The following is a 72089-nucleotide window of genomic DNA, read 5'->3' as shown; positions in this document are numbered from 1 at the left end:
GTAAGACAGATCCCATGAGACTGGGCAGCGGGAAGCTTTCAGAGAGGGTCTGCAAGTGCAGCTACAGTGCTGCTTCATTGATGAACTGCCTCAGCTTGTATGTGGTACAAGTTGCTGATCCTAAATGGCATCATTGTGCATTACAGCAGTAGTACGTGTGCATTGCTGCATCATGCTGCAGATTTTGTACTTGCTGTTTTCCATCGCTGCTGGCTCAGAGGTTGCCCCACTCTGGTGAGCACTGACCTGGCCTCAGCTGATCACACCCGTGTGCCCTCTCCGTTGAGCTGCAGCTGCCTGATGCAGGTGGGGAGGCAGCCATCAGTGCTTGGGGAACCTCCTTAGGTCTGATGGCTTTGGGCTAATAGAGCAGGTCCCCTCAGCAATCGAAATTTTACCTTCCTGCTACTCTTTGCTGCCTTCCCTAAAATACTCTTCTGTGTTGGATTTCCAGGTTTCCCATTCATGCACCCCATGGTTTATGCTAACTGGAAGTTTACACAAGACCAGTTTGTTGAGGTCCCTTTTCCAGCACCCTGGAAGTTTCCCAGAGCAAGACTCACCCGGGTGGGAGGCAGACCCTCGTGCCTCCTTCTGGGATCTACTAGCTGCTCCGTGAAGGTGCCTTCCCATCCACCACCTTCGTCCTTCACCACTTGCTGCTGCAGCTGCAAGATGCATTTCTTTGACTTTGTCACCTTGAACATTAACATAATGTTATATGTTATGTTGATGTTGTAAAAGCATGCTGGTGGGTTTTCACTTTCACCCGTTAGATGTAGGAGGCATCCAATACATTCATTCCTCCACCCAGAGAAAAGAAATGAGAAAAACCTGCCAGAGACTTCAGTAACATCAGGCACTTCACACACCACTGGACGGCACAACTGGCCGTGGCGTTGTGCCCCAGAGCAGAGGGAGCATCCAGCTTCCCACACCCGAGGAAGCCGTACGCCCCACACTGGTCTGGGGAGCATTCCTCATCTGGAAGTCCTCCAATGATGGGGACCGGAGTGGTTTTGGTACCAATACCAGTGCCTGCACTCTTGATACGTTAGTTTTAGTTCTTTTTCTCTCCACGTTACCCTGCAGTGTTCTCGGAAAGACTTCACGCTGTAACAGAGCTGAGACAGATCACTGGTCCTACCTGTATCTGTGCTCACTGAACATGAGATACCATCTCTGGTTTGCAATTAGAGTGCTGTAGTGGTCCTGTAAGCAGGAGCTTCTGGCATGCTGAACTACTGAAGCTTTTGTCAGCTTGGGATATTCAAAGGTGAGGTCCTACAAGAAAGCAACTGGATGAAAAAATACTCATGAAAGTCTCTTTCAACAGCCATAGGTAAAAATGACAAAGTAAAGTTGAAAGAAAAAATTACATACCTGCAGTATTTTTAACTTGCTGTTTGCTACATAAAGTAGATAAATTGTTAACGCACAAGGATTTTAAATATACTAACAACAATGCTTTGATCTGCAATTTTTTCTTTTCCCTATTCCTCCTAGTATTTGATGGTGGAAATAGAGGAGTTAATTGTGACTTGCCTGTAGATATCAGATCTATCAATATTTTTTGGGATGCCCATACTGGGGGCAGGGGGAAATGCTGTTTGTCCATTGTAAAGTCTGAGCTATATTCCCCATGCAAAAAATAATGGATCCATGGATCCAGAAGACTTTTACTCACACCAGGACCTTAAAAGAGCCAAATATATTGCCATCCTTATGAACATACTTTTTTCAAGCCAACCACATCTGCCCTCACTGTGCCTTTTAATGTTTGAGGCTCTGCATGGTGGCTCTAAATTACTTTTAAAATGTAATTTTCATATTCTTGTTTGTTGTACCTGATTTCTTAATACAATATAAAGTACTTACCAGAAACAATCCTTCTCTGTACGACAAAGGCACCAAAGTAAACATCCCTTGATTTATGCTTGGCAGCAGTTGAAGAAAACTCTTGTCGATATGGTATTTCTTTTGCTGCTGAAACAATTGGTTATTTAATAAATCTTAGGTGATTTTTCAGAAGTATGCAACTCCTGCAGTGTATTTTTTTCTAGCAGATTTTTCCATTTATGCTTTTACCTTCACCTTGGCTTTTTCCTTTACCAGAATGAATATGGAATTTTTCAATAATTCAGATGGTGGGAGCACTGGGTAGATCTGCATCCACCTTCAGTATGTACATCCTGAATGCCAGGTTGCTTAATGCAAATATTGGATCCAGATCTGGACCAGGCTATTACTCTGGGTAACCCTGCTCAGTACCCATTCTGCTCTCCATTTGTTAGTCATCCTTTGAGGATCTCAGATGGAAATATCCAGCTTTGCTACCTTTCAGTATTTTCCCACATCTGTGTTCTTTGTTGATGAGATTATATTTTTTTTTTTCCGTATGGGTAGTACCAAGAACTGTACGAATATCCCAGATGTAGGACACCTGCTGCTTCTCCCTTTCACCCATTACCTTGCTGTTAGAAGGAAATTAGTTTGCCAGGATTTGTTCTTGGTACAGGTGCTCCCTTGCCCCTTGAGACCTTCAAGCATCGAAGCGGCTTGATGATGGGAATGGCAGAGAGCTGCAGAGAGCTGACCAGTCAGTAATCCCTGCTCCTGCCCATCCACCTTTAAAAACATAAGCATACGTACCTGTTTGTTTCCTTCTTCCTGGTAGTTCTCCCTGAATTTTTGAAGAAGACCACTGATAGATCTGAGACAGCTTCAGCAGCATCTTTAGCCTGGGAAAAGCTCATCTGACCTGCCTGACTGGAAAGCCCCCAAGCTAACTGATGACCAGTTCACTTCTTCTTGCCTCATTTTACTGGTCAATGGTATTAGTTTTACGAGCCATTTGCTCACAGCCAACCTTTCCTTAAAGAAGACTGCTGCAAAAAGAGTCTTTCCAGAAGATTTTCCAGTTCAAGATAGGTCTTGAGTTTACAATAGCCTCCACCTTCCAGTTTTGCCTCCCCGTCGTGCAGCTTCCCTGCTCATTACACATCATTGTCCCCTCTGGAGACCCCCACTCCTGCTCCCCCACTCCCCTTTGCTTTCCTGCAGATGCTGCTGTACTCTGCCCGAGTAGCAAAGCGCTGGAGCAACAACATCTGTGTGCTCCTGTTTGCCCTATCCTGGTGTAGAAACCAGCGTGGAAGGAGGTTTGCGCGAGTTTGCCGTGTAGCCTGGAGGTGAGCTCACGTGCTCACTGTGCCTTGCGGCACAGGTTGGTGGGACAGCCAGCTGCAGAGGTGGCATGGGACATGTACCTTACCCTTCTTACTTCACCACGTCCAGAAATCTGGGGACTCCAAATGTGTCAAAATTGCAATTATTTTTTCCTTTAAGAATAATTATTCAAAAAATATTAAGAATAATCATTATTTAATAATAATAATAATAATAATGATAAAAATTTGCCCCAATCCAACACATCCTTAAAGAAATTTAAAATCTATGCGCAAATCTTCAGCCATTGCAAGCATTTGTGCCACACGCTACTGAAGACACACTGCTCCCACATTTTTACCTGACTGTAATCCACATCTCTGTTCAATCGCAAGCGCCTGCCATCACTCCACTGAGAAGAATCCTCAAAGAATTATCCATGTAAAGAAATCAACAAGCCATGAATTATTTTCAGGAAACGGCGACCTCTGTGATGGTGCTCTGCCAGCAGGGAAAGGCAAAGACTAAATGAATTGTGTCAAGAATTCTGTTTAAATTAGCGCGTCAGGTCCAAGTACAGCATTTTGTCTAGTGGTTTGGGGGTTGTGCCTCCTGAAGGAAACACGTAGGAGAGAAGGAGCCTACTGGAAGGAGTGGAAGGCGGCTGCCACGTTTCCCTCAGCAGCCCAGCGGCGAGGCAGGTAGGGGCAGTGGAGGCAGCGGAGGCAGTGGAGGCAGTGGAGGCAGGGGAGGATGGCTGAAGGGGTGGCGCTGGAGAAGGATGGCAGGAGCTGATTGCTCGGTGCCGGGCACATGCAGGCTGTGGGGGAAAGCAGGGCTGGCCGCTGGGGCCACCACTTCCCCAGGGCAGCTGCCCTGCACCGTTAGTAAGCGTGCGGCACGTGAGATACAGCTGCAGCAGCAATGTGGCCAGTTAAGGAGAAAGCTCTCATCCAGCCCAGCCTCGCGACTGTGGGTTAGTGCTACTCCAACCTTGTGACTGTGGGTTAGTGCTACTCCAACCTCATGACTGCGAGTTAGTGCTACTCCCAGCTCATGACTGCAGGTTAGTGCTACTCCAACCTCATGACTGCGAGTTAGTGCTACTCCTAGCTCATGACTGCAGGTTAGTGCTACTCCCAGCTCATGACTGCAAGTTAGTGCTACTCCAACCTCGTGATTGCAGGTTAGTGCTACTCCCTGCTCATGACTGCAAGTTAGTGCTACTCCAACCTCGTGATTGCAGGTTAGTGCTACTCCCTGCTCATGACTGCGAGTTAGTGCTACTCCAACCTTGTGACTGTGGGTTAGTGCTACTCCAACCTCATGACTGTGAGTTAGTGCTACTCCAACCTTGTGACTGCGAGTTAGTACTACTCCAACCTCGTGACTGCAGGTTAGTGCTACTCCCAGCTTGTGACTGTGAGTTAGTGCTACCCCAGTAGCACGCAGCACTACAGCTGGGGGGATGCTTCATGCAACGTGAGCCAATTACACCGCATAAACGCATGTGGTGCTGTGCTTGGACTGACAGCTCCGTTCCTCTTCACGTTAACGGGAACATGGAGCTTTTTCCCCACCGCTGTGTAAAAAGCACACCCTGTGAGACCCACAAGGCTCTTCCTCCCAGCTCTTCGGAGCCAGCTCTATGGGATTTCCCAGAGGTGTCTGGCACCAAACGGTTCAGCTGTATCTCCTTGGTCAAGCAGACAGCCGTGATTTATGTTTCAGACAAGGTGCAGCTGGCGGGTAACATCCTTCAGGAACCATCTCCAAGTGTTGTCATCATTCAGGGCCTGGGAGACGCAGCCTTCCCGGACCTCCCCACCTGGTTGCTATAGGGACATACAGCCAGGTAATGCTGAGGAGTGTATCCCCGCTCCTACCAGAGGCTCCGTCACAGGTCAGAACACCAATTCCTGAAACAAACGAACCACCATATAACTTGCCTTTTGAATGATGTGTCAATGGCAAGAGGAGCGGGTTCTCATCACTTTGCAATGCTTAAGCAGCTCCTGATATTCTATGTATTTGAGGAGCGGGGGAGAGCTGGCTTTTAGCTCTGTCGTATCAAGAATTCGGGTCTAAGCTTCATTCATTTTCCTCTTTGGAGGTTTCAGTCATGCTGGCTGGGCACTAAAAGCTCAGCACTTTGGACACCTAACAAAGTTGCCTCTTTTCCCAAAGTTTTTTTTTTTTAAGATGCTTTTATCAGTACAGATCAACAAAGAACTTCTGAACAACGACCATGCTCTCTCTCATTTGCTTATGTAGTGCACTTGATTTCCTAAATCTATGCATTGGGCTGTGTCATGAAAAAATGAGAAATACCTGAAATTCTGCTGTGATAAAAATGAAGCTGAAAAGAAACTTCATGCTTGAATTCCCTATGTAAAAACCCAAATGCCTGAGTTTTAATTTGAGCTTTTATTTCTGCACTAGAAAGGGGGAAAGACAGCACACCTCCACCTTTTTCCAAGGATGGTTTACTCCCAGCTGAGTGGGTTTAGCCCACAGCTCAGGGTTCAAATATCTACAATCTTGGAGGCTCATGAGATCAGGAAATCAGAAAGCTTATCAGTTATGGGCCATCCCTCAGTTTAATACAGGAAAAGGAAGCAAAGCATAGCAGGTGAGGTTTTGCAATTTAAAAACTAAAAAAGTCAATGCATGAGTTTTATATCCAACCATCACTATATCAAAGCCTCATCCACTCAAAATGCAAATTACACCAGTGGCCACATATGGCTAATGTGAATCAATCTTCCTATTCTACCCAATACAGCAGGATGACACATTGCAACCCTGTGAGCTGTGCTCCTGTATGGTCCAGCTGTGCCTGAAGCCAGCAGTTACACAGCACAGTTGTTCCTTGTAGTCCTGCTAAAACAAGGAATAATTCATGCCGGGGAGCGTGCGTTTGCTGGGCAGCTGCATTTCCCTGTGCACACATGTATGCAGATCACACCCACGTCCCCTGCGGTCAGGCTGCACCGCTGCCTCTCGAAGGAGATGGGGGACAACTTGCAGCTTGAAGCCTTCAGGAGCTGCAGACACTGGTGGGATCAGATTTTAGAGACGCCCGTACTAAGGGTTTCCAGGCAAGAACATCTTCCTCTAAACCAGAAATCAGCCCAGTGTTTTTAGTAACAGTCAGTGGGCAAGGTCAGAAAATGTAGGATTCCAATCCAACACAAAATTAAAAAAAAGAATAATAAAAAATAAACAAAATCATAGAATCCCTCAGAATCATTTAGGTCGGGAAAGACATTTAAGATTGTTGAATCCAACCATAAACCTAACGCTGCCAAGTCTACCACTAGGCTATGTCCCTAAGTGCCTAGGTAGATGCTAGGTGTCTAATTCCAACAGATTTTGATTACTCACAGCCTTTCATATCACTGGAAGTTCCAAGTCTGCTCCAAAGTACCTTCTGGCTGCGACCTGGAATGCTCCCTCATACACACTGTCATTTTATCTTAAAAATAGGTAGTTGAGCGACCATCTAGAAATCTGCCTAGCTTTTGTTTAGTTTTTTGCAATCTTCCTTTACACAAAATACTTCACATTCTCATGCAGTAAACAGAAATATTTTGTCCTATTTGGTTAAAATACTGTGAAATACTATCACATACTCACCTTCAGTCTATTTTTTTAAACTGTTCCAAGGAGTAACAGGAATGAAATCTGAAAGACCTCCAAAACCAGGCATTAAGAAATATGCTTATCATGACACATCTTTACTGAAAAATTAAATTTTTATTGAGTGAAACAATTGCTTTTACATTAGCACTTCATTATTTCAGATAGGAACAGTTACACTTTTGCCATTTGCTACCATGTTATACTTTCGTGTCTGCAGGATTACATTGTATTTCATTGTTCTACTCCTGAAATAAAACAAAATAAAAAAAATCCCCACACTATGAGTTTTCTTCATAAAACTGAAAAAGACAACTACAGAAGGCAAGGTTACAGCAGTCAAACTCCTCTCATAAAACTCATGTTACATTTGGTAAGCCTCAAGCTGATCTGAAATTTAAACGCAGTGGACTGTAGGAGACAAAATATAAAGCAAATCAGTATATGCTTATACCTTTTCTTTTTGCAGTCTGTTGGATCAAGAATTACACACGACAATGTGTTGATAATTTACGGGACTTTACACACATATTTTTCACATTCTACCTGTCTTCGTGCATTATTTCTACAATCTCCCATCTTGTCAAGTTACATCCAGCTGTTTGCCCTCTCCACCCAAGCCCTATTGTGTGATTAAGCTTCTTTTTTCTTTTCTTTTTTTTTTTTTTTAAAAAAACACACCTTTTTTTTCACACTTTCAGAACCTACGTGCGAACTTTCATTAACTACCTGCATGATTTATACAGCCTCATGACCTGGTTTTATTTCGCATGTTCCATTACCAAAACAATAAAAAAAGTCATCAGAGATTTGCAGCTGACCCTGGAAGTGCCACAAAATTCCTGAGTTTCAGCCTCAGAATTTTATTCTTTGCTGAGAGAAAATGAGCCCTATCTAGGTTTAATGCAATACTAATGGCTTTTTACAGTCACTCAGTTTTTCTAAGTAAAGCAGGAACAAAGATGGAACATTGATACAAAGAGCATCAATGGGAAGAAGTCCTGCAGGGGCTGCAAGGACAGCAAGCTGCTGAGCCCCCCACGGGAGCTGAAGGCAGGGACCCCTAACTTTTGCCCTAACTGGCAATATGAAGGACCAAATGTAAAGGGCTCACCCTCTAAACAGAATTATTATTATTATTATTATTATTATTATTATTATTATTATTATTATTATTATTATTATTAATTTTCTGCCAGTACCTCCTCTTCTTGGAATGAAGAATGGAGAACGTGAAAAAGGCCACAAGACTTGAGGAAATAAAAGATTAAGTAAAAAAAAAAAAAAGTATTCTTGCAATGAAAAGCTCTAGGCTGTATTTGGGGTGGTGGCATGGCAGCAAGCGGGTGAGGGAGGTGCACCACGATGCAGGGAGAGGGAAGGCATCTTACAGCACGTGCGGCTGAGTGGCTGCTCCAGCCACGTGCTGAGCAGGGCTGAAAACTGCGTGGTCTGGGCCAAGACTGAACTAAATGTTCTCCGGGAATCTGCTGTCTCCTGCACCCATGCGAACCGGACAATTTAAGCAGACAGATTAGGCTGCACGGGATAAATAGATGACGGCAAGTTGATCAGTGCACATGGGTTTGCCCTCCAGATAATAACGATCCAGAAACAAGTCAGGAACCAAATGATTTCACCAGCCGTGGGAGTACAGGTGTCTCATATGGTCACACAACTGATTAACAAATGACACTAATTAAAACCTATTCCTGAGTGCTTTGTCCCACCCCAAAGCAAAAAAGAAGTAGCAGTAGAAAAGATTCAGGCAATTGCAATGGCTGGTGTTAAGCACGGAAAGCCTGCTGTCTAAGGAGAGATCAAGTTGACTAGGATCTTCAGCTTGGAGAAGAGGCAGCCAAGAAGTATGAGCGATGAAATCATGACATTAATATTTCTAGAGACAGATGAAGTTCTGAGGGGTGTGCAGGAAACAATGTGCAATCACACCTAGGAACTGCTCTTCCTATCAGAAAAAGTAGGGGACACGTAACTAGTATCTTAGGAGGTTTTAAGACGAAGCAGACCTTTTCCAAAAAGTATGTAATTAAATTATGGAACTCACTGCTGCGGGCTTTTATAGATGCCAAGACTATAAATGGGTTAAAAACAACATTTAAAGGAATTCACAGAAATCCATTAGCAAGAAGCAAACCCACAGATACAGACACGACCTCCATTCTCAGAGGTCTCCAAACTGCAGATTGCTGGAAATCAGGTATGTTGGAAGCTCACCGTCCACGTGGGCTGTTCACATTTTTTTTCACATGCATCTACCACCACTCTTAGCTTAGAGAGACCCTTCTTGAACCAGCAGACTGTCCACCAGACCCAGACTCAGCGTTCTCTTATAAAGCATCACACTGCCTTTTTAAGTATCTTTTAAATGCAAACCCATATGAAGTCCATCTGTCCGCCCAGGGTTTCCTTAACACTGCTCCTTCTTGTCATCTGAGATAGGCAGAGGATTATCTAATATGTTGTAATTAAATTGGCAACGCACTCTTTCTGTTGTCAAGACATGAGTCACTTTTTCATGCACAGATCTGATTCCAGCAACACAGTTGCAAAGGCATCTTTTCAAACTCTTCTCCTTAATGCTGGATTAAATTTTTCTTCTGAGCTAAGCTGTCAGCAAAAACTGCTCCGCAGTGAGTGGCAATCAATCCAGCCTTGTCTCTCAACAAGTTGAGTTGTGACACAGCACGGTTCTCACATAGAGGTTTGCTTATGAAAAGGACATTTAAATGCTTTTTAAAAGCGCACTTTTATTAAAATAATCCACTTTTAGAAAGAAAAGCTCTATCTAAAGAAGAAGGCTGTTTGCCTCAGCACCTCTTGAAATTTCAGTAATATTGCCCCGCACGCACTTGGGAAGATTTATTTCTTCAGTTTCACTTGACATTTTTCACTCCCTAATGCAGCAAGAAATGTCAGCCCGGACTTGCCAGGAAATACGTCTGCTGGTACACGGCACAGCATCTCAGTGAAGTATTAGCTGTTCAGCAGCTGGTTGCCTATCCCTTGCATTACTTGAACAACAAGGATTATGAATTATGCAGCTACAGTATGAAACAGATAAATATATGTTTTCTAGATTTTATAAAAGTTAAAAGAGTGGGTGGAGAATAAAGGGATTATCTTATGCAGAAGAAAAAACCTGGGATCAGTACATGAAAACCATTTCCTAACAAACATGCCTTTTAAATGGCTAAAAAGTCCCTTGCGGGAAAAGGTGGAGACCTCATCACTTGAGATATTTAAAACCAGACTAGACAAAGCATTTATCTCTGCAGGGGCAGTGGAAGTGAATAAAATGACTCCTTAAGCTTTTTTCTACCCATCTCTGATTTCTATGATTTAATATTTTTTTAAAGTTGTAAACCACATTTGTGTAACGCAAGAAAAGAGGCAGAAATGCAACAAAAGGTTTTTTAGTTGTAGCGTTGCCCAGCACAATGAAACTTGATTCAAAATGAAATTTATGCTAGCAATTCAGGCTGCAAGATGACTTCTCTTTGTTTAAGGTCTAGCACTGAAATCTTTGCTACTGCCACACACATCTCTAAAAAGATGATTTACCATCCCCAGATTGGGGATTTATTCTCTGTGCCAGAACTCTTTATAAACTGTGACAGTTCAACTTTTGACAAGGGGAGCTGATGCAAAAGGCAGAATGCTGCTTTGCAGAAAAGCTCGGAGTAGGGGGTTTGTGCCCAAGGTCTGGCAGACTTACACACTCCCTCAGGAATCTCCAGCACTAAATATTTCTGATGTCACTCAAAGGCTAACATCTAATCTGCTAGTATGAAAGCAGACTCTCAGAACAGCCTCTTTCCATTGCTTTGAATATCTTAAAATGATTTCAAAATTCTCAGTTACTCTTCTTCCCCACATTTTTATTTATTTATTTAAATCCCTGGAGGCAGTGTTCTATTTAAAATAACGTGCACTGTCTTGGTTTCGTAAAAATATGCAGAAGTCCAGAAAAAACCCAAACACCTGAGACACATTAGGATAGTTAAAATGAACCTGTTTAAGAGCGGAACACTGTGGACCTTTCACTACACCACGCAGGAAGACAAAATGATGACTTAACAACTGCTGTACAAGAAATTGAGATGTGCAACTGAAGTGAACTGTCACAGAAGTAATGCAGGGGAGGATGTCAAGTCCTGGTGGTCCTCAGGCTTAGGACAGCCTCTCACTAGTCCTGAACCAGCTAAGACAATGCAGGATGCAGCCACACGCTTTCCTTGCTTTGACATCAGAGCTATTTTAACAACCTGCTGCCATTTCCCCTCTGCGCCCTGCTCCCTCTTGCACCCTGGCTGCAATTTGCTATCTTTTCAGTATTAATATCTTGTGCTGGACTGAGCTGCAGGCTCGGTGTAGTAGAAAGGGTTATTTCATTTCCAAACACTGTTTAGCCACAGTTCAGTATAGCCTTGTCCCAGCAGAGGGGGAAGAAAAGTAACGGGGAAAAGTGAGTTGAATCTGCCCCTGGAACTGGTTACGATTAGGAAAAACAATGGTTCTGTACCCTAATAACAAGGACCTCTCTCAAACACGACATCATCCACCTTCCTGTGAACTTCCTCAGTTCCCTTTTCCCTGGTTGCAGTGATGTGTAGCCGTTCAGCTGGAAAGCTGTGTTTTCCTGTACTGGTCCATTCAGTGGTGTGCTGCTGGATTTATCTGTATCTTCAGGTAATAAAGTCCCTAAGGAAGTGACTATTCTTGGATATAGCATAAAAAATGCTGGCAACCCTGAAGTTTGCCAATAATGTTATCAGAACAAGAGTTGGCCTATTTTAAATGTTTTATGTTAGCATATACAGTTTTGCAGGCATATAATCAATAAAGTAGGACAAAGCTCACAACGCAGCTAAATGAAAGACACCAGCCCTTATTTTGGTCAATCCTGTTTGAAAGACTGTAGCTTTAAATAGTTAACATACTAGAAGAAATATGCCCCAATCTAAGCATCTCTTTCAATTATAGAGTTCAATACTTTGCCATTTGGGAAGTAAAAATACTCAACTGCAGTAGCAGTAGCAAATGCCTTTTAATTACCAAATGGATTTTAAACCCCAGAAGGGTTGGTATGAAAAACAAACTGTTTGCAGCAGCTCTACCCCGAACTCCTTATTTAAAACCCAGCCCCTTTGTGCCAGGCACAGACCCCCCACTCTGCTTTGCACAGCTCCTCACCCCCAGCCCCACGTCCTGAGTAGGAACCCACAGGCCCTACTTCCCATGTAACTCACTCACTGTTAACTGCTTTTAGAATCTGGGCTCTGGCCATGCTCGCGGAGCTTCATCCCTCACCCAGTCCCGTTCAGAGGATGGTCTGGCTCAGCACATCCCTCCTGTGCTGTGCCCGGGAACCACCGCAGCATCATCCTGCCCCAGCCCTCACGGGGTACCACTGTATCGTACTGTAAACAAGCAGCCGGTGAGGATACAGTCCACATCCGTAGAATAAGCAGGAATTAAACAAAAAAAAAATATCATTTGGACTAAATTAATCCTGTCATAATGCATTTATAACGCTTTGTACCTGGTGGAGTCACATGTCTGGGCAAAGCGGGAATCAAATCCTACTGAAAGGGAGCTGCCTTGGTGTGCAGGCAGTGTTTTACAACCACAGGAGCCATTAGTCTCCAAGGAGAGAAAAAATCACAGAAAGAGAAGGAAACGCAGGCAGGCAAGCCTTGATTCTAGCCCCATTTACATGGACTCCAGCAGAGTTACTCCACTGCAGAAGACATGAGAGTTTTCAGTTCTAAGTCTTAAGGATGGTGGAGAATAAAAATAACAAAAGAGAAATATCTGAAGAAGTTCTAGTCTCAGCCAAACACCAAATACCTTCTCCACAAAAAACTGAGATGTAGACCCCCTAGCAATTCTCAATGGCAGCATTACAAGTTATATAGGAATTTTATGAGACCAAAGCCGTAATACCGTGCTCTGGCTGAGTGGCAGAATAGCTATACAATCAATATGTTTTTGCACGCTCATATTTTTGAGTGGATTAGTATTGCAGCAGAGTCTAAAATAACAGCATAAATTTAATGGGCTGGCAGCCTTAAAAGCAGTTACGTATAGTTAACAGATGTATTTATTTGTGCTGTAATGTGTAACTGATCCCACCGTAATCCTGCTGAGATCAGGCTCTGTTTTAAAACAGTACAAAATACCTGATGCTGGAGCTAAGATAATCTTAATCACCTGAAAATCAAAAGGAAAAGACAACAGGTAGCACTGTAGACATGTTGTGCAGATGTAATACATATAGGTCACACATTTGCAAAACCTACTTCCTCTGTTAGCCCTTTATTAGAGACACTATATTCAGACAAATTGAACAAATCCTAAAACATATAAATCCCTAACACCACAAACACATCTTTTCCCAAAGTTATGAAGTACTATTAAACCACACATGTTTCTATTTTTCTTGCTTTTTGACATGATTGTTCTTGGATACTTAAAATTTATGAGTTCATAGATAAATCAAACCTTGCAGTATACCAGAACTGGAGATGATACCTCTTCTAACTATATGTGCTTTACCACAAACATTAAAAACAATTACTTAGGTATAGTAATTTCTAGGAATTCTGAAAATATTTTAGTTATAATTGTTACCACTACAGAAAAGTCTGAAACATTTCCTTTAGTCATTCAGTACATAGCTCCATAACTCCATACACTTGAAAGCTGTAATTTTGCTATAAGTTTTCTTCTTACATATGTGTCTATATGTACATACACACACATATATATGCACTATTATTATAAAATGAGTGTCAAGAAAAGCAGGACCTTTACATTTCCACATTTTTTCCCTATGTTTGCAATAGGAACGAAACTGTAGATACCACCTGTGCCATCTGCAAAAATGGGATGAGCTTAACTTCAAATCCTCTTGACAGACACAACAACTGCTTATGTTCTGCTTTTCCCATCGGCATTTTCCATTCTTACCAGTCAGTTTGCTCTAAGAATATATTGCTAGGCCATACATTCAGGCTTCACGCAACAACCCCCTCTCCCTCTTACACTGCCTCGAAATTGCTAGATCTTGTGCCTCACCCAAAAAGCCACGCTTGCACTCCTCAACTCCTCCTTCTCAGTTTTTACCATGCTGTGCACAGAAAAATGAGTTTGCAACTGTGGTGTTGACCAGACCCAGTTACACACATAAACATGAAATATTTCTTACTTTTGTGCTCTTCCAGTAGTTCAAAAAGTAGCCTAAACCATGGAACATACAAGCTTGGAGGGCCTGATTCTGTTTGTGGAATGGTAAATCATCAGTAATTCCTCTGAACTCAACTAATCAAGACATGCTAATTGCCACACCTAGAGTGCCATCAACTCACAGTGGTGACAGAGGGAGTTCAGGGTATTAAACATTTTGAGGGACTATGCATTAAACAGAAATCTTCCCAAAGTCATAGTACCTCCTTACAATGATCATTCTGTGAACTCAGAAAGCAAAAGAAAACCCCAGTTAACTGTTTCAGATTTTTTCCAAAATTTGTATTAGTGATCAAATGTCCATTTCCTAATGGTTAGGAATACAAGTCTATCTTGATAACTTAAGTCACATAAGCCAAATTCTCCAGTGTAGCTACCACAGAGTAGGTGTGCACACAGTTGGTCAGGCAATTTGTTAGGAGGACTAATGGGTTGGAAATGTGGTATGGTGGTGGAAATGCTGGGTGGGAGGGTAAGCATAACTGACCATAGCTAGAGAAGTCTGCAGAGCTCTGAACCCTCGGAGGGAAGCCTAAGGTGTATGCACACTGAAATGAGCACACCTAGAGAAGAGCAAACGTGTGGCTGCGTCCCTGGAATACTCATTAGCAGGAGTATTTCAAAGGGAGCCAATATATGACAAGTAAAGTGGGCTTCTGTTTGGGGAAAGTGTTTGGGGCAAGCGTTTTGGAGACATGTTTTTAGCACGGTGAAAAAAAGATTCCTCATGTCACAAAATGTAAAAAAATCTGTAACCATTGGCCTCCCACAAATGTTTTTGCTACAAGAACTGACAAAAGCAATGGTAGCTTGTCTTCTTATAATATTCACTAACAAAGTGATTTCAGTTGCTATAAATGATAATGCATGATAAATAACCGACAGCCCAAAGCATGAGATGCTCTGGATGAAGAGATGCTGTACTTTGACCTGGAAGGTGCCTGTTATACTCATTTCTTCCAGGGTGGACCCTGCAGCCTTGACTGACATGAAAAGCCAACAGAAAGCAAAGGGCTACTCATTCGAATAGTGGCAGCAGCAGCAGGCACCAAGTTTGGCAATTTTGCTTTATCTCTTTCTACAACTCAGACTTTTAAAATCTGCATGGAAATTTCACTCCCATTATTTAGCTTAAAAAAAAAGAGGGGTGGGGTGTGGGATCGAATCCGGTTGAAAAAAAGGACCATAGGGCCACTGCTTCTATTTAGGAGGATGAACAATAAGAATAAATAAGAACACAAAGACAGGATAAATCAACTATGCTACACACGTGGCAATACATCTTATTTTACTGTATTTGTTATCAAGAAGACATGCAGTCTAGAACTTCATGGCAAACACACTGGCAAAAGCCATAAACCATGAGAATAACAAGGCTCGAAGGAACAAGGCTTACAAAGACAACCCCAAGGGTGACCTTCTTAGATACCAGTAAATAAATCCCTAAAGGCAAGGAACTAAAGTACAGCAACCCTAGCAACCACACTAGCACCCGAATTGAGGTCTGGAAGAGCAAAGATGTGCAGTTCCACACTGTCCAGTTGTGCGACACAGTTGCAACAGAGTCAAAACTCGTAGGCCTGTAAAATTCCACCACAGGGGTTGAGTTCAGCGTCTGTGGACTTTCTCTTTGTACTTCCATGATTGTTATAACCAGGCAATTAGAAGAGGTGTGAGAAGGGCTAACCAGAGATGCCAACCTTTTAGGAGTCAGCAACAGTTCTGTTGGGTTGTCTGGCAGGCACTTCTTTCCCTTTCCCCCACAAGCTAAATTCAGAAGGATGTTGTTGTCATCAGGAAGACTACTGACCTCCTCGTCTGGCAAGCACGTTTCAAACCTGCAGAATGGGCATACTATGACTCCTTGTGGGGAATCACCGAAGTCTATGATCTTGCAAAGGCATTTGGCACATACTCTGTGACAGCACTCCAGCACTTTTGGTTTTCTCTGCCGCAGGTTATAGCGGTTGTAGCAGATCTTGCACTCAAGCTCATCTGAGCTCTGGGTCTCCACAGACTCCTCTGGTAGTTGACTGGTCATTTCTTCTGGTGGTTTTTAGATTTGCAGAAAGAGGAGTCAAGGGATGAAGAGGTCACTCAGGCTTATTTTAGAACTTTTTCCTGATGATCGTATCACCCATTTCAAACAGGAAAAGAGGAGATGATGTTGCTGAAAAGCATCAGTAGACATCATCCATTTTCAGCTTCTGCTAGGGATTGTGTACTGCATGTCCTGTACTCTGAGCCAGGCATCCATCTGAAAAATATGACGTGGAATTTTTGTGGAGGGAAAGGGAAAGGGAAGGGGAAAGGGAAAGGGAAGGGGAAGGGGGAGAGAGAGGGGGAGAGGAGAGAATAAAAAGCTGCAGCAGGTGAAATATGCAAGTTCCACCTTTTACAAGCTTAGCTTCCTTTGCTAAAAATACCTCTAAGGTAGTTTTTATTCTGTGGCATATGGGGCCTATATAGCAATCATGCTGATAAAACTCAGTATCATGCTGCACACATTTATTTTAGACTTGTAATTTTGACTGGCTTAGCCTATGAAGTTCTCAGCAGAAGCTGCAATCTAATCACTGATCTGTGACCGTTTGTTTAAACCCTGGTTTTCTAAGGAAATGAGACCTGACCGCTGGAGCTTTTAGTTTTTCTTGGTAACTTGTGAACCTGCTGTCCAATTTCAAACAGATCGGTAGAGGGGCAGCAGTACTGAAGATAACCAAGTTTCTAAAAATGTAGTGAATGCTGGCAGTTGGGTAGAGGAGAGGGAGAGGTATTTATAATAACTACCATTTATCCTGGAGGTAAATGGGCAGCCAGCACACCACCAGCCTCTACTCTGAACACGCAGCATGCTGCCTGCTGCTTAGCCAGAGAGGAGAACAACCCAGGGGGAAGCTGGTGATACTCTGCGGAAATGAAGAGGTTTGGGGATGGAGCGGGTATGTACGAGGGTTGGGGTTATTGTAAAGAGCGACGTGGGGACCTAGGTCAAATTCATAGAAGATCAACCTTTATCAGTTTTGCTGCTTGTGGAACAGCTCATTTCTCTACCTCCACCCAGCTGCTGAACACAGATTACCAACGCAAGGGTTCTTTAGCTCACAACAAATGTCTCCTTGCATGCGTGGATGCTAGGGTGAAGGCTTACGTGTCTCTCAAGGGCATTCGCCAGATGCACTGGCTTTCCGGCGTTGCATGGCTGTGACAGCTGTTTCACACCTCAGCTAAGGAGAGGCCCATGACATGCCTGCACTGCTGCGCTCCCGTTCCGCGCCGCTCTTCTGCCACCAGACTCATCAGCCTCACTTAAACAAAAGCACTGTCGTGTTTTGTAACTGTGCGTTTTCACGACTTCAGGAAACAGACTGTGTATTATCAACAAAACATTAACCAGGACTATGTACTCTGGGGACCAATAATTACCAGCATTTACAAAACCAGCTCTATCTGCCAGAAGACAAGAACTTCTTCCAGATCCAGGCACATGCTTGCTCACTGAGATGGGTGCAGCATTGCATTTTGCAGGCTTTCAGACTCTTTCCTTCACTGCTCAAGTAGCAAGGAGCTTGTCACAGTCAAATGACGGGGGCCAGCACTTGTGTCCTGTTGCCTCTTGCATTATCAAGAAATATCAGGCACACAGAACATGGAAAAAGTGGCCTATTTCAACAAACCTGTTTCCTGACTGTTAGTTTTAGTAAATGTTTGATTCCTTTCCCTGTTCCTCGGGATTTTTTTACTCACTCCTAGCATTCAGATCTTTGTCCCTTTTTTGAGAACGAGGCAGGAGGTTCTCTCTTTTAAGCAACGTGTTCCTTCTGTCAATACATTTTACCAGCCAAACATGAGGTACAGTAAAGTCTCTTTCATGGGCCTCTTGTTCCTACTGTCCTTTAAGGATTTTCATTTTCTCTGTTAACTTCCTCACAATATAACTTCTTTAGGTAATGTAATTTCTAAGACTCAGCTCCTGGATTTTGAAACAAATATGTTATACTCAGAAAATACAGTAATGAAAAAAACATTACAACATAGTGAAGAACCCCCCATATTTCCCTAAGAATTTATAACAGACATAACCCCCTCCACGTTCAATTTTCTTAACCTTTTTCCTGCCTCTTACAACTTATTTCTTTAGTGCTTTAAAAGTTTTCATCTCTGCCTTACTGTTGTTTTGATTATTTGTACTGTGACTATATTTGTCGTGTGTTCCATTAGGCAAGGCAAACACAAGAATGTTGATCCATAATTTTCAGAGTGTACAAGCTAAACATCTTATAAGGTGACAAAAAGCAAATCTTTTATGGATCTTACATACAAACCCGTACTCTATCCTTTGTTACACTGTGTGCTTCCTTATTCATTTCTACTATTATTTTTATTTCATTCCAAATATCATCTTCTACATGACTTTTAGGCATATATAAATGTCATGAAATGCTAACTTTCCAAAGGATGACGAAACCACAAAATGGACCTCAAAAAGTGAAATGCCAGCCTACAGGAAGGCAAAGCACCGCTAAAAAGTTAAGCAGCCAAATAAAACAAGCGATGGCTTTGAACTTTTACATCTTGAGTTATCATTCATCTTTTGTACCTGAGGTGAATGAGGATTACTAATATGCTCGTGCTTCACAGCTAAGGCTGGCAAACGTCGTCCTATGACATAACACTGTATTTCTGATTAACCACAAATCTTTCAGAAAATGCATCTGCTTTTCATGGAAAATTGTGACCTTTCTCTGAAAACTTGCAACTAGAAAATCTTTGTATTTTAGTGTTTACCTTTCTAATGAATATTTCCAGGTTTTCACAAAAACTAGCCCACTTTCCAGCCAATTCTGTTGAGACATGGATCACTTCTGCCTGACTCAATTCTCAAATGGAGAGTGTTTTCCTGACTCTATCCCCTTTAAGTGGCCAAATTTAGCGTTAATACAAGGAGTAACAAGTCCCTAGGACTAGCAATGTCCCAGTTGCTAAACTGGGACCATTAACTTAATTTCCTGAACACAATGATCCTCCTATTGTAGTTTCCATCATAAGCTATATTACAAATTATTTTTGAACATTTTTTTTAACATACTGAACAAGAAAGGGCTACTTCCATCATCTTGCTGTCTTCAGAGTCTCTTCACAGCATAGCCATCAGTAATAAAACATCATTGGTTTTTGTTTGGCTAAGTTTAGATGTTGAATTGCTCCTTACGTGTTCTAGTGTGATTACTGCTTACTACTATTCTTCATTATACATGTTTTTCTTTGGAAATTAAAATTTAATCACTAATTCCTATTAATGCTATTCATACAATTTTTACCTTCTCAGCTCTACGGTGGTTTTAGATGCTTCCTCTGTCTTTTTTGCTTTCCTGATTTCTTACGGAATTTTCTATTTTTCCTTCTCAATACCCACTTCCCTGATAATTTTTTCTCTGCTGAGAACTGGCACCTTTTTGAAATTAATTAATGCTGCCCTGCTATTATATATACAACATAACGCTAACGAGTTCTCTCATCAGAGACTTACTAAAAATATAAGAAAACTGAGCATCTTAAAGAAATTTGACTTCAAATCACCCCTTTTTCTTGAGAAAATGAGACACCTCCTGAGAAACATGGCCAGCTACTCCTTCAAGCAACTTATACTCTATTCCAAAGATTTTCTAGCTCACCTTTTGCATGTCTCCCAGGTATTTACTGTAAGCAGGCAGAATAAGGAATTAAAGCAGGGAATAAATTAACTGCTGCCCCTCTGAATCCCCCCCAAAAAAGGTGGCAACTCACATACTGCTGCTTGCTGTGTGTGGAAAGCAAGAGAAGCTGCAATATTATGCAGAAATAGAGGACTGCGTGTGTTGGTTTTTGCCCTCCTCTTCTCTTTGAGCCACTTTTTTTGATGCCACGAAAAGATATGTCCCTATTATATGCTCCAACACTTCATTAGTATCTGGGCTTTTTTAAATATTGGGCTGGAATCTGCATATTCTTTCTGACCTTGACATCCAGAGGGCAGTCAAGTAAAAACTCCTGAGTGCAAATCCTATGATGAGTCTAACCTCTTTGGCTTCAAGCACAAAACTGCTATTGACTTGCGAGCAAAGTGAGGTCTCATGTCTATTTAAAGCACTGCGTTTATTTTTATTAATTCTGATATTTTTCATTACTTTAAACTACTCCTTATGTCCAGTTTTCCACTTGAGCTTATTTATTTTTAGACTGAGGTGTCTTACCTGTTTGATACCAACAGACACAAGTTGCAACTAGAGTAATTGCAATTAGCTATTAGGAAAAAAAAGACATTTCACAAGATGTTCACACACTGGAACAGGTGCTGAGAGAGGTGGAAATGAAACCTCCAGCCTTGCAGATATTGAAAACTTGACTGGATACAACCCAGCTCAGGCCAGTCTACCTTGGAATTTGGCCTTGCTTTAAGCAAAGGGGACTGGACCCTTGCTGGAGATTCCTTCCAGCCCAAATTATTCTCCGATTCTATGTTTCAGTACCCTGAAGTCACTTTATGTGGTCTGTCTGGGAAGCTTTGTTCCTTGTTGAGTAAGGAATCAGGCTGACAGTTACATACATAGCTAAACATCTCTCCTAAATAATAATTCTTTCATTTCATATACTAAGTCCTTTTTACAGGAAAACCTAGACTCCTTCTGCTATTCTGTCTTCCACAGAACCTATCTGATGGGATCAACACAATCCAATGGCAGAACTTTTCATTCCTGTGTGTATTGACGTAGCACAGTGTGGCTTTCTGAACAAAATGTAAACTAGACACGTACAATGCCAACAGCATCCACTGCAGCTGATCCAAGCGCAAGTACATCTGTTACACTACGACAAGCACTTGTCTTCTGTAAGAGTTCCGTCTAAGCACTGCGGGAGTGAATCCATCATTCCTGTTCACGTCATGTTCCTGCTGCTGCTTGAGTTCTGACTCCCCCTCTTTCCTTTCCTAGTGCCACCTGTCCTGTGCCTTGCAGACCCCTCTACCTGACCCTTTTACTAGAAAGGGAGAAAAGGTGAAGACAAGAGAGGCATCTTCTGGATGGCAGAAGATTGCTAGTGGTCCCCGCAGCGCTCCAGCTGACTGCTGGAGGGCATTCCCAGAAGCAGGGGGAATAACCCCCCTTGGGAGCAAGAGGAGGCCACCCACAGAACCAGACTGAGTAAGTAATAGCAAGCTCTCATGGGTGACCCCAGGCACGGCTGGACAGAGTGCAATGGACTACACCAGCCTGAATAGGTCACCCTTCATTGATCAGTTCTCTACTCATCATGGCTGGGTTGCAGCCTGCAGATTGCAGGTGCTCATCCCAGCAATGATGAGTAGAAAGGTGAATGGGTTGGCCAACATGTTACGGCCCCTCTTTGCACCCATCTATCAAACGCTGTGTAGACAAAGTGCTCTTATGAGAGGCCAGAAGCAATTAGTTGTAGATGAAACTCTCAATATTGGAGTTCAGTCATGCTGACAAAGCAAAGTAGATGGGAAATTTGTGCTTCTCCTTCCTAATGAAAGTTCATCCTTGGCCAGTTTATCAAACCAACCTTTTATCATTCATCTCTCACACTTTTTCCTGTGAAGGGAATTTGCCAATATTTCACATATAAGCTAAAGTGAATGTGAGGTCAGTAATTAACTTCCATGTGATAGCAACCACAGAACTACTCAACATGTGATTATTTTCAAAGGTTTTTATTCTCTAAATGTAAGCCAAGTGAATTTAGAGAATAACTAAAAAGGAAAAAAAATTAGAGAGATAAATAAATAGAGAGAAACTTACTTTCCTAGATAAAGTGGCAAAAATTCACTTGCAGGGAACACAAGAAATACCTATTCTCCTCACAGGCATAAACTGGTGGAAAGGAGGGAAACAGAATTAGTAGAGCAGAAATACAGCTGGGAGACGTTTCAGTCTGTTTTCACCGAAGGAGAGGAAGTAGTCCAACTTCTTTAGTTTGGATAGAAATACCCATATGTTAAATACCCATATGCTTACCCATACGTAAGTGGGTAAATCCCATTTACTAAAGTGATTTCTGTAAAATAATCCAGAGTTATCTTTACAGATCTGTTGTTGATTTTAAGACTCTCTCAATATTATGTGCCAAACACTCTGAAGTGCTATCTCTTCTAGCAACCACATTCACAAATGTTAGCAATTCACTCAAAAAAACCCCCACAAAAACCCCACCCAAAAGCGAAGCAGCTGAAAAGATAAATTGTGCTTTGAAAGAAGAGGTTTCAAAACATAGCGAAATACTTTCCTTCATAAATCTCATAGAAGCTCTTTGATCACTTCTACTTTTCCAAACAAACTGCAGTGTCTTCTCCAGCACAGACCAGAAAGCAACCATCTCCTGTGGACCACTGCATTCCCATCTGAGCAGCTTTGCTGCATTCTGACTCAGCAGGAAATGACCATCGCACTAGATTTTTCCAGCTTGGGCTAAGCACAATGCAAAAAACCCGCCAAACCCCCAAACTGTTTCACTAATCTGACATTTGAATAGACTACGTTCAAAGTGCCAGCAGCTATCACATGTTCAACCTGTTTCATGCCACATTTCTGCTAACATTGGATGGGTTTTAACAGCGGACATTTCCCTGTCAACTCTAATCAATGCGAGACTTTGCACAAGAGTTACAGAATGTGACATACTGATCCGTGCTTGGTTTACGGTTGGCTGTATAAACCGCTATCAAAAATGCCTCCATTCTTTTCACAAAAATGTAGTTTTCAATGGGATAGGTAATAAGGTGATTTCTTAAATAACTGTGCATAGAAGAGAAACCCTGCAACATACACATCAAACATTTGTCTATTACTGCTTTGCAAGGGACTAATACAAAACAGAAGTATTTTTATCAGAAGGTATTGTTACAGTATTTAGAGCCCTTGACTGATCTATTTCAGTCCTCTACAATGACATCACAAAACACAGAAAAGCATAGTTTTTCATATTCAAAGAGGAGCTCATGAGTCTCTGATCATTTAGTATGAGAAGTCATGTAACATCAATGTGCCATCTTATATTAAAAAAAATTAACAGTTAATGTTCTTTTTTATTATTATTTCCTCCCCCTAGTAAGTAAGCAGGGATATTCTCCTTTAACCCAGGGTTCACTTTACTCAATATTGTAACTCTGGCTCTTAGGGTACTTTTCACATCCTTCGCACATGCATATTCAGTATCACCAGACTCCATCTCCTCTTAAAACAGTATCATTTGCAATACTTTTTTGTTAGTACAGTAACTCACATTGTGTGTCTGGAAGTAGTGGAAAATGGTATGAATAAACAGCGCATGCCTTACTGAAACCCTACCATCCTCAATAACTTTCTTTGTAGCTAGAGGCTACTACAATATTGATACGAATCTTAAAACTGACCATGATGTAGAGAAAAAAGTTGTGTTAGGCTTGTAGACAGAAGCAAAATCTCTTCCAATATTTCTTAAGATGGATTTTCCCCTCATATATAATTCATAAGCTATTTATAGAGCAATATGCTGAATGACTGCTTAATGTGACATATGGTTGTGAGTTGCTTTGTAGCTGTTTTAAGAATAATACTAATAAAGGACAAAGGATCTGATCTCTTAGTACCTGTCTTGAATTAAACAGACTATTAATTACACTAAATCAATAAGTAAAAAGAGATGGCTTGAAATTTGTATCTAATATGGTAACATTTGATTTTGGAAATATGCTAGTTAAACAGAATTTGTTCCTTTTAAAATTATTTTTGTTTCACAATCGGCTTACTTGGGCTGTTTTAGCATTTTCTCTTGCACTGTTTTCTCACTACCAATGGCTTTTCCCTTATGAGTCTGAAACAAAGATAAGATCTACTCTAATAAGAATATATTTCACAATAGAACTCGCGACTTTACTATTATTTTAGAGAAAGGTTAGACAGTCTCCTCTTTGGTAGCAAGTGTGGGTTTTGGCAGCTTTCTCAAGTAAGACCAGGTTCTGCTTTAGTGCTTGTGTCCTTTAAAAGCTCTTCAAAGAATTTAACACACTGTAGGACAGGACTTGAAAAGATTCAAAATGATAAACAAGTAAAAAGCTTCCCAGTGTTTCTTAAGATAGACAAAACTGTGTAAAGATATAACCTATAGGTACATGTAGCATTTATCTTTAAATTAGGCATTATGAAAGGCCGGTATGGTTTTGTATTAGGTTTCAGAATACATGAAGATAACACCATAGAAGTCTACCTCTTTGTTTTGCTCAAAATTGTATGCTTGAATATAAGTAATTAAAATAAAACCAGAAGTACAAGCAACTAACTTTCTTTTTCAGTAAAAATGACTGTTGTTCTAGAGGATATTAAGTGACATACACAAAATGTAAGATCCCTAAAATGTGACAGAATTATTTTTCTTTGGACATGTTTTCTGTGTTATACAATTTGGGAGGGACCAGGTGAGACAAGATTACAGAAAATTAATCTTTATTACATCATTCAGTGAGAAATTCCTCTTCACACAGGGGAATAATTTTAATGCATTATAATAAGTTCCAATTAACCTTCAAAATAAGATTTAAACAGAAAGTGTTACATTACCTTTGTCCTAACGGAGCCGAAAGCAACCCCAGAACAAACTAGAAATGAAGCTGTACTTCTTGCTTTTTCTATTGTCATTAAGAGCAATCCACCCAATACTTAAGTATATTTAACTTGGTTCATTCTGTTTCAGACATTTTTGAGGGCATGTATAAAGATTTTACTGTATTGTCTCTTTTATCTCAACAGGTTAGTGCAAACAGAAAATAAAAAGGGTGGAGGATTATACAGGATAATGAAGCATATGCACTGTTTACATAGGTTTGGTAACAAGGTTTTCTGCTTGTTAAACTGCTCAGAATTTGCATGTTATCATGTGCGGAAAGGAAAATAGTAAAACGCAACTGCAATTACTTCAGTCACAGAATGTTTGAAAACTGTATGTCAAAATAATACAAATCCAATACAGATTTCCACTTACAAACAACTTTTCCAGACCTGGTCTTCCACCAGTTTATAATTTTTGAAAAGCTGGCATCTGCAATCTAATCTAGCTGATGTTGCAGAGGGTCCCAATATCTTGAAAAGGGAGGGGTCTGAGTAAACAATACTTTAACCTGGATATATTAAACTGTAATTTTAGTGTTTAATTTGGTTCACTTAAAGCACACATCTAAAATAGTTAGTGGTGGGATCAAAATTATTTTTATTTTGGCAACATAGCTAATAGCTGGCATACATCCCCTCCTCACCTGACATCTTATGTGTGACTAGAATTGCAATGATGTAACGAAGAAAAATTTTGTTTAAAAAGCCCACTGATGTATTTAAAACAGTAAACACCCCCCCACTCCCCCAGTGTTATGAAAAGTGTATCAGTGGATCTTGTTGACATGCACTAAAGCTAAGTTGTATGTCTTCAACTGCATTCAGGGGAATGACCCCAACAGACGAGTGTCAATGAGGAGACATTAACTTTGACTGTAACATGTCCTGCTCTCTTACAAAACATTTGCAAGAAAAAGTCCATTTGGCCTGATTTATACACATGGGAAATAATTTTAGAAACGTACAAAAATTGCTTTTAAATGCATTTTTTTTCCAAGGACATGTTACTATTACTCTGCACCAAACAGCCTTATTTTTAACTAACTTTCAGAAGTCTTTTTCTTTGGCAATGAAAGTTCCCTCAAATAATAAAAAAGAAAAATACTTGTTAGGCCTTTATACTAACTATAAGCAAGTTACAATCTATGACCTCTATGGGCTTGAGCAGATACTGAAGAAAATTACCTGTTAGTTTTTATTTTTTTTATTTGAGTGCTTCTGCTGAAAATGAACCAGCATCACAGTAACTCTACAAGAAGCATCACAGCAACTCTGCTTCCATCTAGCAGGGCTTCACGGTTGCACGGCTGCTGCATGCAAGCCAACTACAAAAATACAAAGACCAGTTACTGCATGCACACTCACCACTCTGGAGGTAGGTACGTGAAACAAAATTCCATATATTTAACAAGTGGATGAAAGGAGTTAAGTTAATTTGTGTCAAATTATATGCACAGCTTTTATTTTATGGCATTAAGGAACATAGGAACCCCCTCAAACAAGAGCAGCTTTATTAATCTGGAGGCGTGTGCTGGTTCTGGCTGGGGTAATTTTCTTCATAGTCACTAGTATGGGGCTGTGCTTTGGGTTTGTGCTGAAAACAGTGTTGATAACACAGGGGTGTTGTAGTTACTGCTGATCCTGCTCCTCACCCACCCCACCAGCGAGTAGGCTGGGAGAGCACAAGATGCTGGAAGGGGACACGGCTGGCACAGCTGACACCACCGGACAAAAGGGATATCCCATGTTATATGATGTCATGCTCAGCATATAAAGCTGGGGGAAGAAGAAGGAAGGGGTGACGTTTGGAGTGATGGCGTTTGTTTTCCCAAGTCCCCGTTACACGTGATGGAGCCCTGCTGCCCTGCGGATGGCTGAGCACCTGCCCGCCCATGGGAAGCACTGAATTAATTCCTTGCTTTGCTTTGCTTGTGTGTGCAGCTTTTGCTTTACTTGTTAAACTGTCCTTGTCTCAACCCATGAGCTGTCTCACTTTTACCCTTCCGATTCTCTCCCCCATCCCACTGTGGGGGGAATGAGCAAGCGGCTGCATGGGGCCTAGTTGCTGGCCAGGGTTAAACCACAACAAGGTGTCTCGGTAACTAGTGTGAGTGATCTGGCACTGTCAGGGCTCCATGAAGTACACCACTAGTCCCAGGATCACTGGAGTGTTCTGCTGGTGAGATTTACTGAACTCAGATTAATGCTTATAAAGGACTTAAACTTCAGGGAGACTGATAGGAAATTGCTCTGCTTTTAACACGTTATTTAGCAGTGAAATGTGGTATTTTTTACCCATCATGAACTGTCAGTGGAAGAGTTTAAGTGCTACTGGATGGAGTACTTCAAGCAAAGAACAGAATCCTCATGGTCTGAGACTCTATATACAGCAATAACACAGAAACTACTACACTCTGTAAGGAACCACTGGTATGACTGCTTTCCCAAGAGAAATCCTCTCCATTGCTAGTCTCAATGTCTCCTTGAGAGTTAGCTTTGAAGAGGTAGCCCTCGCCAGACCTCAGACTTTGGGTCAAATTTTCCTCAGTGGGCAAAAGAAAAATTGGTTGTACTTACTATGAATATATCATCCCATCCTACACTATTCCTAAAGTACAGCGGAATCTGCTGAGGATGAACTGAAATATGACATTCTCTGGGTATTTCTGAAGGCACCATGGTCACCAGGGGTTGCCCTGAGGCTAGGGCTACTTCTAGGAGCGCGTTTAGGCCTGGAGTGCCCTTTGGACTGGATAAGAGAGGCAGAAGGAAGCAGTTTGTCCATAGCACATATCAAAAATACAGTTAAGAATGCAGCATAACTCCCTCACATGTGTTTCTGATAGAAATATGCCGCCACAATGGCAGCTAATCCGGTCAAGTCTAAAACTGATCAATACAAACCTGCAAAGCAGTTGGAAAATATGTTTCAGCAAGGGTTCGCCTAACTCTATTTTGGGACAAGGACAACCTGGACTCTCCAAACTTTCCATCATCCCGAAGAGTTACACTGGTCAAGTCTCACAAACTCAGTGGAGGGTATGAAATTGTCCTTGCTTTGAGCAGAGCTACAGCATTTTGATGTCATTTATAAATACAATAGTTGAAAGATTAAACTAAATCAAAATGTTTGAAGTGTGCTCGTTGCACATATTTAAAATACGAAATCCAGGAGAGGAAAGCACCGCTTCAGAAATTTTGGAAGTAATCAAGACATGTTCAGAAACACAGCTTGTATATTAAACTAATTAGAAACAAAGGGACAAACAACCACTACAGAAGAGATAGCAAGAACACAAAATGGAATTCTAAAGGTTTAAAAAGCAATACAGTCCACAGAGAGTCATTACACTTGCCTATTTACCTGGTTTAGTGTAAGTTAATAACTGAGACCAGGTATTAGTATTTTCTTAACTGGCAATAATGAATGGGGATTTTAGTTTTTGCAACGTGTAGTACAAGGCTAGAAAAACTAGAAAATAGAGCCCTAACAAGTTCTGAATGTTCACTTAATGTAATATAAATCCCAACATCACACAGCAGCTTTTCAGTGAGTATTCCCAAGGATATCAGGTTTTCCATACAGTATCACAAATGAGCAGCTTGGCTGAGGCTTGTGGAATAAAGCAGGAAATTAAAAACATTTCTTGCCTCCTACTAATTAAGAAAAGATTTTTAATAAAACAGAAACACAACCAAGAACATCTTAAAATACCAAATGTTTTAAATGATAGTTTTCTTTAAAATATTTTAAATAATGAATCTCCTCTATTCTGCTTTCACTCAAGCCAGTGAATAGGAGGCCTCTGAATGTTCTACAACGTAAGCCTCTTTTCCAAAAAGGGTTACTAGAAAAATGCATTAGTAAGTGACCTTATTTACTAGACATTAGGGGATAACACGTATTTCACTGTCTTCATTTCCAGTGTGCTGAATGCATACAATTTGCAAAGAACTAGGAAAAAAAACCCTATAGAAATGTAGTATCTATTAGGGAGCTAAGAACCATTAGTTTTTATTTGTGCTATTACTTTTCCATGGAAAGCTCCATGTTTGAAGGACTGGTAAAGCATACTGCTGTTTGTTAGCCTACTAGACCACAGTTTATAAAGTTACAAGTATTGCACTAATAATCAGTGCAAAAGGCAGCATAGCATCTACTGTGAATCTGACTTTTTCACATCTCTGCAAGCAGAACACATAATTTGCAGCGAGTTAAGATATACCTTTTTCCTTGGGCTTGGCTCCTTGACAGAAGGAGCTCTCTGTGAAATTGAGTAAAATCCAGTTCTAGTGTCTTCTCCAGAGTCAAATGATTACAGTACTGCTTGAGGACTTCGGAGCTCTTATTTGTCCTTCTCTGATTCTGGAGGGCTCTCCGAGAAAGTGCACCCTAAGAAAGTGCTGAAGGGCATTTCCCATTAATTGTGGTGGATATATTTTGCAACCGTGAGTACACCTACACTTTAAACGGCATTGCAGTGTGGATATAACTGAGCCAGACCTGGTATGGGAAGCAACCTAGCTGTACATGTAGCTCTGGATGGGCTACGTTAATCTGCTTCACAGGAGATTCAGCCTAACTTATGTACCATTTTCCACTCCACCTTCCTGTGCTAACACGCTCAGGTTTGTCTACAACCTGTGCTAATTTATCTTACTTATCTGTAAGCCATCACTGTACGGTGTTAAGCTACAGAAGACTGCATTTTGAAATGTGGTGGGAGATATCCTAGAAGACAGTAAAAGTCTGACCTTTCATTCTCAAAGTTTCCAGACTTTGATATGCCTCCGTTTGAACCGGGTATCTCAGAGGATCAGTAGCCATGGAAAATGGAGACTTTCATCTCAACTTACTCAAAACTATACGCAAATCTTGCTATTCACATCATGTCTGGCTCTGTTCCTCCACACAGATGCCTTCTAAAGTTCTGTCATGCCCATTAATGTCTTGAGTGTTTGAAGCAACAAAGCTTCCACTAGAAGGCTTGAGAAACTTTAATTGTCATGATGTTTCCCCTGAGAGACTCCTGTTTCTGAATGGCCTTCACAGAACACTGCTATATGGACAGATCATGAGACAAAGGTGGATTGAGGGAGAAGCAGTTGCCCCAACAGTGAATTTTATGTTAAGCGTATTCACCAGACCAAATGACTGCTGCAAAAAGCCAATCACACATCACACAGCCAAGGCCACAGTTTTATATACCAGATCAAGTCAAATGACCAAACTGTAAGCGTGGAATTCAAACAGAACTTTCCAGATCGCAGATTCGTGGAACATGCTAACAGTTATGGCTTTAAAGAAACAAACAAAAAATTCTAAATACACACCTAAGATCGACTGATGATGACAAAGCTGCTTTCTTGTACCAAATGCAGTGCATGTATTCAGATAAACGACAGCTATCTGCGTAGTCGCACACTGAATGAGAGTATCTGGGAAAGGACAGCCAGAACATGCCTAACCCTTGGTGAAATTCTTTTGGCTGAATGATTCAGACTGAAATTTCTGATTTACTTCAGCTAGTAGTGGCAATTTTGCTTTCTTAATAAGACATTCCTTTTCTACAGCAAAAGGTGATAGAATATCACGCTATCTATGCCCAGACCTCTAGCTTTCAATGATCCCATTCAACTGCATAAAATACAAAGCTCTGTACAACATTTTCAGTGATGCAGTTTATGGTACAGCATAGCAATCAAAGTATTCTTCACTTTTAGGTCAGAGTGGTTAAAAGCCTTTTGAGTAGCAAAATGATAACAGGGCATATTGATAATTCATTAGACAAAGGTACTGTTAAACTAGATCCTCTTGTGTAAATCAAGAGTGATTCAACCAAACAATATGCAACACTTGCAAATACAATGTGAACAAATCACATCGGCTTTTGTCTTAAAAAAGCCCTTTGTTTGGGAAAAAAAGTATTCTTCCTGTTGCTTTCCTTATGGTAGCCAGTAGTTCTAAAGATGTGTTAAGAAAAACTTAACTTGAGGGATTAGTTCACAATCTTACTGAGTTCAGCTTGAAAAATGACAGCAGGAATTAAATCCTGGATGCAAACATTTTTTTAGGATGTACATGCAAACCTTTTTCAGGCAAAATTCCTATATATTGGGGTAATATGGAAAAAGCTGGTAGAATTAAGCACTAGAAGAAAACTGTATGCTTTTTTTTTGGTTTCTGTTTCATGGAACAAAAACCTTTTTGATATTCCTAAAATTTGTTACTGCCTCATTTATTCAGTTCCTAAATCTGTCACCCCTGCTAAGGCAAAAGGCAGACTGAATTGACTAAGAGACTAACACAACCAAACATTAATCTCTCCTTGGCTCTGTTACTGGGAAAAAAATTATTTTTTTAATTGCCACATTATTAAATCTTGGAAAAAACTGTGCTTCATAATATATAACTCCAACCAGGGAACATCATCAGTAAAGAGCTATGATGGCATCCAGTAATTCATAAAAACTGCAGGATACTGCTCCCGACCCAAAAAGATAAACTTCTTTTAATACTGTGGATTGTGCAGAAGGGAGCAGACAAGATCTCAAGGACACCGTTTATGAATACACAATCTGTGGCAGCCCCACTGGCAGGATATCAAGTCTGAAGGACTTACTGATCGAACGTTATGTGAATGAAGTATCTGATACCACGTCTGTGTGAGTGTATCATGTCCAAAAGAGATACTACAGCCTCAGATGTGTCTCATACTCTGTGACCATACCAGTGGGAACCACTGGCTTATTACACTCATGGTTCTGAAAGAACTTTAGATCCCACTCACCATCAATAAGAATCCGTGTGGTACGATAACTTAGTTACTCAGAAAAGGAAACTAAAGCACTATGCATTGTAATTATCTTTAAAGACATCGCAGCAACACTTTAGTAACGACATCACTAAGCACTAGATCTAAGTGGAACAAAAAAGGGTCTTCAAAGTAAATGCCCGCTACCTTTTCTATACTCTGCAGTAAATCTTACCCTTGCTTATAGCTGTGCAAAGCCACTGAGCTCAATTCCATTCAGTTACTGATGCTGCATGAGTGTAACTGAGCACGTAATACAATTTACAAGATTGCTATGTCAGAGTCTTGGGATCCTTACAGAAGAGAGTTGAATCAGAGAAAAATAGGGCAGCAGTATGATGAATCAAACAGGTTTATGTATAGAGTGGAGAGAAGGAGGAAAGTACAAGTGAAGAAAATTTAGGAAAACCAGTTTGGAAATTCGCATGCCAAGGAACACGGCAGAAAGCAGGCACAGGGCGAGAAGGTTTGAACGTAATAAAACCAAGTTTGAGTTGATACACAAGGCAAAATTGTGGTGAGTTACAGAGAGGCAGAATTATATGGTTGACCAAAGATGGACAAAAAAAAGATACAAGGGGTTTAGGTAAGGGGAAGGGAAGCAACAGAAGTGTCAAGTCAGCCAGGAATGAGTAGGTCACAGATTAAATGTTACAGGTTACAGGAGTCAGAGTAAGAAAGTATTAAGGCATAAGCAGAGGTGGAAGGTTAAGAAAATTTTGTGTATTATACAAGAATAGACTATAAGAAAAATTGGTACTAATCTGAATATGCAAAGAAAGGGAGAGATGAGGTATAGCTTCTGTTGCCCACTACGCTAATGGGAATGAACATGATAAATAGTAACATAATGACAAAGCAGGAGAGGGTAGGAACAAAATATGGAATTCATTTTGATACTGCAAATACCAGTAAAATAGCTACAGTGAAATGTTAAGAGAACCAGCTAAAGCAAAATTCAGGAGAAAACTGTTTTATTTTGTTGTATAACCAAATTCTCTCACTATCAAGAGCAATCACAGTAGCTATAAAACAAAACAAAACAAAAAAAAACGCAACAGGAGAGACTGGGGAGGGAGGAGAGTGATGCAGGGAAGAGATGCATTCACAACATTTACTCTCTTGAGTTATCAGACCACCAACATGACAAATGGCTTAGTTCTTTTAACAGGAAATTCTGTTAAGGGTAAAGGCTGGACAAGGAGCAGGTGAGTGGGTTCATAGCAGATCATTTAGTGTTTTTAAACTTTCTCAGACAACAAGCAAACCAATAAGCACAACTCTTGATCTGCAGTAAAGCTGACAGATGTGCATGATTCTGAGAAACATGCCTTCATTCTATATGTACAGCAGCATTACAGTAGAGATGAATGAGAGACATTATTTGTGGCTCCAGCCTCACACAATCAGCCCCAGACAGAGAAGAACATGACAGGATGAAGTCTGCAAATTGAGGAGTTCAGTCTGGGCACTGTATTTTTAAGTGGATATATACTCCTCATTGTTTGTGATTGATCCTGTCTCAGTCAACAACTGAGATGACATTTCAATCCCAGCTCCCTGAAGTTCAGAGGTCTACAGACTTCTGATCAAAAAGATCCACTGAATGGAATTTTTTCAAGGGCAAGACTATTTAGCACATGGTCAAAATAACCCCTCTTCGGAAAATAAAACTAACTTGTACGCTCTGAAAATGCTTCAGGGTTTGGGTTTTTTTTTTCTTTCTGGGTGACTCAAATTTTTAAAAAAGAAAACAAAAAACTCTATTCCTTACCTGTGAGGACATTGGTAGTTGGAACAACTGAAGACAAAAATGTAAGATCTAAGAAAGGACCATAAAACTACAGAAATCTTACCTCCCATGCAGTGGAGATCATGTAACATACACCACTAATGCCTGCATTCAAGTGACAGAATCACTGAATAATTTAGATTGGAAGGAATCTCTGGAGGTCACCTGGTTGAAACCTCACCTCCTGAAAAGTCTAAAGACCGATATTGCAACACTGTGTACCAACAGCTTACCAGAGGTCAACAGGAGTTCTTACAGAATGGGAAGGTGTTGATCTCGCTGCAACTCATGTACTCGCAAGCACCAAGGTGTTTCTAACCAAACAGCCTGTCCAGCCTTCACAATGGAGACACGTTCCTTGCAATGACATGGTGGACAAGGGATGCCAGCTATCCAGTCCTCATCCTACCTTCTGCTTGCTTTTTAGGCTGGCAATTATGTACTACAGCTGGATGTGCCTTTCTGTTGTCTTTAGGCACTAACAGCAAACAACCTCTTCTTATTGTCCTGCCTCTGTGAGTCATCAGGATTTACTCACTGATCTGTCTCCTGAAGTGGGTGTCCTGAGAAGCTGCATGTAGATAAGTCCTTTTATCCTGATGTCCTAATCTGGGTGCCATCAACAGCCATTCTTATAGTCCTTCTCCCATCGTTACTATGGTGCTTCCACACCCATACAATATCGTTCACACCCATCAAGGTTCCCACTGCAATTCTCAACAAAAGTAGTCAGGTCTGAAGTTACAGTTGCTCAGGGTCTTGTCCCTTTCAGTTTTGAATGTCTCCAGTGATGATGGGAGGTCAACAACCCCTCTGGGCACCTGTTCCAAAACCTGAGTCACAGTAAAGAATTCATTCATATCCCCCTTGGCTCTTTCACCGATTCAGAGGGCAGATCCAAGGCAAACTCTCATACCCTGCACACTGCTATCCCACACACGAAGCCAACACAAGATGATAAGGAAGGTCTTCAGAGCCACACAAGGGACAGCAAATTGAGTAGATTATATGAGACCTTTGACAGGCATTGACACCTAGCTCCTGTGGTCAGTACAGAGCACAGCGCTGCTCTGGAGAAACAATGCTAGCTTAACATACACCCTCAGCTTCCATAATCCCTAACTAAAAACATACCCTCTTGGAAATGCTGGTTACTACCGTAAGTTTTATGAAACTCTCCCCGAGTCTGTTTGGCAGATGACGTTTTACGCCTCACCTATAAGGTGTTGCCAGCTGGGTCATAGCTTGGGGTCTAGTCATGCCTGAGGGTGGCAATTTCCTCCCTACCTCTACCATGAGGCTGGCCATTAAGGGAGTGTCCTCAGTTTTAGCAAAGGCACTGAACACAATTTCCCGTGTGACTGTCTTCATCCATGGGCTTCTATTCATTACACATCCACAATGCTGTCAGTAAAACACTGAACACTGAAAGGAACATACAAACAAGACTGATTGATTACTTTTACTTGAATCATGCACCAACTGCATGATCAAATAAAGATAAATTTCGTATCTATATATTTTTACAAGAACGGTCATATTTTCAGACTATTTTCTTTGTAATTATTACTTTTTTATTATTCTGATTTTCAAAAGCAGGTCCAATGTATAGGGCGTTTTCCAAGAACAAATACAGAGGAGGGAGTGTGTTGCCTCACACACTATGCTTCAATATACATTACTGTATACTGGGGAAAATACAGAGATATGTGATACTTCAGGATAAAAGCTGAAATTGCAATTTTCACATTGAAAATGAGCACTACTATCTCCTCGTACAAGTAACCACATCAGGTAGAATACTGTTGCCAGTGACTGTTGTTCAACTGGAATAAAACAGTTAATGCAGAAGAAAAGTAGCTTGATATATTTCTTTGAACATTATATTGATAAATTAGTGTTTTCATCTACAAGTAGCATATGTGTACAATAATAATTAGCTAGATAGTTTTATCTGATGTTTGAAAAAAATATTCAGTCATAACTGTGCTCTACAATCAGTCCTCTAAAAGGATATTGAGGGAGGGAGAAAGAGTAACACACACATACACACAGACATTCCCTGCCTGTAAGCCCACTTCAGCCAGAGGACACAAGATCTCTGTATTTAAATGCTTATTCAAGACTGAAGAAAAGAAAGATTTAACAGAATGATCAGGGAGTTACTTAAATAAAAGAGAATCTCCCTTTAAACAATTTTAAGCTGGGACACAATGCCATTATCACAATGCCTTGTATTAATTATTATGTTAGCTCTTTCCGGCCTGTCACAATGATGAACAATAATGATTGCACAATGCGAGATATTCACCATTTAGCTAATTCACTCAGTCTAGGCAGAGGATCAAAGATGGCTCTGTGCTCTTCTATTCCGTAACAACAGCCCTTTTCTGTTCCAAATGTAACTAAGAGAAACTCTAAAACTGGTGTGACCTGTGCCTATCTTGCCTGTCATATCCCAGAGCCTAAAAGCCAGCTGCGGGAATGCAACGGCCACAGCTCTCAACCTCAGCCTTTCCAGGGCAGCTGGCACTGCGGAGAGGCAGCACAGAGATGTCCCACTTCAGTCCCCATCCTCTCAGACTCCACCAGGCTAAGGACCATCTCTGGTGCAGCAGTGCCATTTCTTTGCTTATGCGAAAGAAAAATTGGGAGGGAAAAAAAATGTTTCATGGATATCTGGAGCTGTGCACAGGAAGTGAGCTTTGTCCGTGTCCTCACTGGAACCAGCGGGTTTAAGGGAACAGACCCCCAGTCTTCACCCATTTCCTATCAACACAATTCCCTGTGGTTTCCTCATTGTAACTTTGCTCATCAGTGAATGTATGATGCCTGCTGTTTGCTGCCGGGCACACTGCATTTCTTTTTGCAGATGGGTGAATAACCCATTCACATGTCTGACTAGAGACCTTCTTTTGATGGAGATACGCAACTGGATTTGTGTGGGGCAGCTGCTCAGCATTTGTGTGCCAGTCTGAGTGGCCCAGTATGTCACAGTGGACAAATGACGTCATTTCTGGAGCAGGCTTCACAGGAATTGTGCCACTGCTTAGTGCCATGAATGCTGATGAAATTGCTTTCCTAAGATTTGTTTCTCCTCTCAGAACAATATGATCTTGCAATATATGGGTTCAGTTTGATTTTTTTTCTACAAGTCTTTCAGACTTTGCCTATTATCTGAGTACTCCACACTCCTTCAGTGTATTCTCTAGAAAATTTGATCTGAACATTGCAGTGTCTACTGGTAGTGCAGAGTTTGGTATTTTAATAGGCATACTTCCAGGACAGAAATTCATTCTCATCCACACGCCAGTCCAGAAATCCCACTCCTAATTCATATTTCTTCCCCAAAGACCTATATTTTCCATCTTTCCTACCGTAAAGAAACCAAAACAAACAACCCCCCCCAAAACCCAGCAAACCATTCCAATCCATTCTGACTCAAAACTGATGCCAACTAATATTAATCTCCTTCTCCAGAATTTTCTGACACACCCTACCTGCTGCACTTGTCAGTTTAGATCCCAAATGCTGCACAGCAAAGGCTGTATTGCATCTTGTCCATCAAAGATATTGTTAACATTTTAACAGCAAATAATGAATCTAACCCATCAGCTATGTACATTACTATAACACACACAGACACACTTGAATTTAAGTTGTATGCATATACAAATATCAAAGCAAATGTTGATTCAAATTGCCCCTTGTCAATACTCCAAATGTCCCAAGACAAATGCAATTCTTCAAACATGATCAAAAGAGCTCTGGGCCAGAAGTAATGGGGTAATATTAAACTTCACTTTTCAACACAGACAGTCGTGTGCTCATCACTGTATTTTTGTTGTTGTTGTTTCCTAGGAGTTATTTTTGTCATAACATTCTGTCATGCTTCTTTTTGCTCTTTATCAGTGCCTTGGTTAACATTGCTAGTGTGTGAGCAGCAAAATAAAACATACAGGGTAACTCTTTGAAACACCTTTTAAAAAATATCTGTGTTCCAGTGAGGCTGGCTTTTCTGTACTCACACAGACAAGATCATAAATGAAAAAAAAAAGGTGTGACAAAACTAAGCATAAGGACACAGCACTGCTATTGAAAGAGGTGGAGAGTGAAGCAGTAAAAAGGAGGAGGCATCAAATATGCAGCAGGATTGTTTGTTACAAGTTAATATTTTACAGTCAGTGGATAGATACTTCTTTTTTGGACACCTGCATAGAATTATGTGCACAACTGCTCTTTACTGATCATACTGTGTGAAATTGCTTCTTTTCCTTGAGCAACAGGCAAACAAAAGGTGACAGGGATGAACTTGTTTGTGCAGTAATTTACGGCACTGTATGGAGGCAGTTTCCGCACATGTATCCATGATGTTAATTTACACTCTTGGTCTCTCTGGCAAATATAAATATACATGCATATATTAGCATAATTTAAAATATTATAGCTCTCTTGAGAGGGTAGCATATATAAATGTATGTGTGCACACATACAGAAAACTACAGAAAAGCTGTTACCCTCTCAAGAGACCTACAGTTTCAAATACATGTACACACACTATATGAGCTATCTATATACATGACAAACAGCAAGCCAAGCACCATATTAATGTTATTAAACTGAAAACAAATTACAAGACTGGCACAACTGATGTTTCTTTTTATGAATAATTTTACGTTACTGAAACAGAAAAATAGGCAGACAACTTAATTTTTAACACGGAACAAAGCTCAGAAGGCTGTTCAACTTATTCGTAGCCACATCTGAATAACAAAACTGCATTAGAAAGAAGAAACTCAGAAAGTTTCTTTCTATGTGTTATTGTGACATGCCTCCCTCCTTCCTGTCCCAAAGCCAATGACATTTCTTACTTTTATAATAAGAGTATGTCAACATGTGTTACTGAAGCCTTACATTTACACTGATGAACACACTGAAAATTACCCTCAGTCCCTAAAATCCACACTTCTGCATGAAGCAAATGTTTGGGCCATGTTACAATAAATTCAAGAAAAGAAGCTTCATAATGCAGATGTTGCCAGATCCATAACCATAGCACGTTACTGTGGGACAAGCTATCTGGGGAGATAAAGGCAGGGAGATGCCACTGCACTCAAGGTTTCTCCATTCCAGAGTTATAAAATGCTTTAACTTGCCTGTCAGACAGCATAGACAGGTAAATTACAGAATGATCAAATTTAGAAGGGACCTCTGGAGATCATCTAGTCCAACCCCCTGCTCAAGCAGGTTCACCTGGAGTAAGTTGCACCAAGTCGCATCCAGGTGGGTTTTGAATGTCTCCAGAGCAGGAGCCTCCACAGCCTCTCTGGGCAGCCTGTTCAGTGCTCTGGCACCCTCAAAGTAAAGTAATTCTTCCTCACATTCAGATAAAACTTCTTCCGTTTCAGTTTGTGCCTGTTGCCCCTTGTCCTGTCACTGGCACCACTGAAAAGAGCCCGGCCCCACGCTCATGGCACTCACAATACTTGTAGACCTTGACAAGATCCCCTCTCAGTCTTCTGCAGGCTACAAAGGCCCAGCTCGCTCAGCCTTTCCTCCTAAGGAGGATGCTCCAGGTCCCTCATCATCTTCACAGCCCTCTGCTAGACCCTCCCCAGTAGTTCCCTGTCTCACACTGGGGAGCTCAGAACTGGACAGTCATGAAAGGGAGTTTCATTTATTCTTAAAAGAGAGATGACACAAGATTTACTGGAAATTTAGTTTGTTTGGAATTCTTGCAGGTTCCATCGATACGTAGTATTATTACTTTGTTTTTACATCACCTGCACACCATTAAATTTCAGTTTTGCCTTGCTCCTTCTAAGTCTTGTAAGAGCCGTTTCTCTATTTTCCCATCCAAGAAAGCATCTTTCTTCACATTCCTACTTGAACACATGTACAAGTATCTACATGCTTAAGGTCCACTGAAATTAGATGCATGCTTAAGTGTGACTCTATTGTCTTGAGAAGAAACTTCATATCCTAGGATATGATTTGCCAAAATACAACATGTAAAATAAAGATATAATGCCTGAGAAAACATTCTGGTGAGCTTCCAGGGACTTACCTGCCAGCTGCCAAGCTGGCTTACAGCTTTGGGCTTGATCTATTCATCTGTCCATCCATCCGTCACCAAAGCATCTGAATGTCTGATGACAAAACCAGATGATTCATTGTTGGTATGTTCTCTGTTCTCTCTTTGTCCTGTGGGAGACATGGTATTTTACGATTAAGGTGTTAACATTTCAGGCTGAGAGAAACTTACAGTATAAAGAGTGCAGTTTTTAGCTAGATACTTGTTTTCAATTTTAAAAAGACAGAGAGGGCCAGCAATGAAATTCGTCATTGTCAGATGATCTTTAAATAAGCAGGTACCCATGCCTATCTTCAAGCATAAAATACTACCGACTGGCCAATGAAGAATAACATAAGCTATACAGTCATAAGGTGCTCTTCCTTTTGGTCTTTTTAGATAGATCTCACAAGATCATATTTCATTTGCATTTACTTAACCATTATTCAAGGTGCCAGCCTTGAACTTAATAGCATAAATATCAAGGACTTATCTCAGAGACCTATAGGGAGGGTAAGACAACTTCAGGTCTGCCATGGAGATAGAAGTAATGAGAAATACATTAGAATATTGAAAAATGCAGACAGTGCTTTCACCTAACAACTTTGCTCAAGTGATATGAATAAAACGAGGAATTAACTAAAGAAAACAGCACTTCTCTTCAACATTGAAGTAACTTCTAGTTGCATTGTTATTGTATGAGATTGCTATAGAGAAAGGTACTATTCACATAAGCTGGGTAGCTAACTCACACTGTGAATGAAGCACGTAGATCAAAAATTCCCAGACATTTCTCCACTAATGCCTGCCAGAAGGGATCACCAAATAGGCATCTTTTAAAGGCTGGGCTGAGGACTAGGCTAATAAGTGTTTTCACCAGTGGACTTGAAGGAAATATAAAATAACTTCCAATAAATTGTATGGATTGCACAAAAAATTGGCAGAAAATTAAATAATTAAGAAGACAGCATTATTTGGCAAAGCAGGCTCATTCAAACAAAATGCACCTGAATACATCCAGATACCGACTCTGGAATTATCAAACCAGTCCTTGAGAATGGGGAACTATCCAATGGAAAACAAAAAATCTGAAAGAATATAGAATCATAGAATAGTTTGAGTTGGAAGGGACCTTTAAAGGTCATCTAGTCCACCTGCCCTGCAATGAGCAGGGACATACAGAAGTCACAGAAGACAAATCACTGAGTATGAGATTTTAGCGACATGGAATGGGTGAGGAAGGAAACACAGCTGGCTTTTACCTTTAAATGCCATTACCATTTACGCTTTGGTGAGAGTCAAACTAAGATATTTTTCACAGTTCTAATGTTCACATTCTATAAATTCTATAAAGGATAATAAACAAGTGGACAGTTTTGCACAGAAACAGAGAGATCAGTCACCAATAAATAAATTATTTAGGAGCTGAGTAAAACTCCTTCAAGTGAAGGCTTTAAAGAGCTCAGTCTGTTTAGTTTACCAGAGAATGAGAGGCAACTTGATTACAGGAATAAAGCATCAGGTACAAAAGTTCTCTTTGATTTAGTGGACACAGTAAAATGTCTGCAATATACCGAAAGCAAAGCCAAGTACTAAGGCATTACAAAAAATCAGCTTTCCATTGGATATATGTATTACAATACAGTTTTAGTCATTCAATCACACATCATTTTCTTCCACAGGAAGCTTCAATGGGTGTGCAGGATAGTCGGCAGTTATTTAGTGAATGCTGTGTGTTATTCTCATTGTTTTAATTTGTGGCCCCACAACTCACTCATTGTACCATTTAAACCCAGCACCAAACACAGCACCATTTCTTTGATTTTCATTTGGCTGTCACTTTAACAGCATTCGAGTATAATTCAGTGAACTGAAAAAGATGCAAGAAGATAAAAGCCCTCATTACACACACGTTACACAACACTCCACCTGGACAAAGGGCAATTCAAACACTACCCAAAATTTCTGCTGAAGGTGTTTATAAAATTCTAGTTGAATAAACTAAATATTTTCAATAGTGGTAGAAGCACTAGTAAGCCTTTTCAAGCTTTTTTGAGAGTTACCTGTAGGAATTGTTTAAAGAGTGAAGGGCCAGTATGAGCTTGAGGTTTGAGTAGGTTTGTTTCCACCACAGAAAACTGCTGTGGAAATACTCCAGGTCCCCCATCATGCATTAGGAGGCAAATGGCTTCTGCAGGTTCCTGGTAAACACCTGCAGGGCAGCTCCTCGGGGGTCAAACCATACTTTCACATAAAGCTATTCCACAGTAAAAGCTTCAAGGTCAGATGCTTTTTCAGGCAGACTCTGATCAGGTCACTGCTTGTGAGTCACCAAGGGGGGAATATTTCCTTTCTGTTCACAGGAGCACATCTCCTGCCTGAGATTTACAGACTGGCTATCCATCTATCATCTGAAACAGGAATTTTCTTTCTTTGCCATGAACTGCCTGCCGAGATGAGCTCCCCTGCCCGGAACACCACCTGCCCTGAAACTATAATGGAAAGGTTTGGGTTTCCTGAATAAGACCTTTTGCCACAGATATTGCCGCTGAAGTCTAGAAGGCTTACAAAAGGGGGCCTAAAAGAAGCCTTCAGCCTCTAACTGGGCCACCCACTGGGAGGAACTGGAGTAGTCTAGTATCTACACATTTTCCTGGCTGGGGCTCCACCAGCCTGTCCTAATTCCAGTCCCATCTCAACCTGACTCCTCATACCAGTCCCAGGTAACTCTCTCACCATGCCCCTTGATTCCAGGGCTACTTCTCCATCACAGGCTGCACATCAGACCCCACCTCGTTCCCCACTGCAGCCCCATATGCTTCAGGTTTTTTCAGGATTTGCTACAGCTGTTCTCAAATCCAGATTGTCACACCCTTTTCCTCCTACCAGGCTGCCATTTCTTCTAATAACTTGGGCAATTCCTAATTGAAGCAGGAAGCTGAGAGATAAGACAGTCCACCCGCTCCTCTCCCCCCATCCCCAATTTCTGAACACCGTGGCACCGGCAGTAGTAATCTTTATAGATGCTACTTTCAAAACGTAATACATCTCTATAAAACTCTTGTGAACCTGAGCCTTTCAGAGAACCACAGCTTTGTTACACTTTGGCTACGTTTCCTGGAAATGACAAGAGACATCAGGTAAACCCTTAATGACTACCAAATCTCTGTTCAACACCTTGGAGATGATGGAGCATCTTAGGTTTTCACAGTACCTGAACTAAACTTAAATTGCCACTGTGTAATTTAAACTTTTACTGAATATTTGTGTAGATCTTGCCTGGAGAGTTAATGAAAGACTTCTGTCTGGGGAGTTAATAAAGACTTCCATCCATTTGGAAATTTACCAAAGTTAAGCCCTCACAGGAACATCCCCTCATTTCAAAATAATTTATCTGTAAGCCACCATCAGATCCAAAAAACTGGATTCATCTGTCGATAATGAAAAAGACAAAATGGGAAAAGGAAAGGTATGCTTTAACTATGACATTTATTACGCCTAAAATTGCTGTGCTGCATCATCTCTGCAGGAAAACCAAGCTGAATGAAACCACAAAGGACTGGGTTTAAAAATTGCAGCATTATAGTAGGTTAAATGCCACACATCTTGTACTCCTTTATGTGTCTCTGCAAATGAATTTGAAACCTAAGGTACATTTCCAGGAAGCCTGAGTTCTTTGGAGTTTACCACAGCACTCTCACACTTGCAAAAGCTTTCTTTATAGTAGAAAGTCACAATTATCACTATGTTACACTACTCTAAGGTACACATCTGCCAATACTATATTACTGTCAGAACAGTAGTTTATATTGAATAGGGAGCGCTTCAGCACACAGCACGTTGCAAAGGCCACAAGAGAATTTCCTGAGCTTTGCTCTCCAAGGATCCCTAAAACTCCTTAGCAACCTTGCTGGAAGAACTGAAATCACAGCCTCTAGACAGCAGGTGTTAAGTGTCCCTGTATACTTGAAATAGCTGCTGGCTACAGAAAGCACACATACATCTCCAGAAAAAAAAAACCAAACATTTAACAGAGTCATCAAACCTAGGATATAGACAAACATGTTAAACTCAGACTGATAAAGCAAGTTAAATACTTGCAGGCACACTCCTGCAGTGGCCTTGTATCACTGTACAGAGTGCACAGCCTTAAAGGCTGCTCTCATGACAATTTAAGAACAGGCTTCCCATAAACCCAGTCTGGATTGAGGAGCATCAGAAAAGTGTGAAATGACAGTCTGAGAGACTGTGATCCAAGTGCTGGAACTGTTTAGACTAGACCATTAGAAGCCCTTATACATGTCAAGTTATATTATGGGACATATTATCTACAGTGAGCTATCGCGTTCTTTCCTGCTACTGCCTCAACTACTGTGGTGTTTCTTCCTCTGATAAACTTCATCAAGTACAGTTTGCAATTGCTCCACAAGGAACAATTTCAGGACTGAAATGTCACATGGCAACATAACCATAAATATCTGGCCTATCCCTTTAGCTTTTAGGGCAAGATTGTATTGAGTTCTGATGTCTCTCATTCTCTGCCATGCAGAGGGAATATATTCTTAAGGGAATAGAAATCCCCAGGTCTTTATTATACACAGCTGACCTTTTATTTCCTGCTAGGTGCATTCAATTTCAGATAGGCCAGAGTATGGTCTTGAAATTATATTTTCCCCCATGCTAAACTAATCTGAGGTCTCCATTTTTTCACATTTAATAAACTCAAGAGTGTGCTTTTCAGTGTTGCATGAAAAAGAGAGGTCATTCAGAAGGTTAACTTTTTCAACGAAACAACTATTGTGACACTTCCAAAAAGCAAAGGACAAACATTTACAAACACTATGCAAACCACTGAAATCAACCTAAATAAGACATGCCACTATTTTTTTTGTTTCTAACAAACCAGATCTGAATTCCACTCTATTGCTATATTACTCATTGAAATTTTAGATTGCGGAATTATTAACCTCGATTAACCCTCATCTAAAACTTAATTTCAGTTGTACATCTCTTGCAAGAGAAGCCTGTCTCCATTTTATATGTTGCTTGTATTCATGATTGCTGAAAAGAGCTGTATCTTCTCTTTCCACCCCATAAACATTTTCACATCGTTTACTTAAACGATAGTGGTAGCTCCACTTTTCATTTAACAGTCACTATTTTTATATAGCTTTCGAACTTCTTACAGTCAATACTTAGCCTTTCGGTTCTGATATCCTGCTATTACTGTATGTACTGTATGTCCTGTATACCCTATATACTGTATGTGTTTTAAATCTCAAATAATCTGATACTCGTATTACATATTACTTAAAATTTCAATTCTTGCCCACCCACTCAATGATAGCCACACTCCCCTCATCTCACATACTATTTCCCCCCTCCCTTTTTTTCCCCCCTCTTGTTCATATCCAAGAAGATTCGCATCTAGAGGATCCTGCTGGCTGCAAACATGTCACAGTACAATTTTGCCTTGGCCCATCGACCAGTTTATTTCCTAAATCACTCAGCAACGAACCGTAATGGCTGCTCCTCAGGACCTCATCATGCAATGTCAGCCGTTCTGTTATCATGGGGAAGTTGCTCTGAATTTTAAAGTTCTGCTGAAATGCACGGTTATTCACACAGCCACTGCAATTCAGATGTTATTCACACAGCCACTACAAGCATCGCTCGGGTAGTTCCCCTGCTAATGACCTTCCCATCGACCCTCCGACATGTCTCAAGAGTAAGGGTGGCTAATTCTTGGCTGGCTAATTCTTGGCTGAGCCCGGTTGCCCGAGGTGAGCAGGCGTTGACCATCTCTACCATCTTACCTCGGCTCCAGCTTCTCATGAGCCAGGCTGACTGGCAGCTACAGGCTCATGTCACGTAAAACCTTTCGGTACACTTGCTCCTAAAAACAAGCAGTAATTTCTTCATCACTCTTCAACCCTGACCTCTTGCATTTATTTATTTATTTGTTTCAACTAAGAAGCGCGCTTGAAAGCTATCATCCTATTCAACATTACTTTATAAAGCTGAAGAAATTAAACTTTGGAACCCCAACATCTCCACGGGGCGGGGGGCATGGAAATCTTTATAACAACACAATAAAATTCTTAGGACCGAGGGTAACCACAGGGGCCGGGGGGGGGGAGCGCCGGGGGAAGGCCGAGCCCACCGGTTGCCGCCCAGGCGCGGAGCCCGCCCGCTCGCTCCCCACCGCCGCCGCCCGGACAGCGGGCAGAGCGGCCGGGCCCAGCGCCGCCAACAGCGGGGCTCCGCCGGCGGAGCCACCCCCGTGCCCCCGGCGCTGCCGGGGCGAAGTCGGCAAGGGCCCGGCTGGGGCGTACCTGCTCCCCACTTTCCATCAGTTACCACAGAGGCGGGCGGAGGGACGGAAGCGCCCCCCGAGCCCCCGCCGCCGCCGCCCGGGAGCCTATCCCGCAGCCGTCACGCGGCGGCAGGTCCCCCAGCCCCACCGCCTGCCACCTGAGGGTGGCCGCGGCCGCACGCCGACCGCCCAGCCGCGGCCGCCGGGAGCCCCTCGCTCCCTACCTGTCTGGGGAGCTGCAGGCGGGCGGCGTGTCTTCGGGAAAGGGAGCCTCGTCCCCTCAGCCCCGGCGCGGCGGCGGGCAGCCGGCTTTGTTACTACTCGGAAGAGCCGCGGATCAGCGCCGTCGCTATAGAAACTGGCTGCGCCTCGAAGCGACACCGGCGAGTGGCGGGAGGGAGGCGGGAGCCGGGAGGAGGTGCGGGGTGAGCAGGGAGCCGTTCATTCAGGAGCGTCCCGGCCTCTTCCTCCGCCGCCGCCTGCAGCCAGCCCCCGGCACCGCCCAGCCCGGCGGGTGGGAAGGCGCCTGCCCGCCCTCACCTAACCCGCTCCCCCGGGCCCGGACGGGGCCCTTGCCCTCAGGGCAGCGCCGCGCAGCCGCCTCCTCAAGAGATTTCCCCCCCAAACACACACAGGGGTACATAAGCTCACACTCGCCCCCTGCCTCGCCCGCTCCGAGAGCCGACCCCGGGGCAGCGAGGACCCTGTGTGCCCACAGTGTGACCCAGCGAGTGCCCACACCACGAAATGGCGGGGGTTGACCTGGACTCTTGCTCCTGCCCTCACTTGCCTTTGCAGCCTGTTTGGTCCTGGAGCGCTGGGACCAAACCCACAAGCCCGGAACCAAACTTTTTTAGCAACAGCACTTCATCTTGTAAAAGTGATTTTGCTCCACACCCTCTGGTGAGGAACTCCTTTTGTGTGGGAGCCCTCTGGCTGGCCAGCAGCCTGGGGTTGCTGAAGCGAGAGCCAAGGGCCTTGCCTACCGCTGTGCCTTTCGGCTGATGGGCCCTGGTGCTGTGCAGGCAGCAAACGGGAAGGGAAACACGGGTGCTGGGAAGGGAGAGGAGGGAAAGGCTGGAAATGCGTCAGGGTGAAGCGGCCAGTTGGGTGGGAGATGCCATTGTGTCCTGACGCTTGTGAGGTTCAGGGTCTCCTTCGCGTTATCCTGAGTCTGGGGGATGGTGTGTTTTCAGACAGCAAGAACCTACGGCATGTCACGTCTTCACGTCCTCCCTGCTTGGCACAACCAAAAGCAGCTGAGGCAGCTCCTCCTTTCTTCTTTTCCTTTGTGTCCACCGAAGGCTCAGTGGTACTCGTTTGTTGAACCTATTCTCTTCTAATTTCTCTCCCTGAAACATTCTCTCTTGCCATAGTAGTAAAGTTCACAAAGCATCCTTCAAAGTGCAAGCTGGGCCTCTCCTTTTCTCTTTCCCTGGTTTATATTGATTAAATGGGCCTTCCGAGTTTGCCAAACAGAGGAAACCCAGCATCCAAAGTGCAACTCGGAGGCTGCATTATCCATCTCAGCTACTGCCACTGCTAAGCTACAGGGGATGACTATTAAGTATCGGCACTGCAAGTCACTCTGAGCAGACGAAACCATGCCAAGAGCTGCTGGCACACTGCAGAAAATGCTCTTCAGGAAGAGTTTGCCAAAGACAAGAAAGACCCCCCACAGGAGCTCTTCACAAAACAACGCGGCTCACAGCAGAGCTGCTGGCAGACCGTAACACAGCCAAATGACAATGATGGCACAAATAAGGGAGGCAGAATGTTGGGTATGAAAGTAGGGGGTCACCATGTATCTATCTATCTATCTAATTTGCATGCTAAATACTAATTCTAGAGTTTAAAAATTAAGATAAATCCAGTCAGAGCATAGCAGAGCTGCATTAATTTTTTTGTTTTACCTTATAGTAAATTCGCTTGCTCTGAGGTGGAAAAGAGTCATGTTAGAGAAGTGAAAAATCTGCTACATGCTGGATCTTATAGCATAGAAGAAATTCTGCTCATTTTTGCTTTATATAAAATAATGTTTTCATCCTATTAATCAAACCATATTTGTAATAAATATAGTTCTTTGAAAAACCTGAAAGCTGGAAAGCAATTCATATTCTAAAACCCCTTGGAAGAGTAACGATGCTTTTTAACTGAAGATGTGTTTAGAAAAGAGAGAGTTTAGTGACACAAATGTTGCTACAAGAAATGGTCATTGTTCTGACAGCAAGGAACACAATGCTGTTGCTATGATGCCTATTCATTTTGCAAGAAAAAGAATTTCATAGCACTTTCTCCCAGGTGCTTCCACCTGGGAGGGCTAGAAAAATTGTAGGAAAGACTTACTTAATAGCTGGTCTTCACTGATACAAAGCACCTGACTATTATTATTTCGTGTGTTCCTGGGGCTTTTAATTTTCAACGCAGTTTTACACACGGACTTCTAAATGTGTGTGCCTTTCTAGGCTGAAGGTAAAGAACAGCATTTCCAGAAGGTGCAATTGGGACAATTAGGTGACATCTTAAAAGAGTCGCAGGCAGGCACAATCCTGTGTCTTAGTGTTGTGCAGATATCTGTGCCTTCTAGATTACTTTTCCAATCAAGGTTATGATAATACTTTACTGACAGAGATGAGCCATTTTAGTAGATGGATGTCACCTGTATCTTTAGGACAGAGCCTTGGCCGGTTCACCATTCTAGTGCTTGTAAAATGTTTTACTGTTTTGTTTTGGTTTGTTTTTTTTTTTTAAAAAAACAACCTCTACTTTGAAATGCTTGAGATGTATTTAACTACCTTAATGTCATTTGGATCCTAACTTTTGTAATAGCATTTACAAAGTAGGGCAGACTTGGAAAGTTGATGCTCGAGCTGTTTGTAGTCACAGTTCTGTAAGTTATAGTGAGGGGACGGAAACAAAAAAAGATATTACACTATTACATTGCAGTAACAAATTGGTATTAAATCAGCATCGAATTTTGTGGCATTTTAGCACTAAGCTATCCTGCCTTTGTGTTTTGACACTTTGTCCCTATTTCTCCTAGTTTGGGTTAAAGGACAAGGCTTTTAAAATCTGCAACTGCAATGTCTTCTGGCAACAGTTTTTAGGGAACACAAACTTCCTTGGGGGAGAGTGACCAAAAAAAAACCAAAAGAAAGAACATTTTAAAAAAGCGTGTACTGATATGACCATTGCCAGCTTCTGACTCAGCAGTGACATGTGCATCTTTGTTATCGTAGATGATTTTTTCCAGTAACTTGGTGTACTGAAGGAGTTCATTGTGGAACACTGAACAAGTGTTAACACTCACACGGAGCAGGAGAACAGCTTCTGATGGTGTCCCCTCTCTTTTGCTGTTTGTCCTTGCTCTAAACGTCATTCATCCCACCAAACACTTACTCTACTGAACTATTTGTTCCCTGTAAGCAGAGCAAAGTATCCTTAGCACAGCACTGAAACATTAAATAATGCTTCAACGGAAGGAATGAAACACATTCTTAGCACATCATATTAAAACAAAAGAGAGGGTTAAGCTGTGGTAAAATGGAAGTAAGAATATTCAATACTAGTATTAATTATCATGACTACTACTATTATTAGGATTGTGGGAATCCAATGCACCTGGCACTGTTTTCCCAGAGAACAAAAATTTAGGCATTTTCTGCCCGGAGGAGTTTACCTGAGATTTAAATGTTTTTCCTGAGGGCCTGGAATGCCATTAGTTACACACCTCGGTAGTGACGAGCGCAGTGGGGCCTAATTTAATTGCGGCCTTTTAGATACCTGTAATATAAATTTTAAATAACATACTAATTTTAATAATAATTCTGTCAAGAGAAAGTGCAATATCATTTTTCTGCGTCTATAGGTTAGCAGTCCTTTTGGAAATTAGAGACTCTGGAACCTGGAAAATGAGTTGAAATGGTAATTGAATGAAGCAATAAAACATGAATATGCTAAGATAGGGGATGAGCTCCTAGGTTCTGGCTTTGTAAGAGGAAAATATGCTTTCCCCAGGGCTATCTTTCAATTGCATTTCCTCAGACTTCTCCTGCTCCCCACCTCTTGGGCAGAAATGTGTGGTTTAAATCTTTGCTTGAGATTTCTGCATGTCCTGTAGAGACAAAGCCAGAGCGGTACTGGAGGGACTGGAGTGCCTACTGGACACAGGCGCTCCCCAGCTCAGCCAGTGGCTGCTCGCAGGTGCCGCTGGCTGGGTAGAGCCACAGCAGCAGTGGCTGGAAGTAGTTTTTAGGGGCGAGGGACATAAAAAGGTTATTGAGGGGAGGAGGGCTTGAGAGGGAGCACAGTAGTTCCTAGTTCCATGGTATCTGGGGTACACATTTGGATTCCCAGTCTTTCTATTTCTATACTTCTTTATTTACCATGTTGGGGAGATACTGGCATAAGGAAAACCAATTATGTATAAATATATCCAGACTTGCAGCAGATCATTTAACAAAATAATTATCAGATGTTTATAAAGGCTCTCCTATCCAAACTTGTGGTAGGAGAGAAAGTACCATTGAGCATTCAACACTGTCAGAAAGCAAATATTATTACTATCTGGTTGACTTTCAACATGACCAGGCTGGTGCCTGCCCTTCACCATGAAGTGCCATGCTGAGGTACCACAGCTACTCAAAACAAGGCAGCGAAGGAGCCTGCTGAGAAACAGGTGGTACGTGAGCTGAAGTGCGCTGCTCTACCATTGTAAACATACTTGACTGTGTCTGTGCTCACCGTGCGGGGCAGAGTAGATCTATCCCGAGTGTACACACTTGCAGCTCTGCTGTGGTAGCATGGCATCTCAAGGAAACACATGAGTAAAAAAAGGGCACATAAAAAATATTATTGGTCTGGAAAGAGGTAAAATGATGTGACGACATACAGAACGCATACCGTTATTTGATTTTGCTTACTGTAGAAGAGCCTCAGAGATAGTGAAGAGAAGCCTAACCTAAGTAGTTGAATAAACACCACAGTGGCCAAAGGGATTAATGCTAGGAAAGCATAACTCTGGATGCCGTATTTAGTGTTACTCACATAACCTACTGGGATCTTAATTGAGTGCAACTGCTCAGAAAAAAAGATCCTGGCATTACTGTGGAAAGCTCAGTGGACAGCAGTGTTCAACAAAATGCTAGTGGGAAAGAAAAAGTCAGGCTGGAAATACTGTAATTCCCACAGATCTGTTATTTGCTACATCTTGAATATTTTGGTCAGCTCTGGGAACTCGACTGCAAAATAGATACAGCAACTACAGGGAGCAACTGTAGGCAGGCATTGCAAGTGATTAGAGGCTGAGAGAGAAAATTTTCTATTTGGAGAAACTGAGAAGATTAGACCTGTTTAGGGATGGCATGAAGAAAGGACATGATAGGGCTTGATAAAAAAATAATGAATGGCACAAAGAAGATAAATCCTGCATTTCTAGTCATGCTTTTTTCATAATTTAAGAAAAGGAGTTCATCCAGTGGAATTAAAAAGATACAAATTTGAAAGTGATGAAAGGAAATATTAGCTATTAAAGTGAAAGCATTCACTGTTACTTGAGATAAAATTTAAAGAAAGGATTAGATTGTATAAAACTTGTAGAGGGATAGAAGCCTTCATATTTCAAAGCATAAGCCCATCATTAAGCCGGAGGGACAGGGAAGGGAGCGTTAACAGAAACTGCTCTTTGAGCAAATTACTGAATTTCTTGAAACGTCTTCAGAAGCTTCTGCTGGTGGTGATTAGGGGGAGAAGGTATGGCAACAGACGATATTGGTTCTCATCTGATATGCAGATTCACTTTCTTATCCAGGAGGGACTAAGCCCCCCCCGCCCCCCAGTCACCCATTTGTGCCCGAGTGAACATCCTTCCCAGTTGCACAGCACTGGGTGTTCCTCATTCTCACCGAGGACTACATTGCCAGGAAACTACAAACCCTTCTTTTTAAACTCATTTGCACATCTGGCCTTTAGGGACTCAGGTATCTGAAAACACACCCATGTGACAGGTAGTGTCCTGTATTTGTATGGACGTGCTCTAATTAGTCCTCCCAAGCACCACCCGATTCCAGTCTGAAAACCTCTCAACTACTGGAGCTAGTAACCCTCTGTGTGTTTCATACTTAACCCAGCTCAAGGGTAGATTAAATACGTGACCGTTAGTGTTTCTTCAAATGGATGCGAACTTACTAGGTGAAAAACAACAGAGGCTTGGTACTTTGCAGACAGAACATTTTCATTATTTTAATATGTTACAACCCCCAGTCAGTGAGTCACTTTTGAAATTTTCACCTCAAGCCTTGCAGTCATTAGTCATCCAAAACTCCAAGATTGTACTGGAGACATTAGGAGGTGGGGTTTTTTTCCATAATCAGTTAGATTCACCATTTTAGATAGGCATTCTTCGTATAGTGGGAGCTCAGTACAACTACATGCTAAATGTACCTGGCAAAAAAGTAGGGACTTAATACGTCTTGGGAAAGGTAATAATGTGACAAGATCACACACATCCCAAGATGTTCAGCCAGCTGAAAACTACTTACACCTCACATAGCCATTGCTTATATATAAACTAGAATTACGCTCAAATTTTATGGTGAATTATGATGCCAGTACTATAGAGCACTACTACGCTTAGTACCTTCTTACTCTCTTACAAGCTACATCACCCAAACAAGCTCTCAGGCTGAAGCTATATGCCCAGTACACAGGAATCACAGTTTTTCCATGCTATTTGTGCATTAAACCAGCCTGCGATTGTTCAAGTAGATTGACCAACCTATACTACACTTCAACAGATTCAAAATGTGCCCTTCTTTTCTTGCCTCACATAAAAAAACCACAATTACTGTCTCACAGCTGGAATCTGTGCAGCTATTTGGTACCAGCAATGGCCGTTCCCTTTGCATTTTCCATCCACATTAGGAAACATGATGCCACAACTAAAGCAACTGCAGAAAAGTGTAACAATTGCATTTCAGTAGTCATTTGCCATCAACACCATCTATATGATGTTTTGTTCTGTTGTTTTGGGATTTTTTTAAGCAAGGATGTATTTCCATTAAAATGTTCGTGAACCATTACACCTCCCAGCCTTGCACCAAACAACAGTAAGGAATAAAATACCAGTCTAATGGGAGCTCAGCTTTCCCTGGGATGTGATTCTGTGTCTATCAGTGGCATGAAATCGGTAGAATTTACATTATGTGCTTGTGTCTCAGTTTTTTTGAGGTATACTAGTTCCCAGAGGAAATACATATTCTGCATGATATAAAGGGGTTGATAGGGTAATGTTGATTACACTGTGAAAGAATATCAGCAGCTCTAATGCTTACAGCCTGACTAATCACAGTTTGCTGCTTCTTAAGGTTTAAAAAAATGAAACCAAAAAACTAAACACTGCAGCTTTTACGTTTAAAAGACTAAACCTGAGAAGCCAAAGAAAGACACTGTAGCTTTTCCTGTCAACTTCCTCTTTACTTTGAATTTATTTTTTCTTGTTTCTTGGTTAAATGCACATAAAAGAGTTAATGATGCATATAGTAAGAAGGCCACCGAAGGCAGAAAAATGTTGAATAAATGTTCCTGCATCACTAAGATCTGTAAGCCCCAATAGCAATTTCAATATCTGAATCAATGATTCGTCATTAATTATTACTGTCCTAAAACCAGATTTGTATATAATAAATTTAACTCTTATGTTAAACGTTGCTTGCCTTGTGGAAAAAAAAAAAAATCCTTAAGTTGTCTCATGGTAGAAGTGAATTGGAGAACCAAAGTAAAAAGTGAACACAGAAAAATTTTTTGAAGAGGCAGTAACTCCGGGATTTTAAGTGAATTTGAGGACAAGGGAAGAGTTTCAGAAAGGTAGGCTTCAGTTAGGAAAAAAAAAATACTGTTTTGAAGTAGTACTTATTAAAGAAAGAAGTCAACTGGTACAGTCTACATTTAATTTGGAGTCTTCCTTTACTCCACTTTTCATCATTTTCAGATTTAACTGATAAGCACAAAACACAAAATCTGTTTTTATCCCTGTAATCAATAAAAGTCTTACTAAGGTTGGTTTAGGTCTTCGCTCTTCTACAGCTTGTGGAGAGAGTATCGTATAGATTGACCATAGAGGATTTACTCTCCAACTCATCTGGAATAACTAGGGTTGTATTTAGAATTGTAAATCACAGTGGACACTTGTGATATGGAAGGAAATTTAGAGTAGCTGTTTGAAACAGTCACCTGCAAACAGCCAAATATATCTTTTGGGAGCTTATGCCGTTGCTAACGACAACTATTATATTCCATGATGGTGGTACTCTGCCAAATAAAAACCTGGTAGAAGGTAGAAGAACTGAAAATGTGAAAACCATTTTGCCAAATAAAACTCATTTCAAAATGGATACAGCTCTTGAGTTTAATCAGGGAATGGAGTGATTTCCTTTAGGTGGGTCAAAAATATGAAATCTACACTAACAGGACGCATGGACATTTGGGTTTTTTTTTTTGAATGCTGTATTGTTTCCCTCATTGGTTATCTGCAGCTGGTGGTAGTATCGCACCCAAACAGTGACAAACTGTTGCAAACATGAGACAGTTTCATCTAGAAAATAAGATGTACAAAGTGATGTCTGACCTTGTTTGAGGAAAAAACCCCAACCCAACCCAAGTAACAGAATGTTCTGAAAACTATTTTTATTTCATGATGCCTCATGTTAAAACATAACTTGGCATCTGACATGTCACGGTTTTAACATTTCAGTGGCTAGTTGAACAGACAAGACTATCTTTTACAACCTCACGGCACTTTATGTGGGATGTGGTAGGTTTTGATTAGTGGACTGATTGGGAAGTTTCAGGGAACATTTCAATCATTGGCGGGAACAAATTCATTGATGTGGGTGCAAACTAGGGTGGAGGGATGCCCAAATGGTGATACAGACCCCCACAGAGTTTTATACTTAAGAGTTAAAGAACACATGATTAGTGGCTATCAGTCCCTACAACTTTAATTCTCACTGTCTGTAGTCACATGGATTTTTCCCGTGTCATTACTAGGTGAGACTGTGGTGAGCTGCTGGTGTCTGTCCTGCCCAGCCATATCTGGAAACCCACAGGAACAGCTAACATCTGCAATGCACTTGCTAAACTCCCGTTGATCAAAGAGCCAGTTGATGGCAGGAAAACATGTAAATCTCAATACACTACTCACTGTATTTTGGCCCTATAATCCAGTTGTGTTCAAAATATTGACAGCTTGGAAGAGAAAGAAGAGAAAGGAGTAAGAAATAGGAGGAGGTACAAAAATTAGGAGGGGAGCGCATAGCTTCTGGTATGGAGGTGATGTGGATTTCAGTACGGAGTGCAACACAGATCTGGCATGAAGGAGAAGACCACGGCTTAAGCAGTATGTGAAAGGACCAGCAGAAACATTGGTATGGAAAAGGGAGAAAGGCAACAGAACTGGTTGGTAGCCTGATGGGAGAAGCCCAACTGGGTGAAAAAATGGTGTAGAGGCTGTAAGTACAGACCAAGCTTTTTGGGAAAAGATGTGGAATGTGTCACAAAAATACCATCTTTAAGGAATGTGACGTGAGCCTGCACTGGTGTGAGAATGGGGACAATGGGACACGTCGTATGGGAAGCAGAAAGAAAATTATGATTATGCAGGTCATATGGGGAAATGAGGGCTACTAAAGTCTGAAAACAAAGGTGACAGACGGGACACCTGTGGGGAGACAACGTGAGAAGCCTTGTCTACCTCAGATGCCACAAGGTGAATGACTCCTGAAAACAGCCACAGTGGTTGTAATGAAAGTGTCACTTTTTGCATTTGAGGGTTACCGGTTATCGCACATAACACGAGGCGGGTGTTCCAATAGCTGTACATGATGGTACTTTGTCAAGAGTCTCCTCAAGCTGTGCAGGAGACAAGTTGAGAAGAGTCTTAGGGCCTGTCCAAAATGAGTTTTCAGTGCTGGTATACTCAACTCTCATGCCTCAGCTATGGAGGTGGTGTACATGCCTCTGAGTAAGGGTCCCAGGACCTCGGTACAAAGTGGGGGGGAAATCTCAGAATACAACTGTAAATGCCGACCATGCTTAGCAGCATTGTTTTTACACAGACAGGCCTTTTTAACACAAGGCAACTTGAAAAACCATATGATACCTATTTGGAAATTATGTCATAGATAGAAGAAATTTTTCCAATTGCCTTCCCATTACTTTTGCCATTATGTCTCCACTTTTTGAAAAATGTATGGTAAAACTGCTTAACTGAAAGAAGAAAAACTAATAAAAACAAGTGTTACACAAAGTACCTTGACACAAAGTACCTTAAAGGGTTAGTGAATTCTGTTTTTCCTTTTTAGGGCGCTCTCATCCCAGATAGGTTTATATATTCCTAGTAGGAATAAATCCTGATTCATTTATACATATTTTTTTTTAAAAAAATCAGTCCACCAGGTTTACAGGGGATTATAACCTATTGATTTAGAATACTGTAAATCTGGAAACCTGATTCAGTATCATTTACAGTCAAATGCCCCACTTCAGTAAGAAAGAAATAAATTGCTTTCAGGTGATACGTTTACACATTTTAAAGGACAGTTCTCTTTGAAAGCAGCCTAGAGGTTTGAAATAAGGGAAATAGCCCCAGAGGAGATTAACTGACAACATGCAGGTGAATGGGTCAATTATACAAACCAGCTGATTTAATCACAGGGTTTCACAGCTTTGTCACTTTGACAGAATAATAAAGTTTATCATATCCTGTAGATGCCATCAGACACTTTGGGCTGCTGCAAACATGATGTCATCACATTTGAAAGATTTTCTGTGGCCAGTGTTAGTATATAATACGGTTACAGTGACTGTTCTTTGCCGCAACAGGTAATCAAAACTAGTATTTTTTTCCTGTGCTTTCTCCCTATGCCTATGAACACATCAATAACTAATTTAAATATTTTAAGGGTCAGCAGAGTTTACAGTAAAACTGGCTTTTGAGAAAAATGCAAAACCACTGCAGTTCATCATACTTGTAAGAATGTCTATATAGTGCAAGCATTTGCTTATCTACTACTAAATCCAGGAAGCTAGATATGTAGTGAAGAGGGAATGAAATAGGGCATTACAGATCTCTTGGCAGATAATACAGTGTTTTACACAGAAGATGTAGCAAGCATTTTTAGGTATCTGTGTGGCTGTTTTTTTGATGAGGTGATGAAGTGGCATTTCAAGAGCGTCGTTGGTGAATGCTGCAGAACTGCAATTGTACATACCCATCTGTGCACTTTTACGGGCATCATTACAAATCAGAATTATACGCATGCTTCCCGAGACTGCCTATCCAAGCAGGATAACCAAAAGAGAACAGTTTGCTAATTTTCCTCAGCACACCTGCAGTATTATGCCTAGAAAATGAAACATGCAGCATCTTATTGAAAATAAGTGTTGAAACCCAGGTCCTCTGTTACAACGAAAACTGACAGAATCTGGAAATGTTTCTAGCAATGTGCAGCTGGTGCAGTCAGCTGGAAAATTTTCTAGAAGCAGTACTGAAAATGCTATAATTTTTTAGCCTCTGTGTAAGCAGCATTAAGCAGTCTTTGCCCGACTTGCCTCTGGTAAGGCTACACAGCGTGTTGTTGCCACCTAGAGTCAGTTCATCAACACAGAAATTCTGCGGGTCTTTCTCCCTCCACTGAAAAGAAAGAAGGAATCCTCGAACATACCCAGACACCTCCCACCATGTCACTTAGCGCTGGTTTTTCCACTACAAAAACCCCAATGGTTTCCAACAAATTAACTACCTTTAGGTGTATTCCTGGAGAACGCAAGGCAGCCTGTACCCTGACTTTCATCGGGGTCTGCAGAGGGACCACTTGCACCCATCAGTGACCTTGACCTTTGACAGTGGAAGCCTAGCCCTGGCCTCTTCAATTAAACCAGCTAACTCAGAGCGGCAAGTACTTGCAGCTGGGGCACTTGGCTGATGGATAATCTGGACCAAGGGCCCCCACCCCCCCTCCCCTTTTCTGTCTTCAAACTGCACGGCTCACATGTCATTGCTTTTGGTCACACAGAGATTTGGATAAAGGGCACACAGGGCCAGGAAGGAAATGAAATGTGGAAATGAAAACTGGTGGAAAAGAAAATCCCAGTGAAGATGCAACAACTGGTACAGATTCACAACTCTTGTGTAGCTGGAGTATCTACTTCCATGCTGGCCAATAAAATACGTACTTCTGAAACAAAATCAGTTTATCTGCTTCTATATTTTTTCACGTTTTATACCCAGAGTAACTGAAAAACAGAAATGGAACAGAATTTAGACTAGAATAGCAATATTGTTCTTACTGCTCTCTCATGCATCAGTTCTTAATAAAAACTTAGAAATTATTTCCACTCAAATATCATCTTGGGGAATCCTAAAGCAACTATGACTAGTGAAATATTCAGAAAAGAAAGAAAAAAATCTTCTCTGTAATACTCATTCTGAAGTGCAACCATTCCTAAGGCAGAGAATAAAGGAGAGCAGAGGAGACAGAGATACACTGACTGCCTGGTCTCTCTCACCTCCCATCTCTACCAGGGAAAGAGCCCCAAACATGGGCTTTTGTAGTCTATCACTGCTTGAGCGGACATTTATCAAAGATAACTCCTTGATTCAAAACTTTAGAAAGAGAAGTAAAGAGGGTGAAGTGGTGGCTGAAAAATCTAGAAAGTCATCTCAGGATAAATTCAGATTTTCCAAATGTGTGGGAAAAATATTACAGATTTGTATTTAGAAACTGTAGATGAAAGGAGAAGACGAAGGGCTTCTGAAAAACATTAGTTCCATCAATTTCTTCAGGCTGAATGTGCTTTTCAGAGCAGATTTAGAATTCTGCCAGAATAGATTTCCCTCTAGGATCACTTGTTTTTGACACTTATCATTCAGAGCCATCGAGAATAATTCATAATATAAACATTCTGCTTCCACTGTCAGTAGGAAGTATCTCTGTCTCAATGGCATATGTAGCTATGTACTGAAATGTTCATGGTATTTTTAAATTAATATAATTCTGCTTTTTTGCTGAGCGCAGCTGCCATTTTGGTTGGCCACTTTAGATAGATAGGCAAATGCTCTGTTCTCCCCTGGAAAATTGGCCAGGCTTCCTGTGATCCGTTATTCCCCACCTTCCTTTAAGAAAATCACTCATACCGACCAGCCAACAGTTGCTCTGTCGTTGACTGAACAGCAATCAAAAGCTTGTCCTGAAAAAAAAGCATTACTTTCTCCCTTCATCCCCCCCCAAAACTGCCCGGTCCCTTTCTGAAAATGAACAAACTAGAGCTTGAGATTAAGATACACAGGTTGGTAAGTAGGGATCATCGCAAACAAATGACACATCCACTGCTTGTTTGGCTGGCTTTGACATTTTGAACGCTCATGCAACTTTTTCTCTTCTGCTTTTGAAAGACGTAGACCACACTGTAATACCCAGACTGATTCAGAGGGTGTGGAGGGAAGGCAGTGAGCTTTTCAGTAATTTTCCTGGCCATACGTGGGGACAGATCACATCTTTTGTTTCACCAACCTGTTTCTACTACTCTGCTTAGGGCCAGCGCGGAGAGTTTTGAAGAGATGATTTTTCCCTCTCATAATTGGCACAACTCCCTGAGGTAGCCAAGCCCCCCGTGGAAGAAGCAGAGTGCTTGTCCTGGGCACGAACACCAGCATTTTAAAGGCGATGGCAGTGAGATTAGTTAAATGAGGTACTTTACAATAAGAGGACAGTGCCTCACAGATGTGTAACAAAGCCATTTCAGACTTTAATTGGAAACAAGCTTAAGTCTTGCGAGAAATACACTTCTCAGAAGGGCAGAACTGTAGGCATGGTTGGTAGTGGAAACCACTCAACTTGCAGTTCTGCAGTGAGAGCTGCCAGACTGATTTATTGGAAGACTTGGAATTTTCCAAATTAAATAATACTGTAGGGTAGAAAACCAGATGCTATCCTCTGCAGGCCACTAAAGCAAAACTTTTCAAAACAGGTATTTCAGTACTTTGTTAAAGTTTAAATAAAAACAAATAAACCCACTTTATTTACAGTCTACATTATAAGCCATCATATAACCACAATTGGGAAACAACGGAACATTTTGTCGCTGGCTGGCTTGCTGGGAAAGGCTGACCTTTGGCTCAGGTGTGCTCTCTAGACTGTGTTTAATCTGCCTCGTAGGAGATGTTCAAGCAGCATCTGGTTTTTTGTTTGTTTGCTTTCCTGAAAAATACTTGAACAAGTAAACCAAAGCTCAAATCAATATACAATATAGATCTCATTATATTTTAAATAGTCGTAAGGAGAAATTACTCACAAATGTTTATATCGAAAGCTGGAACTTCCCTGAGAAACAAGTGCTCACATAAAGCCATAAAGCCTTTTAGCTACTGGGAAGCTCAACATCAGTCAGAGCAGCAACCTCTGCTCCTTCAAGTCTCCAGGTTCAAGAAGGGAAAAGCTAACATGGGAAGCGGACAGTGAGAGGGGGTATAATTTATAAAATGTTGGAGGGGAGAAAGATGATAACCGCAGCCTTGAAAGGTCTGGAATTGGATGTGCAAAGCAAAACTTTTAGTCCCTGAAGAGTATTTATGCAAGCCCTCCTGCCAAGTGCTGACCGTGCAATCACGCCTTCCCAGAGAAGACCATCAAGGTGTGAAGTCTAAGCAATGGCCACTTCTTTCTGAGCTACTTTAGCTTCTCAGGCTGTTAGTGCAGCAGACTTGGGTAGAAACGAAACATAATCCTCATACTAGTAGCTAGCTGCTGTGTGTTAACATGATTCAAAAATCTGTGTTGCTATAAACTTCAGTGCTTTCTAATACAATAATGCTTTGTGTCTGTCTCTGCCAACATCTGCACAACTATCTAGCTATTCCTAATAACTTTTGAATCCGCTGGGCAATTTCATCTAAGATTAATAGAGGAATAGCGGTTTAAAAAAATACTAAATTCCTACCCGTTTTGTGGAAATAAGTAGCTAAGGAGGGGCAAAATAATGCATTAATGCTCCCCATGGAAGGCAAGAGGTAGAAGCTCACGCTTTATTAAATGGTTGATTATCTAAACCGAGCAGGAGCCATTAGTCATGATTCTTGTGGGACTACTTGCCATTTATTAGCAGCTCTTCCTAGCACGTGCAGGCATCGCTGTAGTCAGAGCTAAACCAAGCCTCCAGTAGCAGTGTAAAGCTGGGAGCAAGTGTAAGGCTGGCATCGTTTTGGCTCTGCAGTGGTAATTTGCACTGTGGCTATCAGAGCACATGACCAAAGTAACAATAATGAATTTTGATTATAGTGGATTAAGCTTAGCTTTTCAACTCATTCGCTGATGTAGGTTTTCCTCTGTAATTCCTTAATATAAGCAGAGGTGATCAAAAGTGTCGGTCTTGGTCAATGACATTGCCAGGGACCTGAGGGCATCACCAGACCTGCCTGTCCCTGCATCAGCTGCCCTGGAGCTCCCCCAGCCCTGCCCAGGGACTAGGACCCCATTTCAACCCCCCAGGGCTGCACCCCCACCCTCAGCAGAGCCTAGGACCCCATTTCAGCCCCCCGGGAGTATGAATCCCTGCCCCAGTGATGCTGCAGCAGGGCTGGTCTCCAGTTCCCCACAGTCCTGCCCTGCCTGGCCATGGTCCCATCCCTATCTCCGCAGAGTGCCAGATGCCCAGGGCTGGGGCTGCCTTTCCCCAGGCTACCACCTCTGAACACGTTAAGGGATTACATCCCGCCTGTGCTACTTGCTCTGGCACTCAGCTCCCTAGAGGGAAGACAACAGACCAAAAGAACAAGCTTAGAGGACTTTTGTAAACCTTCTCCAATGCCTTCTGCAAGCTAGGGCAACAAAGGAGTTTGTGAAAAGCAGAGGAAAGAAGGTGTAAAGACAAGCAAAGTGGCTACAATGGTATCAAGGCTCTCCTGGTGCTCTCTTGGCAACTCTTGGAGCTTCTCAGGTTAGGCTGTGGTGGCTCAGGAGGTTTCTGACCTTAGCTGGTCACCTATTCAACTAAACCTGATAGGGACCAAGAAGGAGATCCTTTGGCCATCGCAGTCTACATCCTAGCGAACTGAATTAGCCACAGTCACCTCAGCTGGTGTCCATATATCAGTCTGGTGCCTATGGTGCAGGCACACCACTGTTTCTGACAAGTCAGTGATGGGCCAATAACCTGTGGCAACAGGTAGGCAACTTGGATCAGTAACTTCTTAAAATCACCTTAGTGTGAACCCACAAAGCCTGAAAGTCAGGGCCTTTAGGACATAGGTCAGTTTAATATCTTCATGTCTTTGTCACTCCTTCCTCTTTTAAAAGGCCACCACTCTGCCTGCTCTGTCATCTAGTTCCATTACACTTACAAGTGCTATATTTGTCACAGCTCTAGCGAAAACTTTCAGTTTTTCATTTCTCCATTTCTCATTGCTCATCCTCCCACCACGTGTCACCTGTTTCCTCAGCCTCCCCCTCAAGAAACAGCAGTTCCCCTTTCCATCTCTTAGGTGCATCAGCATGGTTAGTGAAGGTTTTGCTGACACCAGCTTGTGTGCAGCGCCCTGGGCTGAAGGAATGAGGGAGGCTGTGGGAGCTGTGGTCTGGGAGAGCGCGATATCCTACTGTTTTGAAGAAAGTGGTTCCCAGGGACTTTAGGGGAGCTCAGAGGAGCATGCACCCTTGTTTAGTTGTCCTGGTTCCTCGTCTCCAGGCGGGCTGGGCTCCATCCTAGGCTACCTCCCATGAAGCTGCTGTTCCAGTAGCAATGACACACCTGGTGCTTCACAGTCCTTATTGGGTGCTGCTGCTGTTTTGCTCTTGCCTCCTGGGTCTTCTTGTCTTCCACCAGTGTGGAGCTCTCAGGTGGTAGAACTTGGCTTGGAGAACTAAAGGAGAATGAAAGACCAGCTGCCAGTATGTAGAAGAAATGTGACCTAAAAGACTGAACATATTTCAAGCCCAGCAGTGGGTCTCTTGTTTCCCAGTCACCATTTCTGCCTCCTGTGGAATGCCTCTCTCTCCTCAGGGCGGTTGAACTGAAATGCTTGGAAAATGTCCTTCCAATCTAAAAAAAGGAAGGTCCAAAGCATACATGAGGGCAAAGCAAGGAAGCAGTGTATAGTTACCAACGGCTCTTTATTTCACCATCCCTTATAATTACTCGTTTTGTTCTCACTTTCCCCTTTCAGGATGTGAGCAACAAGGAGTAAGATAGAAACCAAAACCTCATGGCAGGATCACAGCAGGTCCAGACCCGTAGTGCTGGGTGATGCAAAAGGAAATCTCCCAGAGCAGGAGTTTGCCTGTCTCCTTGTTTTAGGTATCTGAATGGCTCCTCCAAGGGTCTGTGCCTGGAGCTGGGGATAGAACCCATCAGACCCCTCCTAATCATAAGCAAAGTAAAGTAGCAGCTGGCTATTTAAATAGCAAGGAGTGCTGTTTGCTCCACTGAGCACTATAAATCATTATCTGATCAGTTCGTAGGTCATGACTGTGCGTATCCAGTGCAGTTAGCCCAGCATCCCAGTCCCTGAGGCCATGACACCTCATCGTAAAGATTTCAGGGTAACAGACAGATGCGCTGACAGTCTCCTTAGGGTCATCACTGAGCAGTTCCTCCCTCCAGGCTTACATAGTCCCCGTGCTGCCGAGGTGGGGGAAGGGCTTTGTGGCTGAACTGCTTATCCTGGCGGAGGGGCAGAAATTATTGCACAGCTTGAGGCCACGTACGCTTTTGCACTGAGATTACTCTTCAGCTCCCAGTTTTCAGGAGAATGCAGTGGCAGAGGGACACGGATGCTCTGTCAGGCATACATCCATGTGCTTTTGTGATACCAGAAAGGACTGCATGGTGATCGGGCTGCTGGACAGTATCGGCTTGCTGGATGGCATGGAATATATGGGCAGGCTCCTGGGGAAGGCTTGAGGGAACCTTTGGACACAGTGTGTAGAGCAATGACCTCAGGAAGAGAAGAGAGGGTTTCTGGAGGCAAAAGGCATGCAGTCAGATGGCAAGCTGGAAGCCAGGAGCTCCATAGTAGCTTCAGGTGGAATGCCTCCAATACCATAAGCAGGGCTGAACTGGAAGAAACAGAGACTACTTCTCAATGAGTGGCTAGGAAATGGCTGAAGACAAAGGATTTGAACTTGATGGAAAATGAGAAAACTTTTAGAACGTATATAGTCAGGTTCAGGTCAAATTCAGTGATGGCACCAAAAAAAGTGTTAGGTGATTTTTTTTGAAATTGAAGAAATGGAGAAGCTGACAAGTGCTAAAACATGATTCAGGATGGCACATATTCCCAGCAGGAAGTCAGGAAAATTTTATCCTCCAGTGAATACGAATAATTTGGTGAAACTTAAAAAGGAAAGAATAAAGAATAATCAAACAAAAAGAATCCTACAGTATATATATATATATATAAAAATATCAGATGATTCTTTCTAAATGCTAGGAGTCTAACAAACAAGATGGAGAAACAAAAATACCTGACTTCTAACAGGGATGACCTCATACTATGTGTATCAGAAACTTGACAGGAAGAAGGCATTGATTAGATGCTCTAGAATTAGAGTACAAAGTATAAAAAAAGGTGGAGGAGGCAGTAGCAGTAGAGGTGTGGTTACATGTATTAGAGAAAGCTTTGTGCCAAATCAAAGTAACAAGCTAATTGTGTTTACAAGCAGCTCAAAACCTATACAGCCTGACATTCCTAGCCTAAGTCAGAAATATGCCATGTCAGGCTTAGATCAAATGTCTTTATCTATTACATGCTGAGGGAGATCAGAGTTGCTGACAGGGCAAGAAATGCAACAATAACAGGAGATATCAATTGCCCACCTGTATATTGGATACATGTCACATCAGGGATTGATGCTGCAGAAAAAGAAAATAGTGTTGCTGCATGAAAGAGCCTACAAAAAAGGAAGAAACATTTATATTAGCCCTGAGCAAGACACAGAACCTGGTTCAAAATGCCCCTGCTCAACATTCTTGCCTAGGGAACACAAGCCAAAAATCCCCCAGCTACAATAGAATTGCACAGGAACAAGGAACATTGTTGAAAAGAAACTAAAATGGGTGCCCGAAGGCTTAAATGTTTGCATGGTGACTCTTTAAACATAACGTGTAGGAGCACATTTGCTCTAAGCCTCTGTGTACGGACAAAGACCATGGAAAGACCAAAGGAAAGCTGACATGGCTAACAGCAGGATAAAGGAATTTATTAGAAGCAGAAGACTTTCTTCAGAAAATAGGAGTTGTGTCCAAGAACAGAAAATAGAAAGGATCATAAACTCTGGCAAGTTAAATGAAAACCACAAGGTCAGCCATATAGAATCCCAGCAACAATTTGCAAAGACAAAAAGGTCCATCAGTAATAGCTCTGAAAGAAATTAAGGCACCATGGGACAAGAGAAAAAGTCTCCATGTGAATAACCTATTAAAAGAGGAGGATACATGGCCAGCATTCACATTTGAGGGAGGTCTCCAGTGATGTTTGTGGGGGTTTTGTTCCTGGGCTCCTGCTGTTTAACCTATTTATAAATGAACTGGAGAAGAGGGCATATGGTGAGAAGACAATTTGGTGAAGGCACAAAGTTATTACATGTAGTAGGGGTGAGTTGCCTTAACTCTTTTCAGGCTAGACAAGTATTCTATTGAAGTGTCAGCATATGCCTGTGCTGATCTTACGCTCTTTGAGAGACCTGGGAAAAGCCAAATGATCGCAGGGGACAACAAAGGGGAGAAGAGAGGAAGATCAGGATCCAAGGGGTCAGCAATGTATAGACAGGGAACCAGAGGAGGATGCAGGGCATGCCACTCTGAAGACATCTGAGGTGCCAGTGGACAGTGCCCACTGGTGCTGTGCTGGGAGAACTGAGAGGAAAAGGGAATAGATACAGGCCCTGCAGCCACCAGGACCCCATCACCAGGCTTCCTCTTTCTGCTGGAGGGGATGGTGGGGGAAGTTGATCAGGAAGTCCCATGACTCAGTGGGACCTCAGATGAGGAAGGTATAAAAAACCCACCCCACAACAAGAGGTCTTGGAGGCACCAGGAGAAGAGCCACAGCTTGGCACAGGTGGTCTGTGCTCATGGTTGGGTCTGCAGGTGGTGCACAATGGTCAGGGCACCCTGTGAGACCGGCTGTTAGCACAGGCTGCTCCCAGGAGGATTCCTGACTTACTACATTCATGGCAGACCATGGCATCACCTAGGAGTACCAGGTGTCCCTACTGGGACCCTTCATTCTCTCCCAGTGTAAGAAGTCCCATAGCATGGGTGTCTAGAGAGAATGTACAGGCAAGAGAAAAGAGAGAGGAGCACCAGGAGGAGTAGGTATTTCCACAGCCCATTTGGGGGCAGACCAGCTGAACGTTAGATCTCTACTAATACAGTGCCTGGCTGGGTGTGGTAAGGAGATGCAAGGTCCAAGGCGCTCTGCAACGCTGGGACTATGTGGGGACTACTGTTGCAGCAGAGACAGCAAGCAATTATCTGCTCCTTACCTTCTGGAGAAGGCAGCATGGATGACCCTATATGGAGGGTGAGCAACAGAGAGTCCACTGAAATCTTCAAATCGTGGTCCAAGATGTCCCTAGTCTGGCAATGCCAGCATCGTCTAGCACACTGATGATAAAAGAGGAACCAGGGACCTGTTAAAAATGGAATTTCAGTGTGCACCTCCAGTGGATGCTGCAGTTTGAATGCAGCACCTTGTCCTCCTTGGCTACCCGGTAGCTCACTACCTGCTGCTGGAAACAAGCTGCTGGACTAGCTGGAGCTTCAGTGCAGCCAATTCCAATTCTTACAGTCACACCTATAGGCATGGGATAAGTTTTTGCTCCCCTTTGCTTAAAGGCAATCCCTAAAATCCTAGGCCAACAGCTTCTAAAGAAGCTTCTGATTGTGGGTCACGCTTCAGTTTCTGACATGACTGTGTTTAATCATTACTTTGATAAACAAGGCTGGCGCATCTCAAACGGCTTACTCCAAAGCCCAGACATTTCAGACTAGTGGCCGTTTGCTTATAATTAATTGGGTGTTATTTATTGAGCTGGCAGCAGGAGACAGCCTGTAGCACAAAGCTCCGCGCCGCCCAGCAGGTCTCAGTTCCAGTGTTTTGGTTTCTCAATATTGCTGATTGCCACCCTTGAAACTGCAAAGGCAGACCCTGACCCAACATCTGCCATAAAGGGGCAGAGAAGAAAACGGTGTCCTTAAACTTTCCTAACTCCAGTTAGTAAGTCATCTACGTACCTCTCATTAGCTGCAATCTGGAAACTCTCAGTTGCTTTTAATTGTTGGTGTGGTGAGCATCAAGATCTTAGCATGACAGGAAAGTAAACGCCGTGACTGCAGCTCTGCTGGGCCCCTCAAAACACACAACTGTGGCTGTGGCTTCTTCTGTCACTGTTCCTTCGGCTGACAGTGCCACATTACACACAATATACTATTTTAAAAATAGTTGTCTGCTAACACATAAAACAAAAGCCTTCCTGGTTTTGTCAGTTGAACTGAAGCAGGCAGTTTGTATTGCTGCACAGGACATTAATCATAATACAAATAGATAAACAAACCGCCTCACCAGGGGCTTCACAACGGACATGAATCACACGGATAGAACTTATTCAAAGCAGGAACCTAATTGCAGTGGAACAATGGATATTTGATAATCAGATTCCAATACAGAAAAATCTGTGGCTAGCCAGAAATGCTAAACGTGGCTTTGATACCTCTGTCTTAACCTTTAATTCTTCATTGCGGAGAGCTCTGTACTCCTTGCAGAGACTTATGGTTTTGTTTTTTCTTAAACTCTGTCCTTCCTGAGGAATGCTGGCACTCGGGGCCAAATATGTGAAATAAGAAGGAATCTTACATCTTTTTCGCAGCCACACTCTGGAATATATAGTAATAGAATACAATAAAATAAGAAAAATCCACTACCTGAGTATTTGAGGGACCCAATAGCTACCTGGTTCAAGGAAAAAGGATGTGATTCCACGAACAGCATTCTCAAGGCTCTATCAACACTGTAAAAAATATAGTCTTGACTTTTTAACCTTATCCCATGAATCCATCCCACATCCTTGTGCTTCTAGCCTCATTTCCCACAGAGAATGAAATTTCTGTGATCATGCCATCTGGCTGTCTATCAGCCAGTATGTTCTGAACCTGCTTTCTATCAAACTGACAGAGGGATCGGGGCTCAAAGAGAATTAAGTGCCTATGAAATCCATGGAAATCAGCAGCTGGGTCAAAGACAGAGATCTGAGCGAGTGCCCTTGCTCGGGGAAAGGTAGGCAGGACGCAGCCATTTTACATGCTGCTTGCTAATATCAGTCATCACGTGTGTGGCTCTGGACTCACCAGAGCAGATGGTGCCTCTTGCTTAGCGAGATCGAGGGCTGACGGTTAGTGTAGTGAGTGGTGCAGGCGAGGGAAGGAGGGGAAGAGGCAACAGGACACACCTGTAGGAAAGCAGGTCTCGTTAGGTCCACAGAAAAATGCATCTAACAGTAAACTTCCACTTAATCTGCATAAACTTCCACTTAATCTGCATAACTGTGCGGTTCCCGAGGGCCCTGCAAAGACGTGGATCTGTTTCTCATGGAAAAGGCTGACAGGCAATCACTGCCTCTTCACTCCTACGCCCAAACCCATCCCGCTGCGCTCCCACTTCTTCCAGTGCTCCGGACTGGAGTGAAACACCAAGCACCTTCCAGGGCTCTGGAGATGATAGGCTCGCTCTTAGAAACCACGCAGAGTTTATTAAAAGTTAGGATGGGAAGTACAGCCCGCTTCAAAGTTTCCCTGAAGAAAAAATCCCAACCAGGGAAAGTTTAGAAGCAAAATGATTTCTCCTCCCCCAGCAAAGGGAGTTTCGGTTTTTGTTTTTCATGTCTTGCTCTCTTGCTTCACATACCGTGCTGTGGAACAGCAGCTGAGCTTGCAAATACTTCTGGAGGAAAAGGGCTGTTTTGCTTGAAGCTATGCCTGTCCTAGAGGGAAAGCCGTGTGTTTGTAAGAGTCCCAACTCCTGTGTTTTAACTAACCGAGGAAAAATGGTGTTTAACATCCCTTTGGCAAGAGTGTGTGGCATGTACGTTTCCCAGCTCAAACTGGAGCCTGACCGTTCATGCTCACCTCCCGTGCACGCCTGTGTGGGCAGGCTCATGGCCGCAGCCCCAGGCATGCCGCAGCCCTCCCGGCAACATCTGGTGGGGCTGTTTGGGGAAAGTTTGTGGGCTGACCCACAGCAGGGGCAGGAGCTTACTGTGGTTTGCCCACTGAGGGCTTCCCTGCGGTGAAAAGGGAGGGAGGGAAGGCCTTTGCCTCTTGGCTGGTTTATGAAGGGTAAATACGCAGCTCTGCAGGACTCGCAGCAAGAGGCACTTGGGTGACAGCCGAGTGTCCTGCTTGGAGGTGGGCTTGATGTGTGAGTGACTCACGGGGGCAGGAAAGCCATCATTGTAGTGAAGAACAGATGTGAAATATATTAACTGGAGCCCTCTTCTCTCCAAGATTTCCTTCAGCACCCCCCCTCGCTTCTGTCTTCTCAAGGACTCCATTATTTCACACCGGAGAATGAAGTGAGAGTTCAGGATTTTCTCTCTCTCTGGAGAGATCCTCTGGGATTTACATTTTACTTGTACCTTCTAAGTAATGGATTGAGGCCCTTGAAACTGGAAAACACAGAGAGAAAAATAAAGCTTAGAGCCTGTTATATTTACCATACCTGTCAATGAAGGTAGAAGCAAAAAGCTTTAAAAATAAGTAGGCTATTTCAACAGCCAGGCCCCTGGCGAAATTGCTGTCTGACTTCCCTCACAGAACAGCTTGGAGTTTCCAAAAGCGTTACCCACCCATGGTGTTTATCCGTCTGAGTTGGACTTTTGCATGCCAAGGACTTGTCAAATGGACTTCTCACAAAGCTTTCTAGAGGTGACTTGGCTGTAGGGTGCCCAGCCTGATGTGGTTTCCAGGAACCTGGTTTCCTGAAGGGACTGACCATAGCACTCTTCACCCATCAAAATTCAAAAACCCCCTCCTAAATGTCTTCTCTCTATCATGATCTCAGTAGCCTAAAGACAGCAGCCACAACAGTTTCCCAAAAATAACATGTCAGCAACTTTCAGAGTTTCGTGATTTGTAAATGCCTCTGTGATCAACCTCAGACTTCCTCAGAAATTCTCCAGGGGGAACAGCTCTTACAGATCACAAGGAAAGTACTTTTTTTTTCTTTTTTTTTTCTCTTTTTTTCAGATATCTAGAGGGGATGTCCAAATGATTCCTCTTCTGAGAGCTGCCTTGATCTTTTTTTTTAATGAGGAAATTTTCCAGCATATAAATTGGTAGATTTATGTCACTCCAACTGCTCCTGCTTGTCTTGAAAATGATAAAATACACTGAGATGCTGCTTGAGTGCCTATATGGGGAGTTACACATGTAACACTACAGAAATATAGTTTATATTGCTCAGCCATGCTGTAAATTCCTGCTTAGCCCTTAGACCCAAGTCACAGTGTCCTCGTGCTGTCATGACTTGAGGGCTTAAATGTGGTTTCAGAAACATCGCTTCATGTGGCCAAGCTTGCGTAGACACTGTTTGGTTAGAGCTGCAGAGAGAAGGTTGAGAGGGGATTTTGGGAGGCTGGCAAACCCTTTGCCCTGTTATTTTGTCACTCAAGAGAGGCTCTTTTATGTCCTTCACACTGACCCACAAGTGCCCCATGAAAAATCTGATTTCTGCTCAGATCAACACAGAGGGGGGAAAATAAAAGAATTAAAAAGGAGAGGTGTTGTCCTACCAGTGAAGGCAGTTGCAGAGATGGGAGTGACCGAACAGATCTGATGGGAGGAGCACTGGCTCCTACACGTAGGGATTTTCCCTGTGACAGGGAACTTCAAGATAAGCCATCTGGGGGGATTCCCCAGCCTGCCTCCAGAAATAGCACTCTAGAAGCAGTAGCAGTTTCACTCTGCTCTCAGTGTCCAGCCTGCAAAGAGGCACCCTGTTGCTGCTCTGTGATCTGAAGCAGTAAGAGCCATGTCTTGGGGAGTCTACGCTCTGCTCATCGTCCTGTGCAATGGTAAGTGGGGAGCCTTGCATTTTTCCTTCTGGTCTTTCACATTTATTTGTGGGGCTATGTTTTGGGAAGACAGGAAGGATTACCTAAGCAATCTCTTTTAAAGGTGATGTGTACCTGTGCTTTGCAGTTAGGTGCTTGATCCGTGGGGCTTCCGTGGCGATCCCAGACATTGCTGTGAGATGTGCTGAAGAAGTGCTGCTGCCCTGTAAAGTTCTTCAGGACTCCTCAATCACCTACCAGACAGTGTCTTGGTATAAAGTAAGAAAAAAGCCCAAGTTACTTGAGCAGTCTGCTTTGCTTTCCTACCTGATCCTGGCTTGTCTTGTACAAAATGGGTTATTTTATGAAGAGGCATCCTCCTGCCAGGGCAGCAGAGATAAGGCAGCAATGAAAGCATCTGAGCTGGTCACAGGGAATGGGTGTTTTCCATGTCATTGTAGACAGAGTATTTGAGCATGATCTCTGAATTGCTCTTGGCCTGCTTTTCTATCTAACAGTTGCTGGCTGCCAGGGATTAGAATTCAGGCGATGCCCCGTGTGCAGCCTGCCAAATACTACTCCAAAGAGGTGTCTTACCAGGATTTTTCTTCAGAGCAAAAAATGGTGTTTAAAACTTCCAACATCAATGACGTTGTCCCTTAGTTAATCTCCCCCCAAACAGGAGCTGATTTTTCTTTGAAATAGAGGAACTAAACAACTGCTTGCTATTCTTTATGGAGATTTGGCTAGTGAGGGTGGGCATAAAGGCAGGGTATGCAGAAGTCAGATGGAGAGCTAGAAATTCTGATTTATCTCTTTGCAGTCACGAAGCAAAAGTCCCATCTTGACTGTCCTGATTCATAATTCCCATTTCCAAAGCAGGAAAGCCCTGCTGACCACCTGTTTGCAGGGGGGGCTACAAGGTTCAATCAGCTAATGAGCAGAGAAGTCCTTCTCAAAACTTCTCATAGAAAGAGGCAGAGCTGCCCAGTGGTTGAAGAAGTGGCTGTTGACTTGCGGTATGGCACTGTGTATTTGCATCTCAGTGCGTAGTTTCAGCTTATGGTGTGAGCCAAGGTAACAGGGAAAAAAAGATGGTTTTGTTTCCCTGCATTCCCCACTCCCAGTGATGCACTCCTGCCACTTACCATGGGTCAGTTCTGGTGGTCCTCTGGTCGCATGTTAAAGTCAACTCTCTGTTGCTTGTTGTAATAGTGGAAAAATCAATCTGTGAATAAAGATTTTGTGGGTTACAGAGTTGAATTACTTTCCCA

General features: G+C 42.3%; 2 protein-coding genes across 3 annotated transcripts in view; one reads left to right on the top strand and one right to left on the bottom strand.

Moving 5' to 3' along the window:
- Positions 1 to 14440: 14440 nt before the first annotated feature.
- RNF182 (ring finger protein 182) lies at positions 14441 to 46169 on the bottom strand. Of its 2 annotated transcripts, none has more exons than XM_056333864.1 (3): positions 45940 to 46169; positions 39394 to 39530; positions 14441 to 16336 (listed from the first exon to the last, which is right to left on the bottom strand). In XM_056333864.1, exon 3 carries the CDS (start codon positions 16118 to 16120, stop codon positions 15383 to 15385), a length of 738 nt encoding a protein of 245 aa, XP_056189839.1. In that variant the 5' UTR covers positions 16121 to 16336; positions 39394 to 39530; positions 45940 to 46169; the 3' UTR covers positions 14441 to 15382. The 2 variants fall into 2 exon arrangements, 1 of the variants encoding a protein (XP_056189839.1); XR_008821111.1 differs by lacking the exon at positions 14441 to 16336 and adding an exon at positions 25881 to 26044.
- A 24508-nt stretch (positions 46170 to 70677) lies between these two features.
- The window catches only part of CD83 (CD83 molecule), a 14476-nt gene continuing 13064 nt past the window's right edge, over positions 70678 to 72089 (top strand). Inside the window, exons 1-2 of the mRNA XM_056332618.1 lie at positions 70678 to 70836; positions 70964 to 71094. Coding sequence (XP_056188593.1) covers positions 70794 to 70836; positions 70964 to 71094 — 174 coding nt within the window. The 5' untranslated portion in view covers positions 70678 to 70793. The remainder of the gene's footprint in view (positions 70837 to 70963; positions 71095 to 72089) is intronic.

The sequence above is a fragment of the Falco biarmicus genome, chromosome 3 (genome assembly GCF_023638135.1).
Source record: "Falco biarmicus isolate bFalBia1 chromosome 3, bFalBia1.pri, whole genome shotgun sequence".
In the NCBI taxonomy this organism is placed as follows: Eukaryota; Metazoa; Chordata; class Aves; order Falconiformes; family Falconidae; genus Falco; species Falco biarmicus.
This window is presented reverse-complemented; position numbering and strand designations above follow the sequence as displayed.

Coding starts and splice junctions, on each gene's coding strand:
- RNF182 (XM_056333864.1), bottom strand. CDS start 16,120: ATGACCAGTCAACTACCAGAGGAGTCTGTGGAGACCCAGAGCTCAGAT.